The sequence below is a fragment of the Gallinula chloropus genome, assembly GCF_964237585.1.
Source record: "Gallinula chloropus genome assembly, chromosome: Z".
Classification (NCBI taxonomy): domain Eukaryota; kingdom Metazoa; phylum Chordata; class Aves; order Gruiformes; family Rallidae; genus Gallinula; species Gallinula chloropus.
In genome coordinates, this window is record NC_140089.1 from 51,113,921 (window position 1) to 51,180,254 (window position 66,334).

Sequence of the window (66,334 nt, forward strand, 5' to 3'; positions counted from 1 at the left end):
GACCGTATCTTGATGAATGGTGTGTCAAATTAAAGGTAGTATTTGGGGATCCATATCTCATTTTGCACCTATGTGAAATGAGAATTCTACAGTGTTGTTGACCAGCTTTGCAGCTTCTAGGCTTTTACCCACAGAGTAAATACGATGTAATCACCAGCAGCAAGTAGTAATTTCAGTGGGTGGGAACGAAGGAAGTTGCCTCTACAATCACAAAGGCTCATTCTAGAAATTGTGGCTCATGAAGGACCTTAGAGTATAGGCAGTTATTTATTACATCATCTTTATAGAGGGCAGAGTCCCATTTTAGAAGCTTTGCATATGAAGAAAAAAGATCATGCTCTAGTGAGTTTACAGCTAGCAGAGTAGTCAAAACAAACTGACCAATGTAGCAGCAAGCACCTTTGCCTTCTCATCTTGTGGTTACGGCCAACAGTACGTTATTTCAGTTCTATTGTTTGGGTTTACTCAAGGGACTTAAGTCTACTCCTTTGCCCAGTGAGCAGAGAGAATTCTTTGGCAGCCAGTTAGCTGAAGCTCAGTGATGTTGCACATCTCAGCTTAAAAGACTCTACTTTTCAGGAAATCTCTTCCACTGCAGTGACAGTGCATCTCCTCAGCAGTTCTGGTGGCTGCACATACACTGTCCTTGTCCTGTATTCACCATCAGCTCGCAGGATGGGAAGTCAGGTCTGAGCCTCATCTTCACCTTCAAGACATTTAGAAGCCTGGGGGCACAGCATGGCAAATACCATGCTTCATTGAGGAAGACCCTCACTGGTTACCTTTCTTCAACTAGTCCTTCTTTGACATTAGGTCTGTCTCATACAGCTGCTTTGTAGCACACTTTAAAGATACTGTAATAATTATTTTACACAAGGAGAGATTGAAAAACAGACCTAACACATTGCCTATCCCAGAAAGAAGATACCTGTGGAAAAGCAGTCACAAGATCATCCTTTGTTCATTTTCTGGCCTATGGTATCAGAAAGCTAGTGATGTACCATCGCAGGTGAATGAAAGGGGTTATTTCCATACTCTTAACTTCTCCAACCAAAATGAAACCACCTTCTGCAACCTCTGCTGTACAAGAATCCTGGACTAACTGGTACCATAGTGAGCCCTTCTGCTGGATAATTCTGGGATATAATCTGCACAGGTTTCCTTCACTTTACCCTCTCTTCCACAAGGAATCCTACTGAGAATTCACATCTTCACAGTACACTTCAGAAACATCACCAGTTCTCCTAGAGGTCTCCAGGAATCTTTTACACCATAGTTTTTCTCACAGTCAACAAGTACTAGCTGTTAACCACTTGCAAAGTTGTGATAGGCTTTACATCACCAGGGGATATGTAGTTCCTTTTCTTAAGGTGTCTTGGTTTACTTTATGATTCCCAGTCAATAGAGAGTGGTAGCTCCATGAGCAAGTCAAGGAAAAAGCAGCTTTGCTCTGTGGTGACAGTAGCTCAGAGCAGGACTAACAGTACTGAGGTTCCAACAGAGAGGAGCTCTTCTATCTTTCTGTTCTCTAGCAGGACCAGGCTTTTAATTTCCAGACCTCCTGAAGCTCGGGTTGGTTTTTTTTTTAAATACAGCCTCCAGGTATGCTTTTCCCTAACAGCTGAGAGTGGGGGATAGAGAAAATGTAAAAGTCTGAACAGTACTTGAAAAATTTTACTCTAAATACCTTTAACCTTTAGGCTCATTAAGAAAATGGTTCCTGAAATGCATTTGAAAATGTTTTATTTTCCTGTCAGCTGGAAAAGAACCTGCTCTACATGGTGCAGAAGTCCTTGCAGTTTTCCCTAAGAAGTTTGTGAGTTTATAAAAATAAAATATTTAATAGCAAAATAATGGTTTTGTTTCTTTTTCCTTCCCTGTTCAGAAACCTCCCCCGCACTTCAAGCACTTTATTGTGGGGAAGGTTTTATGGACACTTCCTCCCAGTTATATCCACTGGGAGCAAACAGTAGGTGGTCACAGAACATCTGTGGTACTGTGCTCTCTGCTTACTTGATGATGGCCGCCTGTCATTTAGTGCAGCCCATGTGATTTCAGAGGGCAAACAAGTCTTTAGACCTATTACTGAGAGGTAAGAAAGGGAGTGAAAACACAAGATACCAGCTGAACTCAATTTCCACAGCTATTGCCAGCACTTTAACAGTTGGACTTGATGATCTTGAAGGTTTTTTCCAACCTTGTGATTCTGTGATGTCAAAGCCTAAAGCAGCAGTGCAGCCACACAGTCACAGAATCGTAGGGGTTGGAAGGGACTTCCAGAGATCATCAGGTCCACCCCCCCTGCCAAAGCAGGTTCCCTAGAACAGGTCATACTGGTAGGTGTCCAGATGGGTCTTGAGTATCTCCAGAGAAGGAGACTCCACAAGCCCCCTGGGCAGGCTGTCCTAGGGCTCTGTCACCCTCACTGTGAAAAGGTCCTTCCCCATATGTGATGTACTGTGTCCCTCAACGAAGGCCTGTGCCAGTGGACTTAGGTCTCAACATTGCTGAAATACTGCAGTACTGCTATAAGAAGGCGCTTGTTAAGGATTAAGACAGACTTGCTAACAGGAACCCAGGACTGTTAAAGAAGAAACATCAAGTGAGACCTAAGTTTGAGTTTGAGTCTAACACCATATTTCGAGTAAATTTTGTGCTCAAGGGCTATGTGCTCTGTGAAAATAAAATTACTTCTTTGACGAGTTCCAGCCCCCTCCCCCTTACCTATTCAATGAATTCCTTGTTGTCTCGTAATTGGTCATAAATTCAGGCAAAGCATTTCGTTGTAGCTAGTTCAAGCTCCCCCTTGTCCTTGAAGGTACCCAAAACCTGCTGTAACCAAACTTGCAGTTTGGATCAGAGTCAGGGGGTAACTGAGTGTGCAAAACAGAAGGTTACTTGTGGTGATGCAGAGGAGCCACCCGACTTCATCCCTATGACCCTCAACGACCACCACCAGACAACAGTGAGCAGGTGCAGTGGGGAGGAGTTTATGGAAATCACTTCTTGGAACTCATTGTAATACGAAGCAGGACAGGTTATGAATATGTACAGGTGTATGAGGTAACCTAATGAGTAAGTATCATTGAACGGTGTATAACCAAGATCTGCCACCTCAGTGTGCAGCTCTGCGGTGGAGCAATGCCCCCTGCACCCAGCGCTGAACTGTGACAACCAGCAACTTGGACTGATAGGACACCTCAGCTCTGTGGCAGTAGACACTGCAATCTCTCTGTTTGTCTGTCTGTCTGTCCCACTCTCCCTCTGTCTCTCACCGTCTCTCGCTCTCCTCCACTGAAGAGACTGCTTCATCCACTACAGGTCTGTCTAAGCATAGAAACCCAACCAGCCAGGACTTAGGACCACAAGGAAACCAGCTGAAGTTGTACGAGCTGTCTTTTTAGAGGTCCTTGCAAGCCACATAGCTAATCAATACAGCATCAGCCTCTGGAATTCCTTTTTGGTCTCCCAAGCAGCAAGTCTAGCTACATAGTATTCGATCTGCCATCAAGACACTCAAAATTAAAACTGCCTCAGCGTTCTGGTGGTCTTGAAGCACAGCCACTCCTCCATTCAGTGTACCACAATCAGAAGGACCTATTACCTATCAGCAGAGGCACTCTTAGGCTTATGTAAGGTGCAGACAGACTTCATACTCTGCATCAGTCTGCACCAGTGAAATCTGATCTGTGTCCCCCCTTCAAATACTGTGGAGAGTTCTCAGGCATTAAGTAAGGGTAAAACAGCTGGACTGTATACCCCTTCCAACTATTTCAGACAATTGTGTTTGGAAAATGGCTTATCAAGGGCACACTTCAATGTTGGCAGCTGAAGTGGAGGTACTAAAGCTATGTGTTCAGCACAGTCTTTAGCCTGCCACTAAACTATGTTTACCCCATAATCTGAAAGGAGATGCTTTGCATTTTTTTTTAGAAACAACTAAAAATGCTCATGCAATTCTGAAGCCACAGGAAGCCAAGTTTTTCTTAAGCCTTGCTTAAGAATGTTTGCACATAAATTGTAACCCGCCTGGGCTGGTTCATTCAGCCAGTTAAAACAAAACCAACATTCTAACCATTTATATGACCATTTATATGGTGCCCAGACCACCCACTGCTTGTACATTGCAGTTTGGTACTAAATCTGACAGAATCTACTTTTTCAGACTGAGCAAGGCAATGAGAAGACAAGGAACACAACAATTCTTTCTGATAACGTCGTAACTAAGAGAAGTTTTTGGGTTCACAGGCTTCTTGATCTCACATAAATCTCAGTTATATCTGTAACAAATTACATTACTGTTAGGCTGTTATTACTGGCTGAACAAAGCTTTGCATGCTTGAAGGCACAATTTTTTTTTCCATTAGTATAGAAGAGAATTAACATTTCCACACCACTATTGCCTTGTGGCAAGGTAGACCACCACTGCTGCAACTCTATCTCCAAGTATTCTGAATACTATTAGGTCTCCCAGCTTTTTTTGCACATAACACAGAAATTTAAAATGCAAATAAAGTGCCAACTTTCTGCCTAAATGTATGAAAGTACTGCATTTAAGGTAAAATTCTGAATAAATAACCTTTTATTCCAAAGGCCCCTTTATCTTTAATTTCATAAGCCTGTAATGTAGGACTTTTAAAAATGCTAGTAAGATTTTACCTCATACCTTGAGCTGGGTGAAGTTTTTGCATATGGTAGCCAGCTGTGACCAGTAACAGCCACATGAAGGGAGAGATTAAACATGTCCTCTAACTAGCCAACAGCATTGCAACACTGTAATCACAATTGTCAGTGAAAGTTGCTTTATTGATGCAGGATCTAATGAAAGACTCCTCTGTTGATCCATGAAGCATCCCCTGTGAAGTCAGACCACAAAGGCCTCAGTTGTCAGGAACCTTGCATGATCTGAGGATCCTGAAATCTGGTGTAGCTCCAGGCACACAACCACCCAGTGCCACAGTGTGTGACTGCAGCACCACTGTTCTCAGAGCAACAAGCTTCCCCACACGATGGGGCCTACTGTAAATTAGCTTTTAGCAAAAAAGCCACCCCCTTGTCCATTCTAAAATACAAGCCAGTAAACCATGTATCTCCCTCTTTACCAACTGCTCAGGTAAAACACACCAGCAAGAAAGATACCACGCTGGTTTATGGCTTAATATGACCCACATTCCTTGGGCTAACAGGATGATGGTCCAGTGCCATCATTTTCAGGCTTCAGCTTTCTAATAAACCCGTAACATTCTCTCCAATCCCCTCCTCTACAAATGCTGATTATCATTTCAGACGGGCTGGCACCTCATCACAAGCTGAACAAAGCAAGGTCTATACCAAAGTGTATTCAGCAGAAGCCTGCAGCATCTCTCAATACTGCAGGAGGTCTTTGTACAGATGCAGCTGGGGTTTTGTTTGACAGATAGGAAGTGTCCAGGTTTTTTGTTCCAGGTTCCACTGACTAGATGCTTCCTGCATCAGCTACATGCTACAGAGACATGCAGCAACAGTGGGAAGTTAAGGCCAGAACACAGAGGAATGAGTACACTTGGCTAGGCCAAATGTAGCACAAAATTCTCACATGAAGTTGCAAAACAAAGTGACAGATGCCAGCCTCTGAAGAAAACAAGTGAGTGTTCAGAAGTCCCCACAAGGGCTCAGACTTGTCCTTATAAACCTGAGTATTCTTTTCCTGAGTGCCACAAGGTCCAAGTATCTAAAGTAGATAGGTTTAAGTAGAGCACTGGGGAGGCCACACCACTGCAGAGACTGCTTCTGGAGTACTGGGTTCAGTTCTGGCATCACCCGTACAAGAGACATATGGACATACTGGAAAGAGTACAACGAAGAGTTAAAAAAGATTAAGCAACTAAAGCATCTCTCCTGTGGAGAAGGGCTGAGAGAGCCAGGATTGTTCAGCTGGGAGGAGAAAAAGCTCAGGGGTCATCTCAGCGTGTACAAAACACACTTGGAATGAGGGTGCAAGGAGCACAGAGCCAGACTCTTTTCAGTGGTGCCCAGTGACAGGACAGTGACAGTGGGCACTGATGGAAGTGTGGGATGTTCAGGAGGAACCTCTGGAATGTTTCTTCACTGTAAAGGTGACCAAGCACTGGCACAGTCCGCCCAGAGCAGCAGTGGAGGATCCCTCCTTGGAGATCTTCAAAAGCTGCCTGGACTTGGCTCTGAACATGTGACACTAATTTGCCCTGTTAGGGCAGAGGAGTTGGACCAGGTGACCTCCAGAAGTCCCTTCCAACCTCAGCCTTTCTGTACACATACAGCAGGCAAGAATGAAACAGTGAGCTAGCATGTTTGACTATAAAATTAAGGCAGAAAGTCGACACAAGCTGGGAGATAACCAAAACCCAGAGTTGCTTGTTAAGTGTTCCAGGTAGATGGTGTACATAAAAAAATGCAGACACATTATGATCTCCTGCAAACCCAGCTTGTAAGACTTCAGTAATATTGCTTTGGCCTTGAATTTGAGAGTATTTGCTCATTTTCTTAGGATTGCAGCTCAAACCCATGCCCTCAGGACAGATAAAGAGGCCTATAAGACAGGACAGCATGATGATTAATGAGTTCCAGAACTCACTATGCAGGAACCCCTCTAATTGGTTCTCAAACTCCAGTAAATTCACATTCATATTTTAAACACTGTACATTCAATGCAGTGGAGGTTTTTCATTAAATTGCTAATTCACTCTGGAAGCCTTTGCTTCTACAGCTTTTGAGTAGCAGAAAGGAAGTTTTCAGTCAAAATTGATGTGTAATTAATCAAGGCTAGCACTGATTTATCAGTATTCTGTAGACTTGTTCTGTGCTTCAGTCCTGTTAAACTCACCTGCAGTATCCCTGTGCAGTTAAGAAAAGTACTCTCCTGTTTTAATTTTTCACAGAATTAAGCTTCAGGGCCTGTATTCCACTATCGTTTTCATCACCTCCCATCAGTAGCTTGTGAATACACTTGTAAACATGAGAACAGCTCCAGTTACTACAGACTACAGTAAGGTACAGCTTAATTATTGAAGCCCAACTCAGTACCTTGTCCACCAAAGGGGCATAACTACCAGTAAGGTGGTTGCTGTGCAGCAGCTCCCTAAACCTCTAAATTCCAATCTGCACCGTAACCCCTCTTCAAACTGTCTGGACTAACCTTCCAGCTTGTACCCAAGAGTTAAAACAGTTATGTTACACACTATTTAAAGCTACTGTATCTTTGATAAAAGGGGTGAAATAATGTATGAGACTGTGCTTAGGACAAACAGCTAAGGTAAGTCTTACCGGAGCAAGGGTAGAATACAGCCCTTGTGAATGCTGAGTGAGATTAGAGAGCAAAGGAAGCAGCAGAACAGAGATTTTTCTGGATCAGTTTGTTTCAAATTCAACCACCTTGGCAGAGAAAACTCCAACCCAGTAGATGAGCAGCAGTTAAGAGCAAGTCTTCTTTTATCTTGCTCTCCATATCTCCAGTCCACCACCTTGGTGGGAGAAAGTGTCTGCAAGAGTCAGTAAGGAAAAGGGGACAGTTCAAAAAATACCCAGCTTCTGCACAATGGGATTTGGCATATGAAGCCAGTGGTGAATACATGGCAAAACAGAATATGAAGTAGAATATCAATGCCTTCACTACTCAGTGCCCTGTGTGGTACTTCTAGCCTAAGATCTGCAGTTGGAGTGACAACAGAAAACTACTCAGAAATGCTTACCTGCAGAAGGCAAGTGTCCTCAGTTCCACTAGAAGTGAGATAAGCTCCTTAACAAGCCTGCTGCTCCATTTTCCTAGACCTTGTATCTTGTGAGATAAATTGGATAGGGAAGCAGTTTTTAAACTAAAGCTCTCAAGAGCTTTAAGAAAGCTTATGGAGACAAGCAGGACAGCTTCTGAGAGATCAGCAGCACTGCCCACTGGTCAGTCACCAGAAGGATGAAATCACTAGCAATTAAGATAAATCTTTGTCAAACACCCCCTGTCAAAAGGAAGCATGAGAGCTTGCTTATCAATTCATCCACAGCCAACACATATTCCAGTTTAACAGATCTTTAATATCAGTAATGTGGGAAGCAACATCTCAGTGCATCACAGCACAAACCAGTTTCGGAGGTTCTCCCATTTCAGACACAGAAAGGAAACATGAAGAACAACATGCAATCAAACAATGGTCAGGTCTAGATACATCACGGGGTTTGTTCAAAAAAAGCCAAATATTGAAGCAATTAATCCAATTACTGCAAACACAGCTTCTCTGAGTAAGGTTAAGGTATTGCATTTGTAGTGTTTCCATTGTGCTTTGCTTCAGCGAACCAGTGGCGCCTGCTTGAGCGAGATGAGGACTGAGCGCATGCGGGACACGTCTTTTGCCTGCTTACTAGACTTGGGATTAAAGTCACAGAGCTGAGCCACACGTTCCCACTCAGTGCCCGGAAAAACATCTTCTGCATCATTCACAAAGGCTTCTTCAGCTGCCCTAAAAGCAATGCAATGCACCTTGCGTTAAGGCCCAGCACGTAAGGCACTCCTTCCCTCTCTCAGGATGCAGTTTCTCTCAGCATATTTCTGAGAAATGTGCCCTGACAGCTGCTTGTGGACACTATGGCTACTTCAGCTCCCACTGCCCCAACCCTGGAGACAAAAGTAGGTTGCAGTAGTATGCTATGCACAAGCAGAGCAGAGTATTGCTGTGTAAAATGTTGGAATACAGGTGTTTGGTTTTAAGAATAGTTACTGAGACTTTGTCTAAAGGGTCAGCATACAAACTGCCAGGAAGTAAGGTTTTTTTTTCTAATTAGGGACTGAATTTATGCCCCAGTCTTAAATAGTTATGCCTCTGCCACTTGATGTTTTACACTGGGCACTTGCCAGCTAGAAAATTAGAACTCCCTGCAAGCATGTCTTAAAGCAGACTCCCTCTGAGGGTTTAGATCAGGCCCAAGGCATACAGGCCATCATAAAACTATCTGCTGATGATACCCAATGCTATAGTGAAGCAGCATGAATCAAAAGGAACTTAAGTCATGAAACCCATGCTTGCAGGTGCTATAGGCCAAGGCATATCTCAGCAGAGGGGATGGCTCAACTGAGATCAGTTTACAGAATAAACACATTTCCCCTGCTCACACCCTAAGGAGCAGTTTTACATAACATACAGATTAGAGTCAATGGCTTCCCAGCTGTATCCTTTCAGCACTGCTGTGCTGACAACAGCTTTGCTGTAATGCATGGATAACACTCCAGCATCTAGTTTTGGTGAACTGTGGGGTCCTGGTAGCTGTCTAGGTGCAATAGCAGTAAGCAACAGGAGATCAAACCAAATCCATCTACTCCAACAAGCAGTACAGAAAAAGCAGTGAAGATGACTCTCTCATGAGGGTTCAGCACTGTTCACAGGGATGAAAAGGTTACAGACACCACTGAAGACAAGGGTCACTAAAACACTGCTACTTTGTGACATGACACTTTTAAGGGGCAGTGAAGATTTTTTTACTTAACTGTTCTAGGCTGTAGCAAGGATGATTTATGTTTGTGCTTAAAGGTGAAGAAGAAAAGAAACAAGGAGAGAAAGTTTAAGTCAGATATAGAAGATGAGAATGAGTTTAATGCAGATGATCAGCTGGCTGAACATGCACTAGTAGCTTAGTCTACATTCAGGAAACAGGCTGCCGATTTTATTCTATAGCACTTACACTGCACATTTGCACTGATATGAAAAAAAAAGGGTTTTACTGGGAAAATCTATCAGAATCAACTCCAGGAGACTTCTGAAGTGTCAAACACCACCTGTAAATCCATCATTTCACAAGTCTTGTCTTACATTCTCCTACAGTTAGGCAATTAATTCCACGCTGGACCTTCAATATTAATGCACTTAAAGCCACACCATGGCTCACCAATTCACCTTTTAAAGGTGTCACCTTAGAATCTGTGACATGGTCATCTTTCAATTCAAGTCTACAAATTAAGGGAAGAAATTAAAACACATAAACAAGCCAATGAACATTGCAATCCTTCCACATCACGGAAACTAGCATATTCATTGGGTCTTCAAAGTCATGGCTGTATTCTCACTGATACAATAGGCTGGTAAAACGATTACACAGAGCTGCTCCTAGATGTCCTCCCAGCAGCTAATGTTATTTTCCAATACCACCTTCTTGTACTTTTCCTTTGTTCTCTAGTAGCTTTATAATTCTACATGCATGCACCCCCTCTGCCCTGATTTCTGGCACATCATTCTTTTCCACCTTCCTTGGCTTTAGACATATGTGCACGCAGCACTTGAATATTTTTTTTCTAACTATGTAGGCAAATGAGCACAAATCAGGAACTCGATGCCTGTTATGCAGAGCAGAGTTAAACTCTGTGCTTCTCTGCAGATACGACTAGGACTAAATGGAGCACCCTTATCAGACCACAGACACTAACCCAATATGCCCAGCAAAACATCTTGCCAAGCAGCTGTTTCCAGGCCAGAGAACACTACAAACCCTACATCTAAGGACTACTGAAATCGTTACCACAGTTCCAGTGGTATGTATACTACATCACCTAACCTGAAAGTGATGGATGTTGTGCAGTGTATGGATCCTTACTGGAAAACTGCACTTGATACAGATCAAAGTCAGTCCAAAAAGGAAGAGGTATAAACTTGTATTAGTTTATGCTGCCTTGAAGTATTCAGATGCCACCTTCTGACATTCAGCACTATTTCTGATCCTTCTCATTACCTAGTTGACTAGAAAACAGAATTAGTAGTTAAGCAACATACACATAACCAATCACGTCAGCGAAGGGTTGTTTGTAGAAAGCTTCATCTGCCACCCTATGTAGCAAGTAGTCCAACAGGCAGGCAAGCAGGCAGGAGAAAAGAGATAAAGGTGAGAAGTAGGGAATACAGCTGGAGGCAGTTTTAACAAGCACATTAACCTTGCATGACCTAGACTTACTGTAACAGGAAAGCAGCTAGCACATGGAATGTATCAATTAAGCCACTGCCTCAGAGGATCAACAGAAGAGTTCTGCTACACCCCAAAAATTGGGACCAGTTAGTTTAGGACTAGAGTCCCAGTGTTAGTGTTGTCCACTGGACAGCAGCTGCCATTAGGAAAGAGATCTTAGACCGATGAGAATGCCAAACACATCATCTGGGCAACACTGGTTATAGGGACTCTACTCCAGAATGTGTATTCTGCACTCAAACACTGGCCACAATAAAGCTATGCGAGTATCACAAGCTTTGGTCACCAACTAGAAAAGTGACAACCCTGTATTTCTTTCTTGGCCTAACCAAAAGACTACCTCAGGAATGGAAGCATCAAATCCATCATTGTGTTGGAATTACAGGCCTCCTTTTTTCCTTTACTAGGAAGCAGAGTCTACCTAGAAGCCTACTTAAGGCAAACCTGCTGATCATTTTGCTAAGAACAATGGTGTCTCAAAGAACAGTTTATCTTGAGTCTGTGGGTTCCTGGAGTATAAAGCAGCCCTGATGATTACTTGGACAGAAGGAAACTAGCAAGCCTAGGGCAGAAGTTGATATCTCAAGTGGTATTAAGTCAGTACTATCATATTTACCTTTATATAGCTTGAAGTCAAAATTCACATGGAACCTCCAAGAAAGTGTAATAGATTACTCACTAGCAGTGAAGACATGGGTTTCTGCTCCAGGGCCCAAAATAAGACAATTCAAATGCAGTACAGACCCAGCCAGCATTTAGTTCTTCACTAGCAGAACTGTGTCAGGTAATTTCAAGCATTTCTAAAAGTAGCAGCCAAATGTTGTAAGGTATCTCATGAAGTAACTTGTGGCAAAGTCTAACTACAAGGCCACTTCCACGTGTTCTACAGATAGCAAGTAATTAACAGCCACTGAAGATCTTTGCAGCTAATGGCATGCAAAGAAGTAGGTAGATTAAAACTTCTTTCTGGCCATATTCAAACTTTGTGTCTTAAGAAATCTTCAATAATTCTGGTTGATTAGCTTAATGCTTTCTCTTGCTACTCTTGCACATGTAATCTAGATTCCATGAAAACTTAATCTACCACTGGAGATCCACTTCTTATTAGGAGAGGTTACTGTAATGATCCAGAGGGCTACTGCCTTAGGACATACTAAAAGTACTCTAATCTCTCCCCCATTACTTTCATAACCAGTACTGTAACTCTGCAGAAGACTGGAGAAACCTTACCTGTTGCTCACTTTTGTTTTCTGGAGTTTTTCATCTTGCCTTGCATACCACTCCTCCAACTCTTTTATTGCTTTCTCTTTCCATTCTGCTTCCTGCTTCCGTGAGTTTGCATCTGAAGATTTAAGAATCTATTTGTCAGTCGTGTTCGTTGCAGGTGGATCACTACCATTTCAGCTGAAGGTTCAGGGTGCACTCTAGTGCAGATCTACTCAGGTAAGGGTTAGAAGATTTCCTGATTTAGGCCATAAGAACTCTAAATACTATGAACATTCAGAGGATTAGGCAAGCAGAGTGCTTGTGCTGTGTAAATGGGACAGTCCATCTCAGCTTAGGTTCAGTATCTGTAGACCAACTCAGATTCAGCAAGTCTGTTGATCTGCAAACTGTTCAAAACCAGAAACAGTCACCTTGCTATGCTGGTGTTCAAAGCTCAAAAGAGTGCATGGGCATAGGCAAAGTGAGGAAGCCCTGCACTCAGCATGCTTTTATACCAAGCCTACAGTTTAGGACAAGTGCATCCCATACGTAACTAGCAATGGGCTCCAGAACCACATTGTATAGAGGGTTCTGTCCTAACATTTTTGAGCAAAGCTTCCTCCCTAATGCAAGTGGAAAGCATACCAGTTTGTGAGCTCTTAGTACATGTTCACAGGTAGCTATCACTGCATTTGATAGCTGCACTCATTAGTTACTAGTCCATCACCTGATTTAGCTATTAGATTAACATCTGTGTGACAACAGATGGCCTCAGCAATTACAAAGTGAACAATCTTTATCCTTTGAAAACAGCACTGATGGTGCAGTATTTATTCAATCTTTTCTGCTGATAAAAGCTAATCATTTTCTGTTACCCTATTTGCAGGTAAAGGATAGGCCACATAAATACTTAGCTGGTTCAGAGAGCCACTTGTTTGCTGACTCCAACACCAGTATAAAGTCTACTGACTGGAAGACTGTCCAGGCTTGCTGCCCAAACTCAAGAAGCTTGTTATGATGCCAAGAGCCAGAAGCCATGGCTGAGAATTCTGCTGCTTAAGAAACTGCCACTAAGTTACTCACAAGCAAGAACAATACTCCAACACCTTCCTTACCAAGTTGCTCCAGACGCTCCTTTTGCTCTTCTCTCCACTTACGAATACTCTCTGGTTCTGACTGCAGTCGATCTACTTGGGATATGGCTGCATAGGAGTCTGATGGACCATTACTCTCCTTAAATAGAAGAAAGAGTAACATCATTTATACATATGAACTGAGTATTTCAGATACCTGCCTGTAGGCTACACTAATGTTATGGTAACTTTATGTAATTTGGTAATGTATACCACGATTAACATGAAAAACGTCTTGCCACAAATTACAGCAAGACTGAAGCAAATTAATACAGGGCTGCCTCTCAGAATCAAGGATCAAACACAAATCTAAGTTCACTGGGAAGTTAAATTATGCCAGAGCTCCATGCCTGAAGAAAGCAGAATACATCACCTAGCACCCTGCTATACAGCTGCAGGCATTCATTTCACCTTAAGCACTAGCTGTGGAATTAATTACATAATTTTAATTGCTGTATTCTATGCTGCATACAAGAGGCATTTGAACATTTAAGCAAAGCATTATTTTTGCAACAAAGCAGCCAAAGGATTTGCAATAAATGGAACTATATTTAATACACCAGATTTCTGAAGCTAATTAATATTAATGCTATTTGGCACAAAGTCCAACAACCCTACTCTTCACAAACCTAAGAAATAACACTCTTGACAGAACAAGATGGATTGCAGGTTGTATCAGATTTGGCTGAGTCTTGCCCCTCTTTGGACCTCCTGAAGCTCTTGAAGCAATAATGTAAAGACCAGGAGCCAGGTACCAGACTTCCCAACCAATCCAAACCAAAATTAATTGACCAGTTGCATAGCCAAACTAGTTACAAGTAGCAAAACCAAAAGTTACGTATGGCCCATTCAGTTATTTCTTATTAAGAAGCTGTATCAACCAAAGCAGCCGGTCACTTTAAACTGCAAACACAAACACAAGACACTTCATTTACTTTCTGTTGTATATGGAAGCACAAAGGCCTAGTAAGAATCAGTCCTCCTACTGATCTCACAGCAATGGTGAAGCTATGAAAGTGTTAGCAGCAACAAAAGACATTTGTGCCTCCACAAAGCTCAGTGTTCACTTAAAACTCCATGGCTCATGGTACCCCCTTCCTTAGCATTCATTTAATCAGGGCTGTCCAACCAACTCTGACAGCAAGCAATGACAATGCCCTAGCCAAACTGGTATGAAATTCAGTTACTATACAATGATTGCTTTAGCATGCTTCATCCCTCCCTGACACTAATAGAGCAAGTATCTCCTCCTTTTGTCATTAGCATACCTGACTAGCATACTTGCATATTATGATTGAGCTATTTAGTCAGCAGCTTAATTCCATGCAACTGTATGTCACTGAAAAGCATACAGTTAGCTCAGTTAGCTCCCTGTAAGATCATTCTTGACCACACAACCAGGTCACGTGAATTATCCTTAAAGAATAAAGAACAAGCAATTCAGAAAACTCCCCTTTAAACTAGATGGTCAGAGCATGCTGTCATCTTATTAGCCAGTGGCAAGTCAACATTAAGTCATATCAGATTCTGCTTACAAGGGTTATGGCCTATCAAGCCATAATTCAAAATGGAATGCTGCTTTAAATTGCCTCTATATTCAGAGGGACATATTAAGACCACTAACAGCTTTATGAGATGAGCTATCACAATAGAAATTCCTCTTCAGAGATGAAAGTACATTACAGACAAGTGGGTAGTCTAGATCAAGGTGAAGTTGTCAGATCAGAACAGCACATTCCAAGTACAGAGTGCTTCTACCTTACCTGATAGATGTCTCCATTAACCACTCCATCAACAGCACCTGTAAAGAAGTGACTGTTATTTAGCCATTCGATAAGAGACAGAACAGCCAGATTTACCGATTTCAAAAACTTGCATGGAAAGCTTTAGCAGAGTATAAAATGTGGGCATTATGCAAATAAGTGTTACCCCTGTGGGGTCACTTCCTTACCTCTGCACTTTTCTAGATAGGCACAAAAAAAAATTAAGTGAGATGATATTCTGTGGAACCAGTAATACCAGGTAATTTCTTCATCCCAAAATCATGCTTCAGGCTACAGAAACAGCAGAGCTCATACTGCTGAGAAGTTGCAACAGATCATGTTCTACAGTTACTCCTACTTTCTCCTCCCTATCTTAGAAGCTGACTACTAGGCAACTGTTTACAAGTTAAGAAGCATGACTCTCACTGGTTTAGTCTCTACCTGGAAGATTAGCAGTCCTGCAGCCAATACTTAGTAATTCTTATCCTCATACCTCTGAGCTTCTAATCAGCTCAAAAGATAGAGATGACATTTCTAGCAAAGTCACCTTTTGCTGCCTTCTGTGATGACATGTTTGATAACTTCCTATTTCAACTGCAGCACTGTTCCCTTTGAAGTAATACTGGCTGTAAAGCCTCAGGAACAGGACCAGTTAGGAATCTTTGCCACAGAACACTGGAATGTCATCTTCTTGAAATACAGACATAGGGAACATATGCCAATTGGAACACAAATAGTTTCACAAACACAAAGTAAGTGTCCAGACTATGCAAAATTCAAAGATTGTCAAGAACAGCTAAATCCCAGCAAAACATCTATGTGGAACAATGCTATGTAACATCCAACTGCCTGCATGATAAGAAGTCATGTTACTACCTTTGTCTCACCAATAATGCTAACATGGAGAAATGTACCACACAGGAGTGTTTCTGCCATGTTACTAATACACTCTTCAATGAAAAAAAGAGGCTCTACTAGTGTCACCCAATAGTAAGCAGAAAAACAACTTATTTTGTACCACCATCCTAAATACGATAGTTAATTTACCTAAAACCAAGAGCATTAGGCTGTTACGTACTTTCTCTCTGGCTATGTATCACCCAGTATAACACTAGAGTTAATGGCACTCAGCAAGCTTTTCATATTCCTTTATCAGTTAACTAGAAGTATTAAATCCTTATCCATGACCACTGAATACCAATCATTAACATCAGTTCAAACATGGGACTTAAGTCATAAGATAGTAATCTCCAAGAACATAGTTACTAGCTTCAGGAGGGACAGACTCAAGTTAACAAAAACTAGCTTTTCAGTTGTGATAACTGTGTTTTATAACCAGAGTACTACATCTGAAAACTAGAAGCTACTTTGCCTGATGGCTACTCCTCTTCAAGTTGCAACAGCTGAAAAGAACTGGTTTGAGAAGCACAGAAAGCTAACAGCTTCTGTCTGCTTCACACCAGCTACCATGCCCATCACTTCACATCAGTTGGTAGAGATCACGACAAGTACACTGACTCAGGCACCTACAACCCACTAAACAGGTTTAGAAAGCCTAAAACCCACAAAGAAAACATGCTTATATTTCACTCTCCTTCAAATGAAGCCCATCTGCACTACAGATGCATGCTGTAGCTGTTCACCTTGTCTTTACAGGGATGATCTTAAAGCTAAAACAAGGCCTATAATTCATATTGTCATCAACAGCTTGAATAAGCCAGCTACCCACTGCCTACCTTGCAAGAGCAGAGTGTTTCACGTGTGCAGACAATCAAACTGGGGACACAAGCGTATCACTGTGAGGCCCAAGAGAAGGTAGCCATTAAATATATGTAGTTCTCATCTCCAGAAGGAAGTCAGTTGCTTCATGAGAGAGTGGCTTGGGAAGTACTGGCTCACCAGCTAGGCAAGAGGGCTAGTAAGTCATGAAGACTAAGAGCCGTGATAATATGATTAAGCTTTCCTGTTAAACAAAAAACCCACATTCATTAAAGTCTTCAGTACTCAGGCTGGTAGCAACACAGGTAACAGCAACATCACTGCTGAGGGCTGCATCTGAGATAATACAGAAGCATTTGTCTTAGGGCTGCTTTTATTCTGTATGGAAACAGGCACAGAGCCAAGTGTTTCCAGAGTACACCCAGGGCAGATGCATGAAAAGTATTAAAGCAAACTACCCATCTCTTTGGAGATCTCCAGAACTTGTGATTAAGATGCGAAGTCAGCATGCTGACTATGCAGACTGCAACAGAAGAGGAAGTGGCATTGTACCAGCACATTACCATATGCCAATACAAGTATGCTAAGTGGAGCCAGACCAATAGTCAGATTCACTCATTTTAGCTCTCCAGTCTCAGTGTTCAGTATGAAGTCTAGAAAAGCTACCTGCTTCCCAGCATATCAGTAATCAATACTAGTTGTGTACCAGACTTCTTTGTCTACATAAGCATATCATTTCATACCTGAATTCCCACAGAAAAAACATAAATATTATTACTGTTATCATGATGTTTTCATCAGCCATTAACAATGAGAGTTCTCTACTGGCTTCAGAGTCCATCCAATTCTATCACTGCACTACATCTTGAAACTCCTGAAGTTAATGGACCTGTATGCCTTGGTGTTTGCTTCTTAAGATAAAACTTTATTTGTAAGGATACTGTTGCACATAACATGTCAAAACCTCTACAGTTCTGTAACACATGCTGACAATAGTGTAATAATGAACTTCTATACAGCAACCCACACAGTTCTTAAGAGTCTAGAATGATTCAGAGATGGGAATCCGTATCACCTACCTTGCATCCACAGAAAAGAAAAAGTAACAGCCAAGCTTGCCAGAAACCAGTGCTAGAATCAGTGCCCTCCACATGTACCAGGGCTTACAAAAGAAAGGGCCAGGTAGCTTGAATATAACAACAGTTCTGTCACTTCAGTCCTGCAGGTCAACATACGGCTTCAGAGGCTTATCACAGTAAGGCTGAACTACTCTGAAGGTAACTACTTGCATTAATACCAGATTCAGTACTACTTGGCATAAAAAGTTTGCTTAGCCTTGTTCACTAGCCACTCTCAAGTCTAATTCTCGAAAGACAGCTAACAGAACAATCAGAGGCAGGACTTTGCAGAGGTGGTCCAATATCCTAATGTCAGGGAAGGCAGCAGGCCTGCCAGCAGCCTGGCTCTCCTCACAGAAGGCATAGGCCCTGACAATATCGTTGAGCTCCCATGAGACAGGGAAGTTACTCATGCTGAGAGGATTTTGTTAATCGCATTCTCAAGACACATCAGCCTTGAAGACAGGGGTATAGACTGGTCTAAACCAAGGAGTTATGGGAAGGTATTTGGAAGTAAGTGAACATGTCAAGAACCAGTCATAATAGATGGTCCTAAAAGCAGGTATGTGGATGCTTTTAGACATCAATTAGCTATAAGATATGCCTATCAGAACCTGTTATAATTACTAACCAATCAGTTTGGTGTGAGCAGTGTGTGTAACCAATTAGCAATTTTTTAGCTTGCCATGTTTGCAGTAACAAATGTATATAATCTGTGTGATTTCACTCAATAAACAGCTTCACCTTAATTCATATTGAACTGCGTGTTGCCCGTCACCAGTCTCCACATACTAACACACAGACGATGTCTTCCTATTCAACTATGCTTTGGGCAATATCCTCAGGCAGGTGAAATAAACTTCAACATGAACACAGACTAAAGTATTTTTCAGCTACGTTCCACATCTCTTTTTCAGAGTTAGTACCTTACTTGATTGCTACTTTGGTGGATCTAGTAGCTACAGGATATAACTAAGTGTCCTGGGTTCAGCCAAGATGTGGTTAATTTTCATAAGAAGTCAGGGTAGGGCATAGCCAGAACAGAAAACCCAAACTAATCAAAGGGGGTATTCCATACCATGTGGGATCATGCTGTGTATAAGGGGGATAGTCAGAAAGCAGCAGTGTGGTCCTTACACATACAGCTTGGAAGACAGTCCAGCTTCAGGACAGGTCTGAGCTGTGGGGTTCAGCAAGAAACCGCATTGTGTGTCACCTGCTTTGTATATTCTTTTCTAAGTTGTGTTATTATTTCCCTCTCCCTGTGCTGCCCCATCAAACTGTCCTTTATCCCAACCCACAGGGTTTGCCTTTGTCTGCCCATTCTCCTTATGCAAGAAACTGAGGAATAAATACTTTTTTCTGGCCATAACTCATTCTCATGTCTATGTGCAAAATAAAGGCAAAGAGGTCAGCAAGAGAGCTGTGGTGCTAACTAGAGAGGGAAGGTTGCATATTTTAAAGCAAATTTATATTCAGTCCCTGAAAGACTATTTAAAGCAGTTTACAGACAAAGAAATGCAGTTGAGTTTAAGTCCTGAAGTACTGCATACAGTTCTGGGGTCCCCAGTACAAGACATCTGTTGGAGCAAGTCCAGGGGAGGGCCACAAAGATGACCAGAAAGCCTGCAGTTCCTCTCTTATGAGGACAGGCTAACAGAGTTGGGGTTGTTCAACCTGGAGAAGAGAAGGCTCTGGGAAGACCTTGGCCCTCCAGTACCTAAAGGGGTCCTACCGGAAAGCTGGAGAGGGACTGTTTACAAGGCCACACAGTGACAGGACAAGGGTTAATGGCCTTCAACTGAAGGAGGGCAGATTCATATTCATGATAGAATCATACAATATACTGAGTTGGCAGGGACCCATACGGATCATGTCTCCACACAGGACCAGCCATATCAGAGCATGGGACTGAGTGCATCATCCAGACACTTCTTGAACTCAGTCAGTGTCAGTGCTGTAACCACTTCCCTGGGGAGCCTGTTCCAGTGACAGACCACCCTCTCAGTAAAGAACCTCTTCCTGACATCCAACCTAAACCTCCCCTGTTGCAGCTTCATGCCATTACCTTGGGCTTTATCACTGGTCACAAAAGAGATTGGCACCTGCCCCTTCACTCCCCTTTGTTAGGAAGCCACAGACTGTGATGAGGTCTTGCCTCAGCCTCATTATCTCCAGGCTGAACAAACCAAGGGACTTCAGCCTTTCCTCATAAGACTTCCCCTCCAGACCCTTCACCATCCTTGCTGCCCTCCTCTGGACATAGTCCAATTTTTTGTGTCCCTCCGTACCATGATGCCCAAAACTGCACATAATCATCGAGGTGAGGCCACACCAACACAGTGTAGAGCTGGAGATATAAGGAAGAAACTCATTATTGTGAGGGAGGTGAGGCACTGGCACAGGCTGCCCAGAGAAGCCGTGGCTGCCCCATCCCTGGCAGTGTTCAAGGCCAGGTTGGATGGGGCTTTGGGCAACCTGGTTTAGTGGAGGGTAACCCTGCCCATGGTAGGGGGGTTGGAACTTGATGATCTTTGAGGTCCCTCCTGGTTTTGTGATTTTAGAGAGGGTCATGAGCCCTTCCATAAAAAGGAGAAATGTCATTCACTCATTCATATTTATACGACAGAACTTTAAACTGTGAAGGCAACGTTTCAGACTAGACAGCTTATATTAAACTTGTGTGTATTTTCATGGTTCTTAAAGTACAGAACTGTTTGTCTTTGAATGTAATACTCCGTAAGAAGCTGTCACAAGGTTTTTATATTCCCAGGTTCTGGAAGCCACACAGGTCAACCAGAACTAAATCTCTTCTGCTTGGAGGACATACCAAGTGAACTACTATAACCCAAATACCTAGCAATGTCAGACGAGAGAATTCAAAATTTGACTATAAATAAATGCAGCCATGTATTTATCACTGAAGAGGGGATCTCTAGAGACTAAATTACTAATAACTAGGCAACCACCTTATTACTGGACTAACACCAGTGCTTCCTGTTTGCTGAAGCAGCAATTATGCTTCATCTTTCAATGCAACTAAGATTAGTTTTCAGATGCCCAGGAAGCTTGAACAGGGCAGTTATATACATAATAAATTACCTACTCATTCCAACCAGTATTCCAACCCTGGCCATAGGAGAATGAAGTGATGCTGAATGAGACACAAGAGCTTGAAAACTCTGACATTCCCTCCACATGCACCTAGTATCCACCACTACTACAAAATACACACTACTATCAGTTTCCTGGTATTGACATTAGAAGTTCACAGAGCACCATTGCCTACAAATTTGCTTAATGTTTTTTTAAAAGGCTTCAATTTAAAAACTGTTTTATGAGACACCATGTTTCTTACAAGTGTATTTCAAGAAACTGGTGACTGCTTCTACCAAAATCTTCAAACTTCAGTTGAGAGCTGCCCAAGTTACGATTTTTTGGTGCAGTATTTAGAATGAAAATTCAGCAGACATAAAGGAGTTCAAATGGGTTATGGTTAAAGAAATTAAATCCACAAATACCTAATCACGATGCTTAAGAACTCACATAAGAACCTGTAATATTTTGAGAAGAAATCTGCATTCACCTGTTTAACTGAGTTACAAAACTATTTAATAAACTAATACGCACTAGAGACTAAAGCTGTCTGATAATCGTTAGGATACCAATCAGAAATCTTAAAGACAAGCAGCATCAGAATTCATTAGTTCATCTGTCACCATGCCTGAACCAGTACATTTTGTACTGTTACGGTCTGCACTTTGTAATGAGAAAGGGAGTGCAGGCTCCAACAGTTAACAAATGGATGCTCTGTTAGAAAACCAGACCACCAAAAGTCCACAGGCACAACCTGCTATTCATATTTAACAAGAAAGATGACATACAGATCACACCTAGACTTCCCAAACCCTTACATCAAGTTATTAAATTCATTATTTTGTGATGCTTTTTCTAGAGAAAGTTCTTGGCAGTTTTTGCATTTCATGACAAGTGAATTCACACTATTTGAGGAAAATAACTCTGGAAAAGCAGCTTAAGAACTACTTTTACATAGCCAAACAGTCTAAAAATATTTGGCAAGCTGACTTTTTGATGAGGAATCGCTGCAATAGCCACATCATACACATGTAGAGAAGATATGGATCTAGTAGTCAGTTCTAGCACCTTGTAAGAGAGGCCAGTGTCAGAACTCTCTCCAAACAAATCATTCCTCAAACAGTTAACAACCATAATGTTTGCCTGAGGTTTCTGAAAGTAAAAGGGGAGGTGGTGTCTACTGTATCTGTTTCTGCACTATACCTAGAATAAGGAAGCCAAGTTATGTCTGGCATCAAAACAGGATAATGTTCTGATAACTTATCCTCATGTACTAGGCCTTGAGCAAGTTACTCCACTGTAAACAACCCCTTTACAGGAAGTATGCAGTCTGCATGTTTTGAACTTCATGAATAAGCTAAGTCTAAAGAACTGTGCCACTACTAAATAAGCACTGGAAGCAACAGGTCTCCATTATCCATTTTATCTAGTTGGGCTTTATTTCAAGATCTACTATGAACCTGCGTCCTCATACACAGTATGTGACAGTAACTTCAGACATCAGGTTGTATAGTTAAGACTTCAATTCTAAACGTTTTCCCAACAGTTAACTTGGGACGAAAAGTACTCAACTTGATCTGAAAAAGAGCGGCTGCTTCACAAAGTGACAAAGGACAAGGGCCCCAACAACATGAGCACAAAACACCTTCTTATGAAGATAGTAACAAATACAAGCAAAGTCTTCCAAGAACACTGAAACATCAGCTAGGGGCAGCACTTTTCAACATCCAGTGGGAAGTTCCTTCCCACTTAGAATTCAGCTAAAACCCCAAACCTTTTGTAATCTGAGCCCTGACTGAATACTTCGGTTCCCGTGAGACTGGCTGGAAACACAGGAACCTCTATCTCCCAACAGGCACAGGCACCCTCGAACGAAGGCAATGCTGTGTTCTGCAGCATCTCGCAGTCAGTACAAAGGTTACCAAGGAACAAAGGCTAGAGGTTTAGTAAAATTAAACATTAGCTCGGCCGCTAGCATACTTGAAGACTAAGATCACTGCCTCTTAAAACAGACACGAGCGGCACTGCACAACATACTGGCTGCTTGCAGCAGATCTTCGCCTCAGGGAGGCTCCTGGGTTAGACGAGATCAGTTCCCCGACAGGCCACACGTCAGCAAGCCTGGGCACCCAGGGTCTTGAGAAGCCCTCGCGGGAGCGAGGAGATCTCTCCTAAGCCCAGGAGAGCCAAGGCGGCAGGGCCCAGACCTAAGCCCGGGAGCGTTCCCCGACTGCCAGGCCCCGCTCACCAGCGGCATCTCCTCGCGGTAAAAAGCGGCGGCGAGGGCCCCGCCAGCACCGCCCCCTCCGGCCACCGCGACTCCCTGGGAGAAGGGAAGCAGCGGAACCCCGACAGACCAAGTCCCCTCTCCTACCCTCCCCCCCCACGCCCGCCGGCACCGCCCCTCTCCCCGCAGCCCACTCCCACCCACGGAGAGGGGAGGGTGACGCGGGGCCGCCCTCCCTCCCCTCCCTCCGCGCGTACCCGAGTCCAGGCCCTCCGGAACCTGCAACGCCGCCGGCACCTCGCCGCTCTCCAGGATGCTGTAGCCTTCGTCGTTCTCAATGCCCGCGATCTCGTTCTCCTGCTGCAACAGGAAAGCGGCAGCAGGATCCTCCTCAGCGCCGTCCAGCGCCCCGTTATCGGCCGCAGCCGCCGGCTGCTGAGTGCCGAAGAGCTCCAGGTCAGCCATGGGGGGCGAGAGGCGGCGGCGACAGCACCCGGACTGAGCGACTGCAACTCGCACTACTACGGCTTCCGCGCCTGCAGCTACGCCAGAAATCTGCGCGGAAGGGGAGGGCGCCCGGCCTCTGCCAATGGGAGCCGAGCACCGCCCGGCGGCAAAGCCAATCAGCGAGCCGCGGCGGTGCTAACGGATGAGGTTCGAGCCAATCAGCGCCAAGAGCGCAGGCGCGTCCCGCGTGAGCTGGGGCGCGCGGCGGGATGCACTTGGGGGGAGCGGGGGAAGGCAATGACGGGGGGGGGGGGGGGGGGGGGGGGCGGGGGTGTCGGCGTCGGTCCGGCTCCGCTCCCTTCCAGTGGCTGGCGGCGGGGTCTGCCTCCCGGGTTTCGGGGCCCCGGCGTCCTACGCGCGCAGCACCTGCCCCGGTCGGTACCGACAGGTCTCAGCTCCTGCTTCAGGCTACCACCGGCATTGGGTCCGCGGCCGGCGCTGACTCTCCGCTGCGTTTCTGCCAGGCCGCCCCGTCAAGGGAAGCCGTGCTGGGCGGTGCAGAGGAGCCTCCTGACACGCACCGTGCATTGCCCGGGCCGGACCGGGACAAACACCTCTCTGTTCTGTTCAGGTACAGGCTTTTGGCAGTGACGTTGATCGCTGCCTGTGCCTGGGTTGTCTTGCAGATTTGCCAGCAGTTTATTGGCACAGCAGAGAGTGAGAGGAGGGGAAAATACATAAAGAGTAGAGAAAACCGCACCGGCCAGTGCAACTGAAGCAAGAGGGGTTTGTTACACCGCACTCACACGATGCCTGGAGCATGTTCTGTTTCTCTCCGCTCTTCAGAAGAGGTTCACATATACTTTACATTTCTGAATGCACTCAGATCTATTTTTAAAGTGGTTAAAAAAGCTGTTTTCAAGCTTTGGCACAGATAGGGGGTTGCAGTTCTGCACTTGTGACATTAAGGAAAACAGCACCAGAGTAGTGGCGTTTTCACTGACTCCTTCAGAATGTGTAAATACTGAACAGATGTTTTCAGAGCAGAAAAAAAAAAAGTCTTTCCAACTCTCTGGAAGCCTGTATATAAGAAGAACATTCTACAGCTGACACCTGGACAAGAATTGCCTCAGGAAGTGTCTTTCATCAGAACCTCATTGTGCAAGAGCCAGGAGTTAACAGCAATTAGAAGGTGCAAGTGCATGACTAGGAGCTGGTCCAGGTCCGTCAGAATTCAAGAGGCACTCTCTCAATCTGTTGATGGCTAGGGAACTTCAAGCTATAGACAAAAAATAACAAAAAAATAGCTTTTCTGTTGCCTCTTTCGAGCGACGGAGGGAAGTCAAGGATACGCTCAATATGAGTAATCAGCAAGCTTCCATTTATTATGGCTAACGGCTTTCTTTTATACTATCGTTAATACATATTAATTGTTACTAATGCATATTATAATTGTTACAACTTGATTGGTTCTTGGTTAAAGGTTACATCACTCATCTTGCGGTCTGGGAACGGTGCTTCTTTCTCATTCTCAGGAACAGCAGATCCTTGAAACATACATCTTGTTCTACTTCTTGTTACCGTGTAACATCGCTATCAAAAATACCGACCTTCCTCTCTACCATTTGCGTCGGGACGGTGCAACGCCTACTCGTACTATTAAGTTACACAGGAGACTGCTTGAACAACTGCTGCATAGAGCCATGGCCTTGCTTCTCACATAGCCACTCTTCCACAATTCCCCCATTTTTATTTTAGAGAAGGAATATCCCATTTGAGGAGCGAGCAAGAAGCCGTTGAATACGCTACACTGTAAAGTGTGGCAAGCTAAAAACTGCTAATTGGCTACACATACTGCTCACACCAAAGCAATTAATTAGTATCACAGAATCACAGAATCACAGAATCTTAGGGGTTGGAAGGGACCTCAAGAGATCATCGGGTCCAACCCCCCTGCCAAAGCAGGCTCGCTATCTCATATTACACAGATAGGCATCCAGACGAGACTTGAATATCTCCAGAGAAGGAGACTCAACCACCTCCCTGGGAGCCTGAGCTCCTTGTGCTCGCTTCGGCAGCACATATACTAAATTAGTACTTACAACAAGTTTTGAGAAGCATATCTTACAGCTAATCGTTGTTAGTTTATCTTTGATGTCTAAAAGTTATCTGCACACCTGCTGTATTTTGGCCATCTTATTATGGCTGGTCAACGACATGTTCACTTACTTCCAAATACCTTCCTACAACTTTTTCTTGGGTTGAGGCAGTGTGTACCTCTGTTTTCAAAGTCATTATATTTGAGAATGTAATTACCAAATACCTCTCAGCATGAGTAATTTTCTTGTCTTATGGAAATTCAAGGATATTGTCTTCTGTGAGGAGAGCTAGGCCGCCGGCAGGCCCACTGTCCTCCTTGCCAATTTTTTCTTTTTTAGTATCTGTGTTACAAAAACTGCTTTTTGAGGTCTCTGCAAAGGCCCTTTGCAGAAAGCTCAATGAACATGACAGTAAATGTAAGACAAGTACCATAATTACCAAATCCAATAATCCAAGTTTGACCATTGACAATATCCATCCTGAAATTCCCCAGTCATGAAACCAATTGTAAGTGCCTTGATACCTTTGCTGTTGCATTTGTTTGGTTTGCCAATCAGGAGTGTCAGAAGTGCAGATAACATCAGCCTCACGTTTTCCTACAGGCACCGATTGCAATCTGTGACCTTAGGCTGTTCAGAAATCACTATTTCCCTAATTTTCATTTAGCACAAATACATGCATTTTTCAAAGACTGTCAGATCATTCAAAATATCCCGCAGCAAAGTTCATAGTCCACTGTGGCTGCACTTGGAACACTTGACTTCAGTTACTGGGATCAGGATCTCGTCCTGATTCATGCAGGCTTGAGTTCTTCTGGATCCACAGCTTTATCCGCTTGGCTCCCGTTACCTGTAATGACACAGGCAGACCTCCTTCCCAAGTTAGTACCTGTAACTTCATTCTTAATAACACTTGACAGAGGTACCAAACTGTTCTGTGACAGACATAACTAGTTCAAAACATAAAGAGCTTTGTGAGAGTGTGTGATCGGTTTGCCTAAGGAGACCATTCGTTTAGCTGGTAGGGAACTGGTTGGGACAGAAGTAGAAATTGGCAAGTTGTTTTTTACTTGTTTGTTGTGATTTTGGAAATGCAAAACTGATCAGTTTTGGAATGTGCAATGCAGCCAGTCCACAGCTTTCCCGCCCCGTCACCCATTACTTAGCAAATTAATCTTTAAGTGGGTCTCCAGGCCTGGTCAAAACCGGCTGGAGTCTTCCTTTTTGTCATGCGCCATCATCATGGCGGAAATACTGGGTTCACTGGATTCACGCATGCGTGAGCTTCCTTTTCTAGTACTTTCTGTGGGGAGGTGGTGAGGGAAAACTGCGCATGTGCGTTTCCAAAAGCACACAGTTAGGTGAACACGCAGTCAAGCAGCAGAGCCGTACAAAATGGCCGGCGTTGGTGAGGGTGAGACCCCAAATCCCCTGCCTGAATCACAGGATGCGTCTACAGCTCCACGAGTGGTAAATTTTCCTTTCTACAGCTCTATAGCCAGGCAGTAGGGGCAATGTCCTTGCTATGGCTATAGTGGTATATTGTTCCCTTGCCCTTAGACTTTCAGGTTGTCACCTTCCGAACAAGTGTGGTTCTACCCACCAGAGCAACCAGACAGGTGGGTAATTATTACTGAGACTAAAAGGTCTCCTCAAGCTCAGATAATTTAGAAAGAATCAAGATTTTCCTTTTCTGTTAATTGTTTTAATTCTAAGCAGACGACCCAGGCTTCTGGTGAAGATGATGTGGATATTTGGGAGCGGCGCTTTAAAATTGAATGTTATGTATTGTCAGGACTTATTATTATTTTGATTATTTTTCTTATTGTGGCTGGTTTCTATTGTTGTTATAGTTGTGTACACCAATAAAGTTCAGTTTTGTTCAGTTAACCAAGAGTTTCTATATATAATTTCTATTAGACAAAACGGGAAAGGGGGAGAAAGTTGCTACACCACTTTATAGCAAGCATAGAAGGGATAGGGTTATATGATCCTAACAGTTACTTGTTTTGTTGGTTTTAGAAACCTGATGTTTTATTCTGTCCCGGTAACTGCTTGCATGCGGTTCACCACGTTTTGGATCCATAGGATCAGACATGGTGGAAATACTTAATTTGCCACATACTCCTCCCTCTTTGGCCAATACATCATCCAAAACCAGGCGGCGTTGCAGGATCGCAGCACACGTCTCTCGAGATCGTTGATTCAGATCTGTAGCATCGGCAGTTTTGTTGGAAATTATTTCCAAAACTGCTTGCACGCGAATTATGCAGTTCTGGTTATAAATTGGTTCCCATGCCCCTGTTACCAATTCTTTAGGATTCCATGTGGCCAGCCTGTAATGCTTTATTCTTTTGGAAGGCCACTCTTTTTTCCCCCTAATTTTGTGTTCCATCTATTTCAATCTCAACAGATCTTTTCTCTCATGCAACACCTTTATTTCATTTTTTAACAACACCTGACATTGACTTTCTTTGACCCCTTTTAAACTTCCTTTTACACCTACTCTATACAAACATCGACATACTTTTGCCAACCAAATTCGGGGACGTGTGTAACGTCCGTTTGCCAAACTTCTAGTGGGCCTATGCCACGAGGACTCGCGCCAGGGACAAGGCCACTAGCAAACTATCAACAGTCCAGGCATGACTGTACAATCCAGCCACAGTTCCTTAAAAAAACCCCTTAATCTCTTATCTAAATTTCCTTTCGATAATGCTCGTTTCATTCGGGTAACTACTCCTACCACATACAATTAATCACATACTATGGCTTTTCACTTTGCAAACACTTTTACAACTGCCTGTAACTCCAGCTGCTGAGTTGAGGCTTGTATTTCCTCTAATACCGATTCCTGTTATTTTCCATTTTCTTTGCTATGTAACCAGCCTTGCTCTCAGTTGGCTAAATCCATGAACGCTGCAAACCAGCCCATCAGACAAGCGGCATTGCAGGATGCGAGTGAGTTCTCCCACTTCTATGGCAATTCTGCCAAGGCACTGGGCTGCGCAGCATGCTCTCACTGGTCTCAGCTGCTGCCCGCAGCACCCTCCTCCCCGTGCTGTGAACCACAGCGCGACCCTGACAGTCACCGGGGCCGAGCCCTGGGTGAGCACTAGGACCTGGCGGAACACCAGGACCTGCCGCATGTCTCCCTGTCCCGTCCACCTCCCACCGGCCCGCTATTAACTCTCTCCACCACCCGCTCATTCCCACGTAAACTTTTCCCCAGTAAGTTCCGCAACTGAGTAGGAATCCAAATACCCTGATGTAACCGTTTTTCCCGTTCTGACGCCATCTTACGTGCCCAGGCTGGGATGAGCAGCCTCTGCAGAGTGTCTCGGGCGTCAGGAGACAGTGATGTTACACAGGAGACTGCTTGAACAATTGCTCCATAGAGCCATGGCCTTGCTTCTCACATAGCCACTCTTCCACACTTTTCAGTTAGTCTTTCCTAACTAGACCCCCTACATCTGAAAGACATAAGCTATTTTGTCTGATGGCTACTCCTCTGCAAGTTGCAACAGCTGAAAAGAACTGGTCTGAGGAGCACAGAAAGCTAACAGCTTCTGTCTGCTTCACACCAGTTACCATGTGCATCACTTCACATCAATCGGAATGCTTCCTTAAAGCAGATTGGTAGATATCACTGCACATACACTGATGTGGGCAGCTACAGCCACAATTAACAGTTCTACTAACTAAACAGGTTTAGGAAGACTAAAGCCCCCAAAGAAAACATGCTTATACTTCACGCCCCTTCCCAGGCATGTCCAGAGTGAATGACATGTCCAGAAAATCAAACTGGAGACGCAAGTGTGTCACTGCGAGGCCCAGGAGAAGGTAGCCTTTAATACATGTAGTTCTCATCTCCAGAAGGAAGACAGTTGCTTCATGAGAGAGAGGCTTTGGGAAGTACTGACTCACCAGCTAGGTAAAGGAGCTTGAATGGTCTCACCTTTATTTCATGTGCATATTGACAAATGTGTCTTCTGCTACAAGGCCTCCAGTACCACAAGAAGCCACCAGTGCTTTCAGTTTACTGTGCTGACTTGTTGCCCTGAGAAAATAACTGAAGTAAAGATGATAATGCTGTTGGCAGCATCTGCTATGTTAAATAGGAACATCCCAAGGTAAGAGGTCCAGCTGCTTTCCAAAGAACAGTCAGAAGGTTAAGTAAGAAATGTAGCTACAACTAATAAACACATGGTGCAGTGATGCTACTTTTTGCTTCTGTCAGAGCGGTATCTCTAATAAATCACAGCAGTGCTTGGTATTCGAGTAGAATTTAAATAAGCAAAGGGTAAGATTGTTGCATGCCTAAGAGAAGCACAGAGCTGCACAAAGATGAACAGGGCAATGGGACAGACTGTCAGAACAGCACGAAGTAATAGGACAAGAAAGCAGGAAGGAGCAGCATGAAGAAGCAAGTTTGCAAATATGGGGCAAAATACCTGAAATAATACAAATTACAGAAGAAGCAATACCATGAAGGTAAAGTCTTAGGAACATGAAATTGAGAAATCCCATTTTCAATCTATTGAGTAGGGGTAAAAACCCAAAGAAGAGAATGCAATGTAGAATATTTTTATAAGGTATTAGACATTAAGGATGGCTTTTTTTTTATCAAAAGAAGTAGCAGGTGACTCACAAAACTGTTTAGACTGGTTAGTCCATCCTTCTTGCTTAAGCAGGGTCAGCAAGAGCAGGCTTCCCAGGACTGTTTCCAGTCTGTTTTTTCTCCAGAGATGAAAACTGCATAACCTCTTAGGACAACCTGTTCCAGTGTTGACCACCTTCACTGTAAAAAAAAAAAAAAAAAAAAAAGTGTTTTCCTGTGTTGAGATTGATTTTTTTTTTTCTTTTGATTTGTGTCCATGGGCTGCTGTTCTGACACTGGGCACTACTGAAAAGACCCTGATTCCCTCTTCTTCATTTTCTCCCATCAAGGATTTATATACATTGGTAAAATCACCCTGAGCCATCACTTCTCCAGGCTAAACAGTCCCAGCTTTCTAACTCTCATATGAAAGATGCTTCAGTCCCTTAATCATCTTTGTATCCTGCCCTGGACTCACTCAGGATGTCCATGCCTTTCTTGTACTGTGGGCCTAAAGCTGGATTCAGCACTCCGGATGTGCTGAGTACAGAGGAGGGATCTTTTTACTTTGCATGCTGGCAGTGGTCTTCCTCATGCAGCACAGGATGCTGTTGGCCTTCCTCATCAGGAGGGCATACTGCTGGTGGATGGTCAGTTTTTTTTCCCCAGGTGTCTGTTGTTACGGTGTGGAATGTAGGATAATACACACTCAGGCTGAAAATAGAGGCCAGAAGATTGTAAACACCTCAGTAGCTGTTAGCTTCTGCTTACTAAAGAATTAAAACCTTAGGAGCTGTGAACACTGCTTTAGACATTACAAAGGAGTCAAGCTCAAAGTGATCCTGCTCTGGCGGGGAGGGTCGGACTAGATGATCTACAAAGGTTCCTTCCAACCTCTGTCATCCTGTGATTCTGTGACAAGGCAAATCCACTGAGAAAGTTAAACATTTTATAAATGGATTAGATGTTGATATTGAAGAGGAATTGCTGCTGGAAAATGGTCATCATTACTAAAGCATCATGGAATTTTCTTCCTACAAACTGTGTCAAAGCTGCAAGCACATTACCTGCTTCAAGGACCATGATTCTTCATGTCTTCAGTCATGCCAGCCAAGCTCCAAGACTGTATAAAAGTCTGTGCCTGAGTGTACAAACTGCATGCACTTGTCTCAAGCTCTGTAATTCCTGAATAAACCGTATACTACATGTGCATTCAGTTTGGCTTGTGTGATAATTATCGGTGTGATAGCTGTCCAATTTTACTGCTTACAGGTTAAAGAAAAACACAAGAGCTCAATCTCCAGTCATGTTAGACTATAGTAGACAAAGTAGTATTCTACCATTGTAAAATTACTCCAGAAATTAATTATTAGTATTCTGGAGACATCTTTTTCATGCTTCTATACCTGGTGGTTGAACAAGGAACTTCCCACAAGAAAGAAGGGTGTGCCTGTCCTGTGGTGCTGGTGGTAAGCATGTGTGTAGGAAGAACCCAGAGCACCTAATGAGCTTTGAAGAACAAGTTGGGGCTTTGGGCTACAAGGTATATTGTTTAGATGAGAAATGTCTCATAGTATAAACTAAAATTCAATGAGACATGGCACATTAGAGACTGGTTTCAATATTACAATTAAGAAATACTTTCTTACCAAACTGCTTTGTCAAACAATTATTTTTTGAGAGAAACTTAATTACTCTCCGCATTTATATGCATTATGTACTAAGGCTACGCTCACAAGTTGATTTGCAGGGCGAATAATGAGTGTGAATTTAATAAATAACAATTTTAATAAATTGTTAGTCAGTTTTTATGGGCTTAAAGTTCAACAGATAATGGTATGGTCTTCAGCCATACTTCCTGAAATCGTATTATTATGGCCCATAATAGAATACATTTGTAACACCTGGAACATACTTTAAAAATGTTATTATCTCTCTAGAAACTGTTCAAAAACAAAGTATGTATTACCCATTACACAAAATGTAATCATATTTTCAGGGACTGTGTTTCACATCTTTCTGTAACTGTGGTTCAGCACCCCTCAATAACCTGTGCCTGTGTTTGTATCCACCTGTGACTGTAGTCCACGTGGTCGACCAGTAGGTATGGCTAATACAGGTTTGGTTATCATGACACCTTTCTGGCTATGAAATAGTCTCCAAATTGTTTCTAGAGAAACAGTTGCTTTTATACAGATACACACATTCCTGATTTTGATGCTGTCTGTAATACTTAAGCATGATTAACATACTTATTTATTACATACTACTGCGCAGTGGAGGGTATGGTGGTATGTTCAGGTAGTCATTGTCACTGCAGTCTCTCCTCCAGGAACAGCTGCAGAATGATGCAGTTCTCAGGAACAGCCAATACCAGCAAAAAGACTTACTGCACTACTATAATTGCAAATGTGCAAAGGACAGTGTGTGGTGCTAATATTGTGTGTAGGTGAGGTCTTAACACCCATTGAACCTTCACCCCACAGGAAAGACATATATCACAAAATCATAATTAATTATTATTTAATTTATAAAATTCAATTATTGATTTCCAGTTGTGTTAAAACCTCAGGGACAGACCTTGAGTGTTCTAAGTGTGCCAGCACGTCTGTGAGAGGATGATTTCAGAGGAAGGTACTCTAAGAAGCTAGGCCTTTGTCAGAACACAGAAGTATGTGTAAATTACAAGGCCAGGTTGGATGGGGCCCTGGGCAGCCTTGTGTAGATCCAGGCCTGGAGGTTGGTGGCCCTGCCTGTGGCAGGGGGGTTGGAACTCTATGATCCTTGGGGTCCCTTCCAACCCAGACCATTCTATGATTCTATGATTCTATACTCTTATTTCTCCAGCTTCTCCATACTGCCTACTTGAGGCATGGAATCAGGAGTGTGGAAAAAAATGGGCTAAATTCATGAATGTGCTTGGTTTTGAAGAGTGCCAAAACACAAGACTATGATACACATATTCAGGTCCTGGGACATAGGAAACGTTGCCCTGGCTTATCTGCCCAGCAAATACAACTCTGCTAAATGAATGTTGCTTACCCATTAAGATATTTTTAAGAAGAAAATCATGCTCCTTTTTTTTCCACCTCTGTATGTATTTTTTAATCCATTTGCTTATTATAGTGCGGATGGCCCTCTCTTCTCTTGAATCTCTGGGGAGATTTCTGATATGTATTTTTGCATTTGTGTAGGATGGGTGCAAATATATGTATTACATACTTCTCTAGAATTATCATTGGAAATCTGGGTTTTAAAAGACAAGCTGTATGACCTAGCAAAGAGTTGTGTTTAATTTCCTCTGTGATAGTAAGTTTTTTTACAAAATTAATATATTGCCATCCCTTGGAATATATGGAGAAAGCAAGCAAGAACGTCTGAATGTAAAAGTGCAGAACATTCTCTAGTCAGAAATACTCTGCTTTCCAAAATGTATGCCAAAACCTGCCAAATTCTCACCTTTTGTACTTCCTAAGAGTAGGAATGGGGTTGGTTGGTTTGGGGACTTTTTTTGTTGTTTTGTTGGGGTTTTTTCCCTGCAACATCGGGACTTGCAGCAGCCAGAAAGAGCTGTTTCCTATCACAGTACATGGAAACCTTCCTGATATTTTTACTGTCTCATTTCCAAGTTTAACTTCACTCTGATCACCAGAAATCCACTGGCATGGTCTCCTTTTCATTCTGGGAGCCTGATACTTTCAGTCTGAGCGTCTTCTTTGGTCCGATCAGGGATTAATGACTTGCATCAACAGGAGAGACTGTTAGGATTATCCCTCTCTCAAATGATCACTTGGGACCCCCATTCCCCACCAACTCATTTCCAGAACACTCTGCAACTCAACACTGAATCTGCACAAGATATGCTAGGCCTCCTCAGAAGGGTGGGGCCAGGGGGCATCAAAGATGCAGATTCAGGACATCTGGCATGTGCTCGCTACCCAAGGGCTACGCTGAATCCCTGGGTGGTGATATCTTTTTATTTTTTCCTCTCAATTTCTAACCTTACTGTCAGCACATAGTAGTAACATCATCTCTTGTTCTGCTAAAGTCTATTAATTGTAATCCGTTGTTCCAATATATAGTGTGCTGTGGTTTTATTTGCAGGCTTTATAATCATACTGGCTTTTAATTAAATATGTGCTTTGCTTGGACCTCCTGGGTCAGGATTTGTTACTTCTGAGTACTGCACAGAAGATTATAGAAGCTAATCTCGATGGTGTGGATGTTAAAAGAGACTAGCTAAGAGAGGGTTAACCTGGTCCCTGGGGCAGGCAGAAAAGGTTAACTCTGCATGTACCCATCTGCTGGGATGGGACAGACAGGTTTGAGGAAAGGATTGGATACATCTGCACCGAGACTCATCTCTGAGAAGGAGTTTAGAAAGCAAGGGGGTTCGGTCTGAACCTCCCTGGCTTTCCCACCTGATGGGACATGACACATGGGGATCCCAAGAGGTATCATTAAGAACCTTCCAAATGTTCCCTGGAAGGAGATTTTCATGGTAAATCATTTTATGTAGCTGGTACCATGAGATGTGGCTGCTGTTTGATTGTCTCCCATCAGTGCCAACTACTCATCTGTGTTTACAACTTTTGTTCAGCGTCCAAGAGATTTTTCCAGTTTCTTGGCCTTTTGTTTTTTGGGGTTTTTTTGCTTTTACAGGTCTGTGGCTTTTTTAATCTTTCAAAGTGTGAAATAGCTACTGGAGGAAGACAGAAAGTAAGCTATATATGCTCAGGAGGAATGATGGGAGAGTGGAATAACTAAACATGTGAATACTTCTGAAGGCAAGAGTATTTTTTTCTTCGAAGCTCTTAACTCATCATTTTTCTCCAAAGGTACACATTTGTATAAAAGAAAAAGCCCAACACAAACCCTGTGATTAATGGAAGTAAACAAGCAATTTGGTGTTTTCTGGCCTTACTAGGTTGAACCAAGAGAAAATTGTAGGAAGGGAGAATCTGGGACAATTTATCACCTTTCTTGAGATCACACTGTTGTCTGGGTGGACTCTGTTCACACAGCATAGCTTGGTTTCGTTTAATCCCTGAGTGATAACATTATTTTAAAACAGATAGTTCTTGATTTATTTGAGTAAAAATGTAAATTATCCAATGGTTATGGTCAATAAACCAATACGTGCAACAAATGCAATGACACTGGTCATTAAGCTGTTCTGGTAGTGTAATTGACCTGAAGAAGCTGCTTTCATTTACAGAGGAACTTGCTCCCTAAGCTTAACAACAGTTTATTTTACATCTACAATTTTTCATTACAATCTTTTTTAATCCTAAAAGTTCTGGAAGAAGGTAACTGTGATCTTGGGCACAATACCACAGCTAAGTAGCAGGTAAGCAACTTTCATGAGGAAAGCAAAAGTTTGAAGCGAAAGAAGAAATATGTTTATCAGAAATACATTTAACACTGTTACAATCTTTTTCTGTTACACAATGATGTTTGTCTGAAACCACAGCAATACATCATATTCTAACTGAAATTTGCCTCAAGGGAAAAGGAATTAAGATTTGTTTACCAATTTACTCCATTTGATTGTTGTTTGTACATTTATGTTTTTTTTTTGTCTTACAGTTAGACTTACTTTGCTACCTGCATGCCCTTGTTTCATCAGGGATAGGTAATTTTCTTCCTAGCAGCTGGTGCAGTGCTGTGTTTTGGATTTAGGATGAGAATAATGTTAACAACACAATAATATTTTAGCTATTGACAAGCAGTCAAGGACTTTTCAGCTTCTCATTCTGTCCTGTCATCAGGAAGGTGGAGGTACCGGAGAATCTGCAAGGGGACACAGCCAGGGCAGCGGACCTGAACTGGTCAAAGGGATATTCCATACCATACAATGTCATGTTCCATATATAATGGAGGTGGCATGGGAAGGTGAGTCAGCTCAGTGTCTTGCAGAGCATTGACTTCAGGTGGTGAGAAACTCTGCCCTTCATCACTTTTTTATGATTTTTTTTCCTTTTGCTTTCTTCTGTTAAATTGTCTTTATCTCAACCCGCTTTCTCCTGTTAAGTTGTCTTTATCTCAACCCACAAGTTGTTTTTTTTGTTTGTTTCGTTGGTTTTTTTTTTTTAGTTTTTCCATTTTCAGTTCCCCCCCACCTCATCCCACTGGGAGGGAGCAGGGAGCAAACAGCTGCGTGATTGGTTTAGCTGCCTGTCAGGTTAAACCGTAACACTGTATTTTAAGGCAAGATCAGAATGCAGTCAGAATACTAGAACATTCTGATCCATTAAAATAATTTGGTTTGAAATGCCTAAGTATTTTTGCTGCACATCTCCTTAAAAGTGGGTAAAGCCTTTAAATTTTTCACTCAACAGCAATTCTGGCTTCCACAGGGCGCAGCTGTGCAGTTGTGGAAGGTACTTACTCCACCAGGTAAGGAAAGGAAACAATAAGCAGGTTAGCTGAAGACCTTTTAACTAGTTTGGGTGTAAATATATTAAGGGGTACTCCCAATTACATCCAGCACAGCAAGGTGTGCAAATCCAGACCACGTTAATATAGTCAACGCGCTCCCCATCAGGAGGATAACCTGGGAGAGGTGAGGGGGTGTCATGTCGTAAACCAGCAAACTCAGCTTCGTAGACAAAGTATGACGCTGAAGAGGCACAATGAACGCTTACCAGGAGTTTTTGCAGCCACACGGCTGGGTGTGATGTCTCACTTGTTTCTGCCCATCCAGTCAGAGCTATTAAACGAAGGAAAGGTCAGTATTTTGGCACACGGTCTAATCCCCACGCTGAGCTAAACGGGGCCCCGCCAGGAGCCGGCTGGTGCAGCGTGCGAGTGGGCCGGGACAGCCCAAGCCCACCCGCCCCTGGACCGAAACACACTGCCCCGCTCTTCACCACTTTTCTGGGTTTGTCCCTGTAAGCTCTGCCTAAACCAAGCCCTTCCCGCAGCTCCTCCCCGCGTCAGAAGGGTCTCACGGGTACGGTACCCAGGGTTTCCGGGCAGTGTTCTGCCACCGCAAGCAAGAGGGGGGGGGGGGGTGTTGTTCGGCGAGGCGTTTCAGGAGCCGCAGATCCCCAGGACGCTCTGCCCGGGGCAGGTCCCCAGCCGAGCCCCATCCCGGGCTCCGGACAGGGTAGCTCCAGTCCCCTCTCCGCTGCCGCCACCGCGCGGCAGCTAAAGGCCGTCCGCAGGGCCCGGAGCGGGAGCCTCCGGCGCCTGCGCGCCGCCACACCCGGGCGCAGGGAAGCGCCGGGCGGGCCGAGCCCTGAGGTGGCGGAGCCGCTCTCGTCAGAAGGCGGGCGCTGTCCCGGCGCCGCCAGGCACGCCGTACAGGCCCCGGCCCGCCACACCCCGCAAGAGCCCCGACGCTCCTCCAACCTCCCTCCCTCTCCGCCCCCTGCGCCAGCAGACAAGCTCCTCGCAGCCCCATCCACTCTCGCGAGATACCCAACGCGGAAGGCGCTGGCGCCCGGCCCCGCCCCCCGCAGCGTGGATTGGCCGCTTGCCACAGGCAGCGGCAGTGCCGGCGCTCGGGGCGCGGAGCTGCGGGCGCGCAGGCGTGTGCGGGCGGCGGCGGCCGAGCAGCGGTTCCAGCATGTCGCGGGAGTTCGAGCTGTGTCCCGGCCGCCGCGTTGGCGGCGAGCAGCCGTGCTTCATCATCGCGGAGATCGGGCAGAACCACCAGGGCGATCTGGACATCGCCAAGCGCATGATACGGATGGCCAAGGTGCGGGGCGGGCGCGTCCCCGGTGACGGGCGGGGAGGCGATATCGGGGCCGGGCCGGGCCGGGCCGGTGGGGCTGCGCCGCGAGCCTGTCTCCCACCTGCGGGTGAGCAGGCCGCTCGCTGGAGCGCAGCAGGCGCGGGGAAAGCGGCCGCGGGGAGGTCCGGCAGGGCGGGTGCCTTTTCCGTAGCCTTCGGTCTGTGCCGCGCAGCCGAGGGTCATCAGATGGTGCTCGCTTTCAGGAAGTGTGTGTGTCTCTGTGTGTGTGTCTCTGTGTCTGTGTCTCTGTCTCTGTCTGTGTCTGTGTGTCCCCGTCCCCTCGCTCACGGCACACGGGCCTGTGCCTGCACACTCCCGGGCAGGTTGTGTAGTGCCCGAGGGGCCACAGCAGCCCTTTGGCTGTGTCACAAGCCAACGGTGAGCATGGGGAGAACTACTGAACCCTCTCTTGATGAACCCCTAGTTTGTCTTGGTTGCATTAGGGTTGTTTTGAGATACTTTTTTGACCTACCACTAACCTCTAGCATCAGGAACACTGTCGTTATAGTAGAGGTAACACTACCCTCTAAGCTCTTAACTGTTACAACGTTTGGTATTATATATGTAGGACGCAGACTTGGTAGAAACCTGTATGTCATCACTGAGTGAGACGTAATGAGTTCAGACCTGTAGCTGTGGTCTGAGTACAAAGCCACGTAGTTGGATTTTCACTTCACCATTTGCGTCGCTGCAAACAAATTAAAGGTTCGTACTCAGGCTCTACAGAACCCTCTCACTGGTTTTCATATAAAGTTGCCGTGACAGCCGAGGTGGGAAAATCACAGAAATCAACTGTTCAAATAAGTGGTACATGTGGCTAGTGCAAAACTGAACTATAGTTTTGCCTTGATTTATTTCTAGGCTGCTACTCCACTACAGGCTTTTGAAATAACAGGGCTCATGTGTGTCTAGGTCCTCTGTTACTCGGTGTTCATACCATTCCTCTGATTGCCCTTGTGATTGCAAATGGGAACATTAATTGCATGGTCTGATCCGTGTGTTCACACTTGGGTTGAGCGCAGTTTCACTTGCTCTTTTACTCAGTGCCCACAGCTTGTTTTGTAGGACTGCGGAGCAGACTGTGCTAAGTTCCAGAAGAGTGAACTGGAGTACAAGTTCAACAAGAAAGCCTTGGAAAGGCCCTATACTTCTCAACATTCCTGGGGAAAGACCTATGGAGAGCACAAGCGCCATTTGGAGTTTAGTCATGATCAATACAGAGAGCTCAAGAAATACGCAGAAGAGATTGGCATTTTCTTCACTGCTTCTGGCATGGATGAGGTATGTAAGCTGTGCTGGAATAACAGGCAGAGTCCAGCTGTTAGTCTGTTGGTTATTACTTGGGCACAATACCGCTTACATCAACATTGTATTAAATTCGTGTGGATGGTGAATTTCTGAATGAGGAAACCATACTTCTGCCAGTTCACTTGTCCCTCTTCAACCTGAGTAGTAGATGGCTGAACAGTTTGGAAAACCTGACATACATGATGAGGTGTTTATGCACAGTTAGATTATCTCAGAGACAGGGCCTCAGCTGAACTGTAGTCTGACCACTGTCTGGTGTTGTGTGGTATATTGGCCCAAAGCATTTCAAACTCCCCTCTGTATTTATACAACATTCCTTTCTCAATCCCTATTATTTCCCTCTTTTTTTTTTTTCCTCTCCTTTTCTGCTGTTTATTAGACCCCAGTTGGTGTTTCTAAGCACCAGAAATGCTTATCTTCCTTTTTCTTTTACTAAACTCCTGGAAAAGACTTACTGCCCTATTGACCAAAATCCATACCATAAAAAATTCCTGTGTATGTCTGACAGATGAGAAGGTGCTTTGCATGTATTGCAGTAGCCTGGTGCCACGGACTCAGAAATAGATCTATGAAAAGAGCGTGTGTCGTGCTGTTATCTTCATGTCTGGAAGAGCTGCTGAACAATACCTACTCTTTTAAGAAAAGAGTCATTAAATCCGGTAGTTTTGGACTTCTATATCTGGGATCTTAAAGACCCATATTCCTTGGGCTGGGTGGGGGGCTGGGGCTGGGGGTGGAGGGTTCCACCTCTGGGTTCTCTTTTTTCTCAAGATAGGCTGTGCTCCTTTGTGTGTGGCTGCATCAGCTAATTAACAGTAACGATACATGGTTTGTGCCTTCTTTTTTGAACAGTAATTGCATTACACAGATCCTAAGATTTCCGGTGGCATTCCTACAAGACATGGGTTTGGAACTTAGGGCAAACTTTGTAGAAATTGACATAATAAGTCCTTAAGAATACTTCAACTTCTGTAAATTGAACAGGATCCCCGAAACTCCATCTGTATTGAAAAGGTTAAATTGTGTGTTTAACTAGATGAGGAAATCAATGAAGTGATATGTGAAGTAAATATAAAGACTATGAGTAACTCCTTTATCAGTTCCAGTGTGTACCAGAGACAAAACAGGATCCCCTTGTACCACTCCCTTTTATGTCGTTCCTGCTATTTGAGATTACTTCCTGTTCTTTAAATCTCTTACTGAAAAGCTGCCAGTTTTCAAGTGCTGTTTACCTAATGAAGAGCAGCCTTGGATGTGAAGTCTATCTGTCCTTTTTGTGTGCGATTTCAACAGATTAGATCTGTGGCTTTTTAATGTAGTGTATTCATTGTCTTCATGCAGAATGGATCTTAATGAGTAAAGTGAAAAGGGACATTATGCATCGTAGGTACAAGAAATTAAATCTGCATCGCAATTATGATAAAAAAATAGACCGAAGAAGATTTGATTCTCCTTTAGACATCAGCACCCTTTCTCTGGCACTGAGCAGATATGATTTAAAGAGTGAGGTGAAGAAATTAAAAAGTGTTTGCAGGTGGTTGTAGGGGGAAGAAGTTATGTAACTGTTTCATTGTCTTCCCTGACTGTGAATGGAGGGTTTCAGTGTTTCTTGTCTGTGGTAGGTTTGATATTTTCTTCCATAAAAGTACTGATTTTTAGAAAGACGCTTTACTGATACAACACTGATTTTCACAGAGCCTCCAATAATTCCTGATTTGTCTTCAATATAGTACACATTTTTAGAAGGTAGAGCATAATTAACATTTGAGTAAACTTTTATAGTCTTTTCTTTGGCATAGTTAATTTTCTAGTATCTCTCCTAGAAGAAAATTTGTTTTGGATTTATCTTTTTGGGCACTTAGTTTTTTCCAGGTGCTTATCCAATATACTTATACAGTTTTTCAGAATGACAGATCTATTTAGGAAAGCTACCTGTAGTTTTAAACACTGGTTTAGCATTTCTGGCCTGAAGGAAGCGTGTGGCAGGAACACCCGTCTGCATTCCTGCTGTATATTTCTTCTTTCACAGGTTGCTTGCTCTGGTAGTGCCAAAAAACCCCCAAACCAACAAAACCCAAAATCAAAAGCAAGAATGCTGTAGCCCACAGGTTCATCTGGAAGTTAAGAGGAGCAGTGGAGCTCACCTGTACTAAGCAGCTGTACCTGGAGATGGGTTGGAGACCAAAGAGACTGCCTTGAGACAGGGATCCTAGTCAAAAACCTGTGGAGAGTCTGGTTTTGTAATAGAAGTGTAAAAGAAGGCATGTCAATAATACTCCACCAGGAGGGAAGTTGGAAACTAGTATCCTTGGAATAGTTAAAGTATATTTCAGGAGCAGTGTACTGGGGGGTGGGTGGCGTGGTGGTGTTATATACATATGACCTATTTAATTAGACTTTGGCTTTGCTGTTTTGAAGAGTTGTTTATTTCCCAGCATGTTCCTTAGCTTTGATCCAGCTGAATTGGTTTGTTGAAATACAGTAATTTCTTTTCCTTGTAGATGGCTGTGGAATTTTTACATGAACTAGATGTTCCATTTTTCAAAGTAGGATCAGGAGATACAAACAATTTTCCATATTTGGAAAAGACTGCCAAGAAAGGTAAGCATTCTCTTTTGAGCCATTTTGGTAAACATCATTGTGTCTCAATAGGTCAGTTATTAGTTTTTTCCCCCAATTCATTTTGGAAAAAAAGATTTAAGTACTTTTAGAAAAAAATCACTCTCGGACTTGGAGGAAAAAAATAGATGTTCACCCAGCTTCCTTTTCTTCTGAATTTAATCTTGAAGCTTTCTTAGATTTAGGACAAATGTGCATGTTTTCTAATGGCTAGGTCGCCCAATGGTGATTTCCAGTGGGATGCAGTCCATGAACACAATGAATCAGGTTTATCAGATTGTGAAGCCCATCAACCCAAACTTCTGCTTCCTGCAGTGCACCAGCGCGTACCCGCTTCAGCCAGAGGATGTAAATCTGCGTGTTATATCGGTCAGTGTATAACCCAGACTGGGCTCTGGATAGGGTACTAGAAGAAGGGCTGTGTAGTTTTATTGTGGTATTATTTCCAGCCCTTAGGCATGCTGGAATTTGCTTCTGAGAAGTTAGAAGACGTGTCACATGCCTCTACTCATGCAAGCGTTGAAGTAAAAATACCCACAGGACCCTCTTTCAGCAGAACTCAGCATTGACAGATATGACAAAAGATAGTGCTGGAGTATTCACAGTTAGAGGAAAAATTGACGTATGGTTATTAGGTTAATCCTGTGCTTTGTAGTGCATAGAAAAATGATGAGTGTTACCATTAGGAAAGTGCATGGAATTGAGAACGTAATTCTACATAGGGGGCTAGACTAGAAACTTTTATCAACTTCCTTAGCTTTATGCACACGTTGTATGTTATTTTTAGTAGAGGAAGACATGACTACATTTAACTTGCTTTAAGATTGGCTGACTGTCCTCTGTGTATGGCTGAAGGGTTTGCTTCAGATTTTAAACGTGCTTGAATAACTGCTTTCCATACAGGCTAAGTTCATCTAGTACACTGTATTCTTGATCAAAATAGAGCACAAATTCTGTTATCATAACTTTCAGTAACATACACTTTGGAGACCTTGAAGAGTACAACTGAATTAAAAGGAAAAGCATAAGAGAAGTAGAATAGGACCTTTTTCTTGTCAGTATTGGTAATCCTAGTGAAACTCTAAAACATGATGGTTGGCAATGCAGTGTGAATTGTTCAATATTTTAAAAAAACCCTCCATTTTTACCATAACCAACTGTGCTTTCTGGCACTGTAATTGTCCATAGTTTTCATTGCAGTTATTACAATTAAATTTGCTTTGTCTTTGAAATTGCTACCTTGCTAATTGAAACCAACTGTGCTATGATTCAAGGCCTATCAGTCAGCTTTTCCTGACATCCCCATCGGCTATTCGGGACATGAAACTGGCATAGCCATTTCAGTGGCAGCTGTTGCTATGGGTGCTAAAGTAGTGGAACGCCATGTGACCCTCGACAAAACATGGAAAGGAAGTGACCACCAAGCATCTCTGGAACCAAATGAACTGGCAGAGTTAGTGAAAGCCATCCGTACTGTGGAAAAAGCTATGGGTTCTCCAGTCAAACAACTCTTGCCCTGTGAAATGGCTTGCAATCAAAAGGTAACTTTTGCTTTTGATTCAGGTATAGCTGAAGCTCACTTGGGCCTATCTATATCTAATAACTATATTCAGAAAAATAGCTTGTTAACTGTTTATTGCTGAAGTGTTTTTCTGCTTCAACACTCAAAACTTTCTGCTGCTAAGGAGCAGCGTGCAGGGTGTTTATGCTTAGCACACTGTACCATTAGTGTAGATCTCTCGTTTTCTATAAACTGATCTTTCTGGCAATCAGGTACTGTTTTTACCAAAGCAGAATGTTGGTAACTTTGAGTCTAATGGAGCTCTACAGATATTATCCAGTGCTTAACTAGTTGAGTAGAACTGTAGAATCAGAATTAGCTTGGAAAAGGCCCTTAAGATCATTGAGTTCAATCATAAGCCTAACACTGCCAAGTCCACCACTAAGCCATGTCCCTAAGCACCACATCTCTGCCTTTTAAATGCCTCCAGGGATGGTGACTCAACCACTTCCCTGGACAACCTGTTCCAATGATTGACAACCTCTTTGATGAACAGGCTTTTCCTAATATTCTATGTAAACCTTCCCTGTTGCAATCTGAGTCTACTTCCTCTCTTCCTGTCGCTTGTTACTTGGGTGAAGAGACCAACATCCACCTGGCTACAACCTCCTTTCAAGTAGTTGTAGATACCAAGTGAAGGCTTCCCCTCAGCCTCCTTTTCTCCAGGCTAAACAACCCCAGTTCCCTCAGCTGCTTCTCATAAGGCTTGTTCTCTAGACCCTTCACCAGCTTCATTGCCCTTCTTTATAGATGCTCCAGCTATTCAGTGTCCAAAACTGAGCACAGTACTTAAGGTGTAGCCTTCAACACTGCCACATATTATGGTAATAGTAATAGGAATAATATGTTTTTATGACTGTATACAAGCTGCTTTTATACTAAGCTAGGATACTAGTCAGTCTAATCAGATTCCCTCCATTCTGATTCTGAAAAACTCCAGTGTGCCATTATCTAATTCCAGAAAAGGTCTGGATGTTCCCAGCAGCCTAGTTACAGTGAAAGTTTCCATGATAACTCAACCTTCAGTTGGAACAAGAAGTAATGGAGGGTACTTTACACAACTTATTCCCATGTAACTGTAGAATATTTTTTAGCCTTATTTTGTACAATGAATCTACACATATGTGACTTAATCTTTTCTTCTTTTTTTTTTTTTTTTTAATTATTTCTTCCCTGTAGCTGGGAAAGTCTGTTGTGGCAAAAGTAGCAATTCCTGAAGGTGCAGTACTGACACTTGACATGCTGACAGTGAAGGTGGGAGAGCCTAAGGGATTTCCTCCAGAAGCCATCTTCGACCTAGTGGGCCAGAAGGTTAAAACAAATATTGAAGAAGATGAAACCATCACTGAGCAAGTGGTGGAAAATCATGTCAAGAAAGTGAAGTGCTAAACCAAAGCACTCTGTTCCGTATTTCATGATGTAGAACTGAACTACTGCATAGTATTTAAGTAGAGCAGCATGGTAGATTAGAAGAAAGGGGTGTAATTTTGAGGATGCAAGCACGTTAAAGTTTTCTGATTCTTGTTAGCAGAATGATTCTGCAGCAACTGGCTATAAATGATGAAGAAAAATTGTATTAGAAACTGTATAGCATTGACTAGAAAATACCTTGCTCCTCCTTTCTCCATACCACTTAATCTGGATTAATTTGGAATTTTGCCAAATCTCAGACCACAGTGTGCTGCTTTCCAGCTTCCTTTTTCTGGTAAGCATACACTAAATCACAGTAATTTTGTCTGTACTTCAAACTGTTCTAACACTGTGTATTTTGATCTATCTTTTATGCTGTTTTCCTCACCTGTAATGTAACAGGATGCTAGTTAGTGCTGAATGCAGGTGAGGTAAAAGTTTGCATTAACTGAACAGAAAACTACATGTGGATCCTGATGGATCTTTCTCAAGATGAAAGCCTTAAGATAAAAAAAGTCTCAAGATAAAGCAGTGGGTTGCAGGAAACTGCACTCTGAGGAAAATGAGCTCCTTGAGAAAGCCAGGTTCTCAAGAGACAGTACCAAGAAAAAAACAAACTGGGTATGTAGAAAGGTCCCACTTAAGGGGAAAAAGAGACACTGCTTTTGTAAATAAAAAGGCAAGAGGGCAAGCCAGATAGATTATGGAGGAGAAACATAGATCTGTGATGGATCAGTGGAAATAAATTTATGTTAAAAGCATCTGTTGTGACCTGAGCAAAGCCTGGAATCTTAATTAATTCTGCAGTACATTTGGATACCTCTATTTGTACCTGTGGGCAACTTCTTAGTTTACCAGTTGCTGGTAAAGATTCAGCAGCTACCTTCTGGTACTAACAAGCAGGTACACTGTGTTGATTTTCTTGCCCCTGTCCCTGGTGTTTGAGACAGCAGAGGCTTGCTGCCTCACTATGCTTCAGCATCATAGTCAGTGTTCCTTTTGTCTACTCTGCTGTTCCATCTTAGTTTCTGACTTCTCAAGTAGGGAATGCAATCCCACTTCCATCAGCTCCCTGCTTTTGCCTCTGTCCAAGGAGGGGCATGGGACAGGAGCTGCAAACCAGCCATTCATCCACTAGCTTGGTTAGCATAGAATTGCTTTGGTATAATTCTTCTGTATTTTTCTGTGGTGGAATCAATTACTAGTGATGGTTATTTGGAACTTGTGAAGGATGGTGGTGGTGTTTCTGTAACTGAGCTTTCCAAGTGTTCACCCTTCTGCAAGTCTGAGGAAACCAGATTTGTATCTTTCAACTGGGAAGGAGATATTTTTTTTAAATCATGTGCTTTACCATATGTGAGCTTTGATTGATGCAGTATGCTTGCCTTACATTAAAAAAGTACTCAATTGTTAAAAGATTTTTTTATTATTATTTCAAATTTGAAAAATAAATTCAGAATATAAAACAAGGTCTTGATGGTGTGTTTCAGCCTATAGTCAGACCTTACCTTTGCCAGCACCAGTAATCATCCCATGGTCTTAGGTATTTGAACACCCTTACCCAACCTGCTTCAAGTAGCAGTGGTTCTTCATTCCAGCAGGCTGCTGTAAACACAGGCTTCAAAATTTTCTAGAACTTGAATTAATGTATTGGGGACATTAATTATATATGTAAAGTATACATTGTTATGTATTAATATATAAAATAATTACTGAGTTTTATTACATCATACTATAGTTGGGAAAATTAATTATTCCTATACAGAAACTTGCAAGCTGTCCATATGTTTATTCAGCAGCAGTTAATGAGCCTTTGCAGATAGGACAAAAATACAAATCCGAGTGCAAACACCTTACTGATACCATGTTTTTAATTGCATTTGTGAGTCCTTCATGCTTTCATCTTCTCTTGTGGGTGGTTCACAACTGTTTCTCATGTTTTACTCTGTGCAGGAAGAATAGGGCCACCCAGAGGCCCAGTTAAGAGTCTGTCACAAGGAAGACCAGCTAAGGTCTTTAAGGATGGCTACAGAAGTTCCTACTTCAGCTTTACTTGAAGGGACCTTTCCAAGAATTGGTGCTAGTCTTTGATTTTTCTGAGAAGAACCTTGTCATGGTTTAGCCCAGCTGGTAGCTAAGCATTTACTGATCCTCATCATTATTCAGTTTTAGAGGTTTTTTTCTTTGATGTGCATAATTATACCAAATATACCAATAATCAATGTCTTGGCTACCGGCATTTTCCAAAATAATTCTTAGGAACTTTTGTTTATATGAATCAAAGGTACCTTTGGGAGGCCAACTATCCATTGGTCCTCCTCTAGCTCTTGTTAATAATAGCCATTCCTCCTGGCATAATAATACTGATCTTTTCTTTCATGTCTGTGCCAGGGGTATCCTTTTCCAATTTTCTAGGACAAGAGTTTTTCCCAGTACAAATCTGGAACTGCTTCTGCCCAAGTCTCTTGGACTCACCTGTCCTGATGCCAGCAAATTCAGCGTTGGTAATGGGGTTTTCCAGAAGGATATCTGGATCTCGATCTCTTCCATCCGAGAGTCCCATCTAGGTCACCAATTTCTGTTAAAGTAGACTTTGGATTACTCTAGGCTTGCTTTTGTTAACAACTCAGAGTTGGGCCATCACCTCGATGAGTGGCAGTCCCCTGTTTTGGTTGGCTGAAAGTCTGTAAGTCTGCCTTTTCTTCAGGTATCACTGATTACAGTCTCTTAGATTCAGCTGATCTGTCTCGGAGGTCACTGTCTCCTTTCCCAAGGTCTTGGTAGTCTATGTTAAACATATAAATTCTTGGAACTCTACTTAACCACAAAATACCTTATTCTTCTCTTAAACTGAAGTACTTTACTCAGTCATTTCTATTATGTTTGTGCACCTACCCCAGTCAATCCTTCATTTATAACTAGTGATTAACTCGGCTGAGGACTAACTCCTCCTTGGAAAGGGCTATATATGGGACACTGAGGCAGCTTAATACAACCAGAATAAAACACTTTAAACACTGGTATTGTTTAAAAACAGCAGTGATTACACAGCTGTAAATACCTCTAGTCCTTCATAATACTAATAAACTCTTAACATACTATTTGTACTACATTCTATTTAAAAATGTGGATGGGTGCAACCATCACACAGTGCTCTTTGCAGTTGGACATGTGAAAAGCTGTAAACCTAGGCAGCTGACCATTTTTAGCATTTAGCTGAGCTTAGGCTCTGAGGCTAGCACAATGGTATATATGTCAGGTAACTGGTAGAAGCACAAGTCTCACCCCTAGGGAACTGAAAAGAAACATTGTGAGGTGCACTGTGATTTCATTTGATTTTAGGTGGTGAGTTCCTTCACCCTTCTGTAACCACCTGCTACAACTACCCTGTGCTAACCTGGTGAGTGTGGGGCTCTTCCCTCAGCTTCCCCCCAACAGCTCCCCAGAGCATTCCAGGCATCCTATTTGCCCCAGGTTGAGCACTGAACAGGTGTGGAAGAGATGGGGCCTTCCCCTCCTACCTTCTGTCCCTGCAGCCCACATCCAAGGGGGCACATCCCAGCTCTTCCCCACATCTCTGTCCTGCCTCAGGTCTGTGGCTGCTGCTTACCAGCCTGTAACAAGAGCAAGCCCTTGCTTGCTCTCCTGTCAGGAAAAATCAAAAGTGTACAGGTGATGTTGTATAAAGGTATACAGAGTCATATTTCTTGCAGAAATCTGCTTTCTGACAATGGTTTCTTGGATGTTTTCTGCATATTTTCGTCCCTATCACACATACACAGTGACATGAGTCAGTGGTCCTGGAGGGTCCCTGGTGGTCATCAGTGGTTGCACACCTCTGTCATGGGCATGCGCATATCACCAACCTTATGCAATGTAATTCACTTATCCAGAACAACCTGCTTCATGCTCAGCATTCCTTGACCTGTTACCAAGACAGGGTAGGACTGTACAAGAAGTGCAGCAGCCCTGTTATTGCCATGGTGTGGTGGTTCAGCCTCGAACTGTGGCCGAGTACCACGTGCTGCTCACTTACTCCCAGAGAAGAACCAGACAGAGCCTCCATGGGTTGGGATAAGGGCAGTTTACTGGCAAAAGCACCATGAAAGGGGAACAGTAACAGCCAATTACACTCACACTGTGATAACACCGAGTGCTGCACAGGCAAGGACAAACCTTACACCCAGGGCACACTCAGACTGCACTGGAGGCACCCAGGAGTGCTCCTCCCCAACCAGCCCCTTTTATGGGGAAGTGGTGTCAGGTGATGTGGAAAACAGCCCAGGGCTAACTCAGCTCACCTGTGCTGGCTGCTTGAGGGGGTTAACTCTGGCCTGGACAGAACCAGGACATTATCCACCCCTTTTTCCCCACCATCTACATCATGCACAGATCTTACATTTTCAGAGTATGTGAGAGGTTCATAACATCACTTATCTATTATTTAGACCATCTGCCATGGACTGATTTTGTTATACACCAACAATTCAGTGGCTGTCATCACCCAAAATTAAATCCCCCTGGGGTACACACTGGACTTCCCCATGCTTTCCCATTCCCAAACAAATGGGTTTGCCTTTGCCTGAAGCAGGAACAACCCAAACTGCCTTCCCCAACAGGTTTCTCATGAGTACTACAGGGTCTTAATCCCCCTCTGCAGTCTGTGGGAGTTTTGATTGGGCAGGGCCAGCTCTATTGGTAGATACTCCGGAATTAACTAGTCATGTGGCTTTGGCTCAATGCATATCCAAGTTTTTTAGGGTTCCAGCACCCATTGCTTTAAGAGTAGTTTTTAATAGTCCAATGTACCTCTCAGTTTTCCTGGAGGCTGGTTCCTGGTAGGGTGTTATACCCATTCAATGCCATGTTCTTTGGCCCAGGTGTCTATGAGATTATTCCAGAATTGTCTGACTCAGTTCTTTCTGGAGTGCCATGTTGCCAGAGGACATGCTTCTCAAGACCCAGGATGTGTTCTGGGTGATGGCATGGGGCACAGGATAGGTTTCTAGCCAGCCAGTGGTTGCTTCTACCATCGTGAGCACACACCACTTGCCCTGGTGTGTCTGCAGGAGGGTGATGTCATCGATCTGCCAGGCCTCTCCGTATTTGTATTTCAGCCATCGTCCTCCATGCCACAGAGGCTTTAACTGTTTGGCTTGCTTGCTTGAGGCACATGATTCACATTCATGGATGCCCTGTGAGATAGTGTCCATGGCCAAATCCACCCCTTGATCATGAGCCCTTCTACGTGTGACCTCCATACCCCGAGGTATCATGGGCCCAGTGAGCTATAAATAATTCACCCTTACGATGCCAATCAAGGTCTACTGGAACCACTTCAATCTTAGCAGCCTGAATGACCTGCTGGTTGTTTTGATGTTCTTCAGTGTCTCAGCTCTTGGGTATGTGGGCATCTACATGGCATACTTTTACAGTTAGGTTCTCTAACTGGGCAGAAATGTCTTGCCACAATGGAGCAGCCCAGATGGGTTTGCCTCTGCACTGCCAGTTGCTTTGTTTCCGTCACTGCAACTACTCCCACAGGGCATTGACCACCATCCATGAGTCAGTATAGAGGCACAATTTCAGCCACTTTTCTTGTTTAGCAATGTTTAAAGCCAGCTGGATGGCTTTTACCTCTGCAAACTGGCTGGATTCACCTTCTCCTTCAGCAGCTTCTGCAACTTGTCTCGTAGGACCCCATACAGCAGTCTTCCACCTCCAATGCTTACCAACAATGTGACAGGACCCATTGGTGACCTGGGCATTTTTTTTCCTTGTTTTCTGGCAGTTGACTATACAGTGGGGCCTCTTCAGCACGTGTCATCTCCTCCTCTGGTGATATTCCAAAATGGTAAGTGCAACCCACTTGCTCCACGTAGCATCAGTGGCCAGGTATGTAGAAGGGGCCTTCCCTTTGAACATCCAGCCCAGCACCAGCAGTTGGGGTGCCAGGTGGAGCTGGGCCTCAGATCCTCTGTAGCCCCAACTCCAAAACCCCAGTGGTCAGCCTCAAGGTAGGGCCCTTCTCCCCAGCTGCAGTGTAGATCACATTCTTTATATCTGGCCTTGTCCGGATGGACCCAAGGGCTACCGCACGGACTACCTCCTGTTTGGTCTCTTCAAAGGTTTTTCGCTGCTCAGGACCCCACTGGAAATCATTCTTCCTCTGGGTTACATGGTAAAGAGGGCTCACAATGAGACTGTAGTTTGGGGTATGCATTTGCCAGAAATCCACAGTGCCTAAGAAAGCCTGTGTCTCCTTTTTGTTGGTCAGTGAAGACATAGCTGCTATTTTATTTATAACATCTATGAGGATCTGATGATGCCCATCCTACCATATAATCAGAAATTAAATTTTACAGACTGTAACATTGGTAGACACCTTCTAAACGAGAGGACAGAATACTGTAGACTGCAAAAGAATTCACAGAGGAAAATAAAAAGGGGGGAATGAAGGAATTAGAGACTACCTCAAAGGTCAAGTCTGAGTTGAGCAGTTTAGTGAGAAACTGCTTTGTGGCTCACCAGTCCTGTATATATTTCTACAAGTCCTCTTGTGTTTATTTCCCCTCCCTTTACTGTCCTGGTAAACTGCCCTCATCCCAACCCACAAGGTTTCCCTTTGTCTTTCTATTTTTTCTTAACCCCTCACTCCCCCTGCATTATTCTCCCACATGGGGGAAGCAAGCAACTGACACGCAGTGCTCAGCTGCTGGCTGAGGCAAACCCGCAACAGCCTTTAAGTTGCTGAATGCAGTGGACAGTGTAAATGTGCAATATATCCCATCCCATGGAGACTGGGAGATGCTTCTTGTCCTAGATCAACCCAGGCTGGCAACTATGCACCACACAGCCACCCACTCACTCTCCCGCCCGGCAGGATGAGGGAGAGGATCAGATGAGTGCATGTGAAAAAAACTGTAAGTCAAGTGAAAGACAGTTTATTATGTGAAGCAAAAGCCGTGCACAGAAGCAAACCAAGACAAACAATTCATTCACTGCTTCCCATGGTCAGGCAGGATTTTGGCCTGTCATCAATATACTGCAGGTGATTTGGAGACTCACCCTGTTCTAACACAGTCTGGATCAGTCCATAGCAGATGGTGGGGCTGTGTTTCCACCTCTGGGACAGTCAGTTCCAAAAGCCCTTCTGGGAAGACATCTATTGGAATATTTGGAAGCTACAATAAAATTTTTAAAAAGGTGAAAATACTCTGGAGGTAAATGATCACCAATATGTACAAATAATGAACTTGGCTTTGGCTAATGTTCCCATAGAAGGAAAAACTGATGCAGAAATTACTGACCAGGTATATCCCAGGGTCTGGGCAACTGATGTCCCAGCATGTGCCAAAAATGCCCAACCGATAATGACAAATTTGAAGGATGGACAGAGAGCGGTAAGAATTAAATAGTACCCACTAACAAAGGAAGATAGAGAAGGGATTCATCCCATTACAGAGCGATTCCTAGAATTAGGCTTATTGAGGGAATGCGAATCGGAATTAAATATGCCTACCCTCCCTGTTCGAAAACAAGATGGGTCCTATAGAATAGGCCAAGATCTGAGGTCTGTTAACAAAATAACATAAGACCTATATCCCATAGTTGCTAACCCATATACCCTACTGACCACCCTGACTCCTGATCTAACTTGGTTTACAGTTTTAGATTTAAAAGATGTCTTCTTTTGCCTCCCTCACCATGAATCCAGTCAGAAAATTTTTGCTTTCTAATAGGAAAACCCTAAGAGTGGTCAAAAGACCCAGCTCACATGGATGGTGTTGACACAAGGTTCCTGCTTTAGCTTTAACAGGGGGTTGGACCAGATGATCTTCAGATCTCCCTTCTGACTCCTCCCATGCTGTTAGTCTGATTCTGTGAGTCAGTGAGTGTGTGAGCTGTTGGAGTGAATCCAGAGGAGGGCCACAAAGATGATTAGAGAGCTGGAGCACCTCTCCTCTGAAGACAGGCAGAGAGAGGTTGGGATTCAGCCTGGAGAAGAGAAGGCTGTGAAGGCCTGAAGGTCACACCTTACTGTGACCTTCTCAGACGTGAAGGAGGTCCAGAAAACATTCTGGAGTGGGACACTTTTCAGGGGCATGTACTGGTAGGAGTAGGTGTAACAGCTTTGTGCTGAAAGAGAGTAGATTTTGATTAGACAGAGAGAATAAAATCTTTAGTGTAAGGGTGGTGAGCCAGTGGTGGGGGTTAACCCTGGCTGAGGGCCAGATGCCAACTGTTGCCATTTTGTGTAGCTGTGTTTTAATGGAGAAGGGGAATGCTGCCAAGATGGCTCCAGCAAGCAGCAGTTAGAAGCTCTCTGCAGGCCCCAGAAAGTCAACATCGGACGATTCAAGGCCACAGTTGATGCTGCCAATTGGTGATGGGCACTGAGCCTCTGGGAATCACATTTAGGAGCAAAAAACTGCAGGCAGGTGCATTTTGCCACCAGAGAAGGGAGTGAGAAGATGTAACAGGCTGTGCAGACACCAAGGCCAGGGAAGAAGGAGGAGGCGGGGGGAAGAATGAGGCACTCCGGGTGCAGGAGAGAGTTTCCCTTGCAGCCCATGGAAGAGACCATGGTGGAATGGGTGTCCCCTAGCAGCCCATGGATAAGGATGGAGAGCAGAGACCATCTACAGCCTGTGAAGAGACTGATCCATCCGTGCAGGTCTGCCAGGGGACTTGTGACTCTGTGGGGGATCAGGCCGGAGCAGTCTGGGCCCAAAGGTCAGCACCCCATGGAAGGGAACTGTGCTGAGGCACGTGGTGAGGAGATGACTCCCGATAGAGTCATGACTGTCGTGGTTTTACCCCGGCTGACAGCTGAGATCCACGCAGCTGTCTGCTCCTTAAAGGAAAAGAGCAGGGGAAGAGGGAAGGGGGGGTGAGAGGCAAGGGAAGGGAAAGGGAAAGGGGCAAATAACCCCAAACCCAAGAAACTAAGAGGCCCGTGGTTTGGGATAAGGATAATTTACAGGAATAGCAGAACGATAAAATATAACAATGCTAACAGGACTTTAGAGCAAAAATATATGAAGCTGTTGATACACAATGCAGTTTCTCACCGAACCCACAACTCAGGCCATGCCACCCAGAGCCATCCCGGAACCCGACTGTCCCCCAAGAACCGCGCGTCCCAGACCCGCAGAAGTTTGTGGATATGAATGTCTCACGTGGGTGGGACCCCACGGTGCCACAGGGGAAGGGTGTGTGTGTGGAATGTCACCCCAGCTAAGAAGGAAAACAACTTGGGAGGAGCAGACTGAAAACCCCCATTTCCCATTCCCTGCTCCTCCTTGCACTGTGATTGGGGGAAGAAGGGAGTAAAATTGTGATAAAGTTTAAGTCTGCTAAGAAGAGAGGGGTGGGGGGAAGGTGCTTTAAGACCTGGCCATGCTTCTCATTACTTGACTCTGGTTCACTGGGTGTGTAGTTGTAGTAGTAATAAATTAGTTTTCTTTTATTCTGTGTTGAGTCTTTTTTGCCCATTGCACTAATTGCAGAATAAACCTTCGGTCCTTATCTTGAATCCTAAGCCTCATGATATATGTTCTCTTCCCTTTTCATCTTAAAAGGGGAGTGAGCGAGTGGCTTTGGTGAGTATTTGGCCACTAGCCAGGGCCAAACCACCACAGGGAGTCTCAGTGCTGATGCTGACATCAGAGCCTTCTTCAGCTGATGGAATGCTCAATTTGACTCAGCATCCTACAGGATGTACTTCTGTCTGGATAGAGGGGTTCCTTCTTGAGGGACTGGAGCATTTCTTCTGGCCCTCCCCTGGCCAGCCAGTGAGCACGGCCTCTCTTCCTTATCTAGCCCAACACCTGCTGTTGCAGAAGTGGCTAGAGAGAGCTTCCTGCCAGCGCCAGCTCCCCCCAGGACAATGTAGAAGATGGAGAGCATGAACATGTACCTGGAGACATGCTGTCCCATCTGCCTGGACTGCATGGAGGCGGCCAGCTACATGATGCCATGCCTGCAGTGCTTTTGCTACCCCTGCTTCCGGTGGTGGTGGGCTGAGAGCAAGCCCAAGTCCCCCCTCTGCAAAATGAGGGTGATCTCCATCTTGCACGTGGTGCAGAGGGATGATAACTCTGAGGAGCACATCATCCCTGCACCTGTGGCACTCTAAGTCATCATCCACCTGATGGAAGGAGCTGCCTCACCCCCAGCTGTAGTACAGCGACCTGCAGCCACAAGGCTGCCTGACATGGCTCTGGTGGGCAGCTTCCACAGCATCCTGTGGGCCTTCATCTTCCTTGCCTAGCCTGCTGTCCTCCATCCCCTGCAGCCCTGGCTGCCTCAGGAGCTGGGGCAGCTCTTTGAGGATGCCCAGGAAGTAGAAGAAGCACAGAGCCTCATGTTATTCAGCCTGCAGTACTTTGGCATGGATGAGGAGGCTCTGATCCAGCAGCTGCATGCTTCCCTGGAAATGCAGTCCATGAGCTCACTGACACCATTCTCGTCTAGTACAGCACAGAAGCCCTTCATCAGACGGGCCTGGAGGTTGGCCCTGCAGATGCTACCAGGCCTGCGGCATCCCTGAGCGCACACCATTGCACATGCACACGCAGCAATCGGCAACCACCTGGGCAGGCAAGCTGCTCACCACACTTCCCTGCCGCAGCTGTGAAGCATGGCTGACGGACTGTTCCACCGCCACCACCGGCATCACTGTTCTCATACCGTTCAGGATAAGGTCTAGGCCGAGGACCTGCAGCAGGTCCCCGTACCACAGCTACAACTTGCGGAGTCGGCCCACCAGCGGCCAACTCCTGACTGTGACAGACAGTGACCAAGTACCCTTCTATGTTTAAGTCTGTAAAAGTTAGTTTTCTAAAAAAGCATCTAACCCTGGAGGAGCAACTGTCAATAGGGAGATTAAACTCAACTTCTTCACACAGGTAAATGTGCTTTGGCGGCAGAGTAGAAGTGAAAAACCTTCTTAAAGCTTCGGCTGGCCAGTTGAGAGGGTGAGAGCGGAGCGAGGCCTTTGGAGCTGGTGGCGTGCTCGGGGACTTGCACTGGGGCTGCAGCACTTCTGGGCTGAGAACTACCAGCCAGGAAGGCCCCATGTGATATCCCTGAGCGATGGGTTCCAATCTCAGAGAGGGGTGGACCGAGACATCCCCAGTGACAGATTATGATGTCACCTAGCAACTCATTGTGACATCCATGAGCAATGGGCTGTGGCCAGGCATATAAAGCCGGGCGCCGAAGCTGACCAAGCCAGTCCGTGCCCCCACTCTGGCTGAGCACTTGGCAAAGTTGGAGTGTCGAGTGAGGACATTGGTGCTGGTGCTGTGCTCGTGGAGGGAACTGTTTCCCGCAGCTCTCCGTTCCCGAACCCAGAACCTGAGAGGACTTTTCCCCAGCCCTGCTAGGATTTGGCGGTCAGGGAACACACGACATCCACTAAGAGCAGCAGAGGTGAGTGGGGAAGGGGACACCTCTCCCTGGGGAGCCGGGAGAGTTTCCTTCCTGAGGGATCTGGGCATTTCTTGCAGCCCTCCATGGCCCAGCTCACCGCAGAACCTGTGCTTCCAGCAGTAGGCTGAGAGCAAGATGGAGAGCCCCTCTGAAAGGCAAGCTCCAGCGCCTTGCATTTGTGTCTCAGCAGGACACAGCGTAGCGTGCTGAAGAGACCATGAGTGAGACCACTGCTGCAAATGATGACAGCAGAAGCCAGTTGAACCAGCCAGGCCCAGCGGAGGAAGATGCAGTCTCTCAGTGCCCCATCTGCCTGAGAGTCATCAGGAAGGCCGCGTTCGTGGCCTACTGCATGCACAGATTCTGCTTTGCATGCATCCGGCGCTGGACCAGCAGCAGTGCTACCTGCCCTGTCTGCAGGCAGGAAGTGGAGATCCTGCTGCACTCCGTGCAAGAGGAGGACGACTATGTGGAGTACATGGTCGGCGTGCCCCCCGCCCTGCGCAGGATGAGCAGGCCTAGGACCACAACCAGGTCTCCGCAGCACGGCTACAACTTGCGGAGTCGGCCCAGCAGCGGCCAACCCTCGGCTGGCACAAGTGGGCCTGCGGGGACCAGCCGCCCGGAGAGGCAGAGCGCAGATCCAGGGCGCTCCCGTGGCACCAGCCAGCAGGATCCCGCAGCTGGCCCTTCTTGATGGCACTCTGTAGCTGCAGACCCTCAGCATCCCCTTTTCTTCCTCCAATAAAACCTCATGAGGATTTATTTCCAGGGCAGGGGTGTTTCATGTACGCAGAGAAACTCCCGGGGACTTTGGGCACAACCCCAGGGAGCCCCTCAGCCTGGTGTGGGAGAGACCGGAGCATTTCTTCCGGCCCTCCCCTGGCCAGCCAGTGAGCATGGCCTCTCTTCCTTATCTAGCCCAACACCTGCTGTTGCAGAAGTGGCTAGAGGGAGCTTCCCGCCAGCGCCAGCTCCCCACAGTGCCCCTGGGCGCCCTGAATCCCGAGGGGGTGTCCTGGACCTAGCACAGCCATGCCGGTGGGTCGTGGCAGCCCCCAGCAAGACCCCGTTCCCACCCATGAGGAGCACATGTTGGGACAGGGCACAGGCAGGGCACAGCCTCCTCTGGGCTCTCCACATACAGCCAGGGCAGCCAACGGTCTCCTGGGGGGATGTGGCAAGCCCCAAAGAGGAGGGCCCCCAGGTACGGGGACCCTTCACAGCATCCCTGAAGAAGCCACTCCATCATCAGTGATACTGGGGGGCTGCCTGCGGGGCAAGCTGAAGCAGGGGCAGCTAAGCCACCGCTGGGGCACACACCAGGCCCTTGTGGCCCTCCCCTCCCCTTCCCGTTCTACTAATAAAAGCAACTGTAAGCATGAAAGCTGTGACAAGTGTGAAAGTGATCCTGTTGTCCCAAAGGTGGGGTCATTATGTGGAACGCAGTATCACAGAATCACAGAACTCCAAGGCTGAAAAAGATTTCTAAGATCATTGAGACCTACCTGCTGAAAACGATGGCAGCACAAGCCAGTGGCCCCAGCCAGGCCCGGCAGAGGCAGACGCACTCTCTCAGTGCCCCATCTGTCTGAGAGTCATCAGGAAGGCCGCGTTTGTGGCCTACTGCAGGCACTGCTTCTGCTTTGCATGCATCTGGCGCTGGACCAGCAGCAGTGCTACCTGCCCCGTCTGCAGGCAGGAAGTGGAGATCCTGCTGCACTCCGTGCAAGGGGAAGATGACTACGTGGAGTACCTGGTCGGCGTGCCCCCCGCCCTGCGCAGGAGAAGCAGCAGGCCGAGGACCCGCAGCAGGTCTCCGCACCACGGCTACAACTTGCATAGTCGGCCCCGCAGCGGCCAACCCTCGGCTGGCACAAGTGGGCCTGCGGGGACCAGCCGCCCGGAGAGGCAGAGCGCAGCTCCAGGGCGCTCCAGTGCCACCAGCCAGCAGGCTCCCGCAGCCGGCCCTTCTCGGGAGCCAACGCCGCCAAGAACAGGCGAGCACCTGGCTGGCTCCGCTCCTGCTCTGGACCAGCATGACAGCACTCTGTAGCTTCGGACCCTCAGCATCCCCTTCTTCTGCCTTCAATAAAACCTCCCGATGACTTATTTCCCGGGCAGGTGTGTTTCATGTGCAGAAAGAAACTCCCGGGGACTTTGGGCACAACCCCAGGGAGCCCCTCAGCCTGGTGCGGGAGAGACCGGAGCATTTCTTCCGGCCCTCCCCTGGCCAGCCAGTGAGCATGGCCTCTCTTCCTTATCTAGCCCAACACCTGCTGTTGCAGAAGTGGCTAGAGGGAGCTTCCCGCCAGCGCCAGCTCCCCACAGTGCCCCTGGGCGCCCTGAATTCCGAGGGGGTGTCCCGGACCTAGCACAGCCATGCCGGTGGGTCGTGGCAGCCCCCAGCAAGACCCCGTTCCCACCCATGAGGAGCACATGGTGGGACAGGGCACAGGCAGGGCACAGCCTCCTCTGGGCCCTCCACTTGCAGCCAGGGCAGCCAACGGTCTCCTGGGGGGACGTGGCAACCCCCCCAGCTACGGGCACCCTTCACAGCCCCCCAGGAAACCACTCCATCATCAGTGATACTGGGGGGCTGCCTGCGGGGCAAGCTGAAGCAGGGGCAGCTAAGCCACTGCTGGGGCACACACCAGGCCCTTGTGGCCCTCCCCTCCCCTTCCCGATCTACTAATAAAAGCAACTGTAAGCATGAAAGCTGTGACAAGTGTGAAAGTGATCCTGTTGTCCCAAAAGTGGGGTCGTTATGTGGGCTGCAGTATCACAGAATCACAGAACTCCAAGGCTGAAAAAGATTTCTAAGATCATTGAGACCAACCGTTCCTCTGCGATGCTAAAGCATAGCCCCAAGTACCTCATCTACCCTTTGTTTAAACACATGCGGGGCTGGTGACTCAACCACCTCCCTGGGCAGCCCCTTCCCGGCCCTGACAACTCTTTCAGTGAAAAGGTTTTTCCTAACACCTAATCTGAACCTGCCCTGGTGCCGCTTTGTGCCATTTCCCCTTGAAAAGTATGCCGATATCCACACAGAGCAGAGGAACTGGATTTATTCCATGTCTGTGCAGAGATGGCGGCGAGGTGGGAATTCCACAAAGCGTTGAGGTTCGAAAGCCAGCCTGAGGAAAAGGACTTGGGGGTGCTCGTGGATGAAAAGCCGGACATGAGCCACCACTGTGCAGCTGGAGTCCCGAGGACCAAGCGCAGCCGGGGCTGCATCAAAAGAAGTGTGGCCAGCCCATGGAGAGAGGTGATTGTGCCCCTCTACTCTGCTCTGGTGAGACCTCACCTGGAATACTGCGTCCAGCTTTGGAGCCCTCAACCCAAGGAGGACAAAGACCGGTTGGAGCGCTTCCAGGGGAGGCCACAAATATGATGAAAGGGCTGGAGCACCTCTCCTGTGAAAAGAGGCTGAGAGGATTGGGCCTGTTCAGCCGGGAGAAGAGAAGGCTCTGGGAAGCTTTATTGGAAGCGGCCCTCGTATAGCTCCTATAAGAAAGCTGGGGAAGAACTGTTCGCAAGGGCATGTGGCAGTAGGAAGAGGGGTAACGATTTTAAGCTAGAAAAAGGTAGATTTAGCTTGGCTGTTAGGAAAAAACCTGGTCACTATGAGGGTGGTAGTTCAGAGGAACACTTTCCCCAAAGAGGTGGGGGAGCTCGTAGCCAGCATGGATGCAGCAGGAAGGAATGCTGTGTCTTGCACAGGGTGTCTCTCTCCCCCCCACAGTTCAGCAGAGAGCAGGGGTGGGTTTTGGGCCATGCCACTTTGCTGTGAGAGCCAGGCCTGAGTCCAGGACACGCCCCCTGCCTCTGCTCTGCAAGGGAGCACAGGCCTCATCTTGGCTGGGCCCTGCACAGAGCCCTGTGCCCACAGAGGCCCTGCCAGCTGAGGCCTTGTAGCACCACTGCCCTCTCATGATTTCAAGAGCAGAAAGCTTATTTGTGGGTGATCTCCGGTGTCGGCCTGCAAGGCCGTCCAGCACCTGGTGCTGAAGCTGTCCCTGGCTGCTCACAGCCTGACTCCACGGCACCAGGAGTGGCCCTCAGCTTCTGTCCCCAGGCCTGTCATTCAAAAAGCCTCTGCCTGCACCTCGCCACCGCTGGCTCCAAGGACCAGAGTCAGGAGGGATGTTTGTTCAGCATGGTTTTCTAGGCTCCAGGGTGTGTATTTGGTGGTAAGCTACACTCGTTTCTGCCACCTGGCACGCTTAGATGGCTGTGGCACAAAGCAACCCAGGCATTTCCAAGGAGTCACTTGCAGCCGAATTTTGGAAGGCGCTTAAGGATTGAGGAACGCAGACAAGGGCTGGACTGCAAAGCCCCAGCAGCCCAGCTGGCAGCGCTCGCAGGCTCCAAGTGGGAAATGGTAGCACCAGGGCTCCCACCCGCAGGCAGCTGCAAGGATGGGGGATTTGCCAACCTCCAGAGTCCAACGGCCCCTTCGGCTCAGCCCCCCACGAGTCACTTTCAAACTGGCGTTTCCATCCCTGTCCTGAGGAGGGGACAACCCTGTGCTGGGGGCACAGCACAAAGACATATGGGATGGAAGGCTAAACAGAGGGTTAGCAGTGGATCCTGTTTGTGAGCCAAGGAAAGCTCTTAAAAGCAAGGGGGAGCCGTCATGCACCTAAGGCTGTGGGCAGGCAGGGCAGACCGAAGGACCACAAACTCTCCCAGGTGAAGTGTAGAGGCAGTTGGCCCCAACAACGGGCAGAACACCTTGCAGCAGCAGAGTGCGAGGGGTAGGAAGGACAAGTGCTGCAAAACCACAGCAGAGCAAAGATGTCCTGGGGGCAGGGGGGGCGACAAGCCAGAGGGGAAGGAAGGCGCTTTGCCTTCAAACAAACCCCCTCCTGCTTGCAAGCACCGAGTGCCTGGCTCTGGGGCCCAAGTTTGTCCTGCCGCCCGGCGTGAGTCAGGACTCTAGCTCTAGCTACAAAATGCCATCCCGTGCCCCAGCCTGCACTCAGCAGCAGGGTCACAGGCCCAGGGCTGGCTCTGCCTGTCCCCAGCAGCGCCCCGCACCCTGCCGGGGCTCACTGAACCACTCGTCTCCGCTGCCTGCCTCTTCTGGCAGTCCCCAGGGCTCCTCGTTGCCTGCATGGTCACTCTGCCTCTAGGAGCCTGTAGATGCTGCTCCACTCACACACAGAGGACCTTTCCCATGCCCCACGCGCAGGCAGTATCTCAAGGCTCTCATTTTCCAGCAGCGGCAGATGCGCCTGGAGCACAGAGCAAAGTTGTCACGCGTGTGGTCCTTAACCTGGCAGGGAAAGAACACTGCGGGGCTGTGGGTTTTTTTCTTCTCTGTGTGGCTTGGGGGTACGTAATCCTGGGTCGGGATGGAGCTGTTTCAGCGCTGCCACCTTTTGTTTGGGAGCTAGTGCTAAAGGTTTGCAGGTTGTGTGGTTAAGTGTTGGTGGAGCAACTATGATGAGCAAGATTAGAGGGGCCTGCCTCCAGCCAGGGGGAGAAAAGGGCTTATCCGATCTATTGGACTGTGCGGATCTGATTGCCTGGCACATCAGCTCCACAGAAGTACCAAGCATGGGTAACCGACACTGGTGCCCAGTGCACCCTAATAGCGCTGAGCTGTGAAGGGGCAGAGCCCATCTGCATTTCCGGCATGACAGGGGGATCCCAGCAGCTGACGCTACTGGAAGCTGAAGTGAGTCTATGTGGGGGTGTAGCCTTCACCAAGCCAGTCCGTGGCCACACTCCAGCTGAGAAATTTGCAAGGTTGGAGTGTCAAGTGAGGACTTTGGTGCTGGTGCCATGCTCGTGGAGTTGTTTGCTGCGGCTCTCTGTGCCCAAGCCCAGAACCTCAGAGGACTTTCCCCAGCCCTGCTAGGATTTGTCGGCCCGGACAAACGAGGTCCACTCAAATGAGCAGAGGTGAGCGAGGAAGGGGACACCTCTCCCTGGGGAGCTGGGAGAGTTTCCTTCCTGAGGGACCTGGGCATTTCTTGCAGCCCTCCATGGCCCAGCCCACCACAGAACCTGTGCTTCCAGCGGCAGGCTGAGAGCAAGATGGAGAGCCCCTCTGAAAGGCAAGCTCCAGCGCCTTGCATTTGTGTCTCAGCAGGACACAGCGTGGTGTGCTGAAGAAGCCCTGAGGGAGACACCTGCTGAAAACGATGGCAGCACAAGCCAGTGGCCCCAGCCAGGCCCGGCAGAGGCAGACGCACTCTGTCAGTGCCCCATCTGTCTGAGAGTCATCAGGAAGGCTGCGTTTGTGGCCTACTGCAGGCACTGCTTCTGCTTTGCATGCATCTGGCGCTGGACCAGCAGCAGTGCTACCTGCCCCGTCTGCAGGCAGGAAGTGGAGATCCTGCTGCACTCCGTGCAAGGGGAAGATGACTACGTGGAGTACCTGGTCGGCGTGCCCCCCGCCCTGCGCAGGAGAAGCAGCAGGCCGAGGACCCGCAGCAGGTCTCCGCACCACGGCTACAACTTGCATAGTCGGCCCCGCAGCGGCCAACCCTCGGCTGGCACAAGTGGGCCTGCGAGGACCAGCCGCCCGGAGAGGCAGAGCGCAGCTCCAGGGCGCTCCAGTGCCACCAGCCAGCAGGCTCCCGCAGCCGGCCCTTCTCGGGAGCCAACGCCGCCAAGAACAGGCGAGCACCTGGCTGGCTCCGCTCCTGCTCTGGACCAGCATGACAGTACTCTGTAGCTTCGGACTCTCAGCATCCCCTTCTTCTGCCTTCAATAAAACCTCCCGATGACTTATTTCCCGGGCAGGTGTGTTTCATGTGCAGAAAGAAACTCCCGGGGACTTTGGGCACAACCCCAGGGAGCCCCTCAGCCTGGTGCGGGAGAGACCGGAGCATTTCTTCCGGCCCTCCCCTGGCCAGCCAGTGAGCATGGCCTCTTTTCCTTATCTAGCCCAACACCTGCTGTTGCAGAAGTGGCTAGAGGGAGCTTCCCGCCAGCGCCAGCTCCCCACAGTGCCCCTGGGCGCCCTGAATTCCGAGGGGGTGTCCCGGACCTAGCACAGCCATGCCGATGGGTCATGACAGCCCCCAGCAAGACCCCGTTCCCACCCATGAGGAGCACATGGTGGGACAGGGCACAGGCAGGGCACAGCCTCCTCTGGGCCCTCCACTTGCAGCCAGGGCAGCCAACGGTCTCCTGGGGGGACGTGGCAACCCCCCCAGCTACGGGCACCCTTCACAGCCCCCCCCAGGAAGCCACTCCATCATCAGTGATACTGGGGGGCTGCCTGCGGGGCAAGCTGAAGCAGGGGCAGCTAAGCCACTGCTGGGGCACACACCAGGCCCTTGTGGCCCTCCCCTCCCCTTCCCGATCTACTAATAAAAGCAACTGTAAGCATGAAAGCTGTGACAAGTGTGAAAGTGATCCTGTTGTCCCAAAAGTGGGGTCGTTATGTGGGCTGCAGTATCACAGAATCACAGAACTCCAAGGCTGAAAAAGATTTCTAAGATCATTGAGACCAACCGTTCCTCTGCGATGCTAAAGCATAGCCCCAAGTACCTCATCTACCCTTTGTTTAAACACATGCGGGGCTGCTGACTCAACCACCTCCCTGGGCAGCCCCTTCCCGGCCCTGACAACTCTTTCAGTGAAAAGGTTTTTCCTAACACCTAATCTGAACCTGCCCTGGTGCTGCTTTGTGCCATTTCCCCTTGAAAAGTATGCCGATATCCACACAGAGCAGAGGAACTGGATTTATTCCATGTCTGTGCAGAGATGGCGGCGAGGTGGGAATTCCACAAAGCGTTGAGGTTCGAAAGCCAGCCTGAGGAAAAGGACTTGGGGGTGCTCGTGGATGAAAAGCTGGACATGAGCCACCACTGTGCAGCTGGAGTCCCGAGGACCAAGCGCAGCCGGGGCTGCATCAAAAGAAGTGTGGCCAGCCCATGGAGAGAGGTGATTGTGCCCCTCTACTCTGCTCTGGTGAGACCTCACCTGGAATACTGCGTCCAGCTTTGGAGCCCTCAACCCAAGGAGGACAAAGACCGGTTGGAGCGCTTCCAGGGGAGGCCACAAATATGATGAAAGGGCTGGAGCACCTCTCCTGTGAAAAGAGGCTGAGAGGATTGGGCCTGTTCAGCCGGGAGAAGAGAAGGCTCTGGGAAGCTTTATTGGAAGCGGCCCTCGTATAGCTCGTATAAGAAAGCTGGGGAAGAACTGTTCGCAAGGGCATGTGGCAGTAGGAAGAGGGGTAACGATTTTAAGCTAGAAAAAGGTAGATTTAGCTTGGCTGTTAGGAAAAAACCTGGTCACTATGAGGGTGGTAGTTCAGAGGAACACTTTCCCCAAAGAGGTGGGGGAGCTCGTAGCCAGCATGGATGCAGCAGGAAGGACACATGCTGTGTCTTGCACAGGGTGTCTCTCTCCCCCCCACAGTTCAGCAGAGAGCAGGGGTGGGTTTTGGGCCATGCCACTTTGCTGTGAGAGCCAGGCCTGAGTCCAGGACACGCCCCCTGCCTCTGCTCTGCAAGGGAGCACAGGCCTCATCTTGGCTGGGCCCTGCACAGAGCCCTGTGCCCACAGAGGCCCTGCCAGCTGAGGCCTTGTAGCACCACTGCCCTCTCATGATTTCAAGAGCAGAAAGCTTATTTGTGGGTGATCTCCGGTGTCGGCCTGCAAGGCCGTCCAGCACCTGGTGCTGAAGCTGTCCCTGGCTGCTCACAGCCTGACTCCACGGCACCAGGAGTGGCCCTCAGCTTCTGTCCCCAGGCCTGTCATTCAAAAAGCCTCTGCCTGCACCTCGCCACCGCTGGCTCCAAGGACCAGAGTCAGGAGGGATGTTTGTTCAGCATGGTTTTCTAGGCTCCAGGGTGTGTATTTGGTGGTAAGCTACACTCGTTTCTGCCACCTGGCACGCTTAGATGGCTGTGGCACAAAGCAACCCAGGCATTTCCAAGGAGTCACTTGCAGCCGAATTTTGGAAGGCGCTTAAGGATTGAGGAACGCAGACAAGGGCTGGACTGCAAAGCCCCAGCAGCCCAGCTGGCAGCGCTCGCAGGCTCCAAGTGGGAAATGGTAGCACCAGGGCTCCCACCCGCAGGCAGCTGCAAGGATGGGGGATTTGCCAACCTCCAGAGTCCAACGGCCCCTTCGGCTCAGCCCCCCACGAGTCACTTTCAAACTGGCGTTTCCATCCCTGTCCTGAGGAGGGGACAACCCTGTGCTGGGGGCACAGCACAAAGACATATGGGATGGAAGGCTAAACAGAGGGTTAGCAGTGGATCCTGTTTGTGAGCCAAGGAAAGCTCTTAAAAGCAAGGGGGAGCCGTCATGCACCTAAGGCTGTGGGCAGGCAGGGCAGACCGAAGGACCACAAACTCTCCCAGGTGAAGTGTAGAGGCAGTTGGCCCCGACAACGGGCAGAACACCTTGCAGCAGCAGAGTGCGAGGGGTAGGAAGGACAAGTGCTGCAAAACCACAGCAGAGCAAAGATGTCCTGGGGGCAGGGGGGGCGACAAGCCAGAGGGGAAGGAAGGCGCTTTGCCTTCAAACAAACCCCCTCCTGCTTGCAAGCACCGAGTGCCTGGCTCTGGGGCCCAAGTTTGTCCTGCCACCCGGCGTGAGTCAGGACTCTAGCTCTAGCTACAAAATGCCATCCCGTGCCCCAGCCTGCACTCAGCAGCAGGGTCACAGGCCCAGGGCTGGCTCTGCCTGTCCCCAGCAGCGCCCCGCACCCTGCCGGGGCTCACTGAACCACTCGTCTCCGCTGCCTGCCTCTTCTGGCAGTCCCCAGGGCTCCTCGTTGCCTGCATGGTCACTCTGCCTCTAGGAGCCTGTAGATGCTGCTCCACTCACACACAGAGGACCTTTCCCATGCCCCACGCGCAGGCAGTATCTCAAGGCTCTCATTTTCCAGCAGCGGCAGATGCGCCTGGAGCAC

At 46.4% G+C, this 66,334-nt stretch overlaps 2 protein-coding genes across 3 annotated transcripts; one reads left to right on the forward strand and one right to left on the reverse strand.

The window, feature by feature from the left end:
• Positions 1-8,028: 8,028 nt before the first annotated feature.
• CLTA (clathrin light chain A) lies at positions 8,029-23,722 on the reverse strand. Of its 2 annotated transcripts, XM_084278053.1 has the most exons (6): positions 23,473-23,722; positions 15,056-15,093; positions 13,275-13,392; positions 12,184-12,295; positions 9,488-9,523; positions 8,029-8,465 (listed from the first exon to the last, which is right to left on the reverse strand). In XM_084278053.1, exons 1-6 carry the CDS (start codon positions 23,678-23,680, stop codon positions 8,294-8,296), a joined length of 684 nt encoding a protein of 227 aa, XP_084134179.1. In that variant the 5' UTR covers positions 23,681-23,722; the 3' UTR covers positions 8,029-8,293. The 2 variants fall into 2 exon arrangements, with proteins under 2 accessions (XP_084134179.1, XP_084134180.1); XM_084278054.1 differs by lacking the exon at positions 9,488-9,523.
• A 14,154-nt stretch (positions 23,723-37,876) lies between these two features.
• Positions 37,877-46,732, forward strand: NANS (N-acetylneuraminate synthase). The gene is made up of 6 exons (XM_084278256.1): positions 37,877-38,066; positions 39,168-39,383; positions 41,912-42,011; positions 42,244-42,398; positions 43,304-43,570; positions 44,770-46,732. Exons 1-6 carry the CDS (start codon positions 37,935-37,937, stop codon positions 44,977-44,979), a joined length of 1,080 nt encoding a protein of 359 aa, XP_084134382.1. The 5' UTR covers positions 37,877-37,934; the 3' UTR covers positions 44,980-46,732.
• The last annotated feature ends 19,602 nt before the right edge of the window (positions 46,733-66,334 follow it).

Coding starts and splice junctions, on each gene's coding strand:
- CLTA (XM_084278053.1), bottom strand. CDS start 23,680: ATGGCTGACCTGGAGCTCTTCGGCACTCAGCAGCCGGCGGCTGCGGCC. Junction 9,524..12,183: donor AAAACAAAAGTGAGCAACAG/GTAAGGTTTCTC, acceptor TTCACCTTTAAG/CACAAACATAAATCATCCTT. Junction 8,466..9,487: donor CCTTGCTACAGCCTAGAACA/GTTAAGTAAAAA, acceptor CATTGCTTTTAG/GGCAGCTGAAGAAGCCTTTG.
- NANS (XM_084278256.1), top strand. CDS start 37,935: ATGTCGCGGGAGTTCGAGCTGTGTCCCGGCCGCCGCGTTGGCGGCGAG. Junction 42,012..42,243: donor GGAAAAGACTGCCAAGAAAG/GTAAGCATTCTC, acceptor TCTAATGGCTAG/GTCGCCCAATGGTGATTTCC. Junction 42,399..43,303: donor TAAATCTGCGTGTTATATCG/GTCAGTGTATAA, acceptor CTATGATTCAAG/GCCTATCAGTCAGCTTTTCC.